The 72,089-nt window shown below is 35.5% G+C and overlaps 5 protein-coding genes and 1 non-coding gene across 6 annotated transcripts; 3 read left to right on the forward strand and 3 right to left on the reverse strand.

The window, feature by feature from the left end:
- Positions 1–1,018: 1,018 nt before the first annotated feature.
- On the forward strand, positions 1,019–2,659 carry LOC113285789 (pirin-like protein). The gene is made up of 5 exons (XM_026534553.1): positions 1,019–1,265; positions 1,377–1,426; positions 1,518–1,585; positions 1,679–1,845; positions 1,976–2,659. Exons 1-5 carry the CDS (start codon positions 1,159–1,161, stop codon positions 2,478–2,480), a joined length of 897 nt encoding a protein of 298 aa, XP_026390338.1. The 5' UTR covers positions 1,019–1,158; the 3' UTR covers positions 2,481–2,659.
- Positions 2,660–8,282: 5,623 nt separating this feature from the next.
- On the reverse strand, positions 8,283–10,535 carry LOC113288094 (exopolygalacturonase-like). The gene is made up of 4 exons (XM_026537037.1): positions 9,830–10,535; positions 9,435–9,740; positions 8,824–9,345; positions 8,283–8,737 (listed from the first exon to the last, which is right to left on the reverse strand). The coding sequence occupies exons 1-4, from the start codon at positions 9,956–9,958 to the stop codon at positions 8,492–8,494; spliced, it is 1,203 nt and encodes a 400-aa protein (XP_026392822.1). The 5' UTR covers positions 9,959–10,535; the 3' UTR covers positions 8,283–8,491.
- A 15,186-nt stretch (positions 10,536–25,721) lies between these two features.
- On the forward strand, positions 25,722–28,388 carry LOC113288096 (tonoplast dicarboxylate transporter-like). Its single transcript, XM_026537040.1, has 6 exons — positions 25,722–26,363; positions 26,516–26,993; positions 27,095–27,138; positions 27,242–27,337; positions 27,468–27,978; positions 28,079–28,388. The coding sequence occupies exons 1-6, from the start codon at positions 25,911–25,913 to the stop codon at positions 28,153–28,155; spliced, it is 1,659 nt and encodes a 552-aa protein (XP_026392825.1). The 5' UTR covers positions 25,722–25,910; the 3' UTR covers positions 28,156–28,388.
- On the reverse strand, positions 28,320–31,695 carry LOC113288095 (threonine--tRNA ligase, chloroplastic/mitochondrial 2-like). The gene is made up of 8 exons (XM_026537039.1): positions 31,300–31,695; positions 31,034–31,180; positions 30,762–30,909; positions 30,200–30,453; positions 29,726–30,103; positions 29,291–29,599; positions 28,947–29,147; positions 28,320–28,772 (listed from the first exon to the last, which is right to left on the reverse strand). The coding sequence occupies exons 1-8, from the start codon at positions 31,627–31,629 to the stop codon at positions 28,515–28,517; spliced, it is 2,025 nt and encodes a 674-aa protein (XP_026392824.1). The 5' UTR covers positions 31,630–31,695; the 3' UTR covers positions 28,320–28,514.
- A 1,706-nt stretch (positions 31,696–33,401) lies between these two features.
- On the reverse strand, positions 33,402–35,003 carry LOC113290968. The gene is made up of 2 exons (XM_026540550.1): positions 34,316–35,003; positions 33,402–33,886 (listed from the first exon to the last, which is right to left on the reverse strand). The coding sequence occupies exons 1-2, from the start codon at positions 35,001–35,003 to the stop codon at positions 33,402–33,404; spliced, it is 1,173 nt and encodes a 390-aa protein (XP_026396335.1).
- Positions 35,004–59,220: 24,217 nt separating this feature from the next.
- LOC113292172 lies at positions 59,221–59,326 on the forward strand. Its single transcript, XR_003331705.1, has one exon. It is a non-coding gene; the product is annotated as a small nucleolar RNA R71 (small nucleolar RNA).
- The last annotated feature ends 12,763 nt before the right edge of the window (positions 59,327–72,089 follow it).

Raw genomic sequence — 72,089 nt, forward strand, 5'->3', positions numbered from 1 at the left:
TTTTTCTTCATGTGTGATGTGACTGAGACACTGGAGTAGTGTTTGTGTGGGTTTTTCTGTCTTTCAGTTAAGCTAAACACTTGAAAATTCCGTTAAATTTCAGATTTTGCTTCTGTCCAACAAAACCGGATATTAACGGATAAAAATACGATATCCGATAGGTTAACCTTAACCTTATCGAATTGGATTTTTGATATCCGTCGGATGTTATCGGATATCGGATATCCGATAACCCTTAACCTTAACCTTATCGATATGGCCAATATCCGGCGGATATTTATCCATTGCCAACCCTACCTAATCATTTTATTTATGCAAAAAAAATAGTCAACACCGCACACCATAAATTTATACTTTAAACCAATTAACTCCATGCAGCTACCAAGCTTAACTACTTAAACAACCTGTCCCTCTTTCCATCTCACCTGTAAAGAAGTTGAGTCTTCCATCTCCCCTTATACGTTATGCTTATGCATTATAAACGTCACTGTTCCTCAAGGAACATGTAACTCCTACATGACATGAAAGTAGCAGTGGAATGCATCCGAAGATTCCCAACTGTGTTGGATGATGAGAGGGCTTTCGTGTTGATTGCCTTTTCAATCCTTTCAAATATTACGTTAATCCAAACAACAATTATAAACAACTAATTACATGGGGTAAATTACTAGCAGATTCAAGATGAACCAGCAAATCCAAATAAAAACATCGCCAAGATGTCATAGTGACCTCATTACAGTCATCATCATCTTGTCATGTCATTCGAAAGGAAAATGGAACCCCCACATATAATTTAGAATCTTCCTAAGAAATCCTAGTGAGGAATTTTGTTCCATGGTCAGCAGAAAATAGAAACATAAAATACTAAGTAATCTAAATTATAATATCGACAAATGATTTGACTTACTATATGTATGAACAGCTCAAAACATTAAAATATTTACCGTTATATCAAGTGAGACATTTCGCGAAAAAGGATTAGATAATGGTCAACTCAAAGATCCCATACCTCAAAAGCTAAAGCCTCCTCCCTTTCGAGTTTGTTTGTCTATAAATATAATGCTTCTCAGACTTTCAATCCTACACCACTGATAACAATAACTTGTATACGATTTTCACATCTCTCCGACTTGATTGAAAAACCAAAACAGAAGAAAAATGTCAAATACCAGTGAAATCAGAGAACCTAGAATGATTGTTAGAAAATTTCTTGCAAAGCCGCAACGGGAAGGTGTTGGCGCTGTCGTTCGAAGAAGCATTGGCAGGTAATTTTGTTTATCTTGTTCTTCTTTTGCCTTCTGAAATGTACGAAACAAACTGAATTTTAGTTTATCTGATTAATATTAATTCGTGTTTTTTCTTTTTAATCTTAACAGGTTCGAATTGAAGTATTTTGACCCGTTTCTTGTTCTGGATGAATTCTCAGGTTGGTATTACTAATCTTTACTTAACTTGATTATTCTAAGTGAAGTAGGAATAACTAATTAAAGTAGTTCATAAATGTTTTGTTTTTGCAGTTTCGGCTCCAGGGGGATTTCCTGATCATCCTCACAGAGGTTTTGAGACTGTTACCTATATGCTGCAGGTAAGACAAATCCTTCAACCATAACTATCAAAATGCAAATCGCTCTGAAATTTCATAATACTAACAAGAATTACCTTTTTGTTTAATATAAAGGGAGAAGTGACGCATGAGGATTTTGAAGGTCACAAAGGTACTATTAGAGCTGGAGATTTACAGTGGATGACTGCTGGTAAAGGAATTGTCCATTCTGAAATGCCTTCTGAACAGGGGACTCAAAAGGGTCTTCAATTGTGGATCAATCTCTCTTCCAAGAACAAAATGTAATAACTTTTCTTTCTTCCTAACTCTCTTTTGTTTGCTGAACTGAATCAACTCCAAAAGCTCTGTAGTTAGTGCAAGATGGTGATGATAAACTAACATTTTATTGTTTCTCTATTTTGGTTCTCTTAGGATTGACCCCCGATATCAAGAACTGCAAAGCAAGGACATAGTAACCGTGGCAAAAGACGGAATCGAGGTTCGAGTTATAGCAGGTGAAGCACTGGGATCCCAATCACCTGTTTACACAAGGACACCAACAATGTACTTAGATTTCACACTAAGACAAGGAGCTCACCTTCAACAACCAATTCCACGGACTTGGAATTCTTTTGTTTACGTCATTGAAGGTGAAGGTGTATTTGGTAACTCGAAAGCGTCACCGGTTTCAGCACACAACCTTCTTCTTTTAGGGTCTGGTGATGGTCTAGAGGTGTGGAACCAATCTGTGAATCCTCTTAGATTCATATTAGTTGGTGGTGAACCTTTAGGCGAACCTGTTGCGCAGTATGGACCGTTTGTGATGAACACTCAAGAGGAGATTGATCAAACCTTTTATGATTACCAGAATAGCGTAAATGGTTTCGAGAAAGCCAAATTCTGGAAGTCACAAAGCCTGTCTGACCTTGAAATGTAGTCCATTTTATCTTTTCTCAAACTGGCAACTTTTTGTACACAAGTGAATGGAATATAAGGAGATCTTTGTTTCTTAATGTCTAGTATCTAATGATTGGTCAGTAGGATATTGTGCTGGCCAGTTTCAAATGTAAATGGTCGACGTTATCAGCCAGCAATAATAAAGAGGCATCTGCAATATCTCATTCTATTGATCTAACATTCGTAGGCCAACAAGCACTTCGCTAATCAGAACTAGGATCCATAAAACATCTAGTAAAACTGCAGCGTGCGTTGAACCTGTGGCTGTAACTTAAATGCATTTGCATATTGCAATATGCCATACAAGAGCCGCCGCCCAAGAGTACTGACAAACAAATCAATTTTATTTACTTTTTTGCTTTTTTTTTTTTTGCCAGTTTTTTTTCTTTATAGAATCCCTCCTATTTGGGTGTTGAGAGAAGTTATCAACACGAAAATTAACAAGCTTAAATAAGCTAAAACTTAATTTTAGGATCTTCACTTTGAATTCTAAAAGTTGTTGCTGTAGCCCTCGTATTTGTTGTTGTTAGGAAATTCAATTCTAAGGAAACCGCGTAAATGTCAGACCTGGTTGCTGTTATTATAAATAGCATTTGTATTTGCATTTCCGTTCTTGTTCCTTTTCTTCACTTGTTTATTAATAAATTCTCACGGTAGGCCGTACAATCTTATTTTGTTGAGATTGTTGATTTGATTCTGGTTTTGAGTAAGAATAAGTAACACACATTACCCAGCTCTTTGAAACAATCTTTTTCTTTCCCTTGGCACAAAAGTTTGCGCAGTTTGGCTCTGAGGCTGATTAGAGACATACTGCTTAAAGGTAAAATCTGTATTTTCTGTTCACTAATACACCGTTTTTGTTTTTCTATTCTGTTTCTATTACGGATCTACATTGGATGATTAGTGTAAGAGAGAAATCCTACATTATCGGAATGCGCTCAAGTATGCACAGATCTTACTTCCAAAACATAATAGAAGAGCTCTATTAAATACTAGTTGAGTTGTTCTTTACTTGTAGATCCTAATGGAGCCAAAATAGTTTAGTGTTACCCAGAGTTTCGTCTGTTCTTCTCATCCTGTAAATTCTTCCAATAGCTGAGGAAGATACCGTCAAAAAAATCATCACTGATTTTTTGTGCTAAACTGAATCAAGTTCAACAACTAAAACTGGTCATACAAAATCGGATTTTATCCTTTTTAGTTTACAGGGCTTTAAGAGATAATAAGCCAGAGGCCAAGTAATTAAACATGACAGATAGTTAAGGTACGCGCTGAAGCATTGGGATTTCCACGATGCCGACAATGTATTTGGAGTAAACCTTGGTTGGACCAGAAGGCAGAAGGTCTGCAACCACAATAACAAATTCCACCATTATGGAGCTGTTAAATTCACGATAAATTCTGCCTTTCTCATTAGATATTCAAGATATTTATACATCAATATGACTTGGTCAGCACGACACAAGACTTGCAGAATACGAGAACTCTTCCTAATATAACTCGTAACAAACTTAAAATAGAGTATGTTTTCTAATACCCTCCCTCAAGATGGAGCATGGAGATCATAAATGTCCATCTTGGACAAAAGAAATTGAAACTGAGTTTTCCCTAATGCCTTTGTGAAGATAACAGCCAATTGCACCGTTGTAGGAGTATAGGAGCATGATATAATCTTGCGTATGATGGCATCTCTGACAAGACGATAGTCCACTTCAATATGTTTTGTTCGCTCATGAAATACTGGATTCTGAGCAATGTATAGTGCCGATTGGCTATCACAAAATAGATTCATCTCATGCATATGGTGAACTCCCAAATTACCAAGTAATTGTTTCAACCACTTCAACTCACATGTTACTGCTGTCATAGATCTATATTCTGCCTCTGCTGAGGAACGAGAGATTGTATGCTGCTTCTTAGTCTTCCAAGACACATGAGAAAAACCAAGAAGAACAAACCAACCAGTTAATGAACGTCTAGTCAATGGACAACTCGCCCAATCTGAATCACACCATCCTTTTAAACTAAGACCACTATCAGAACGCAGCAAAATTCTTTGTCCTGGATTCTTCTTCAAATATCTTACAACACGAAGCGTTGCTTCCCAATGTTCCACTCTTGGTTGTTGCATAAATTGTGATAAAATATGCACTGAGTAAGCAAGATCTGGTTTTGTGACTGACAAATAAATCAAACGACCTACCAGTCTTCTATATTTTTCCACATCATCAAGTACAGCTCCTTTCGCCAATGCTAGTTGATGATTTGTTTCCATTGGAAACTCTGCAGGTTTTGCACCCAATAATCCTGTTTCCATGATAATATCCAATGCATATTTTCTTTGGCATATGTAGAAACCTTGTTTACTACGAGCCACTTCTAAACCTAAGAAATATTTCAACTTTCCCAGATCCTTCATCTTGAAACATTGTCCAAAGTAAGTTTTAAACTTCTGAAGTTCAACTAGATCATCGCCTGCCACAATCATATCATCTACATAAACTAAGACATTCAGCTGCATTTTTCCTTTTGTCATAGTAAAAAGAGAATAATCTGAATATGACTGTTTGAAGCCATAATTCTTCAAAGTTGTTGATAACTTTGCAAACCAACATCTAGGCGCCTGTTTTAGGCCATATAATGATTTCTTCATTCTACAAACCATATTAGAATTTCCTTTGAAAAATCCCGGAGGTATCTTCATATACACTTCTTCCTCCAGATCACCATGAAGAAATGCATTATGGACATCCATTTGATGCACTTCCCAATTCTTAACTGCTGCAACAGCTAGAAAAGTACGAACTGTTGTCATCTTTGCCACCAGTGCAAAGGTCTCATTATAATCCAATCCTTCAACTTGATGATTCCCAAATATGACCAATCTTGCTTTGAGACGCATCAAATTCCCATTTTCATCATGGTTCTCAGTGTAAATCCATTCACTTCCTAATGCCTTCTTACCTGGTGGCAATTCCTCCAATTCCCATGTTCCTTGTTCCTCTAGAGCCTTTATTTCTTCGGCCATGGATTTTTGCCATCCTGGATGCTTCATAGATTCTTTGAAGTTCTTAGGCGCATTTCCAGCTGTTATAGCTGCAAGAAAATTTCTATGTGCCACAGAAAAACGATCACAACTTACATAATATGTCAAAGGATAAGGTGTACCTGAGGAAGATGATTGTGTAGGTTGAGTGGAAGGTGGACTATTTTCTCGTACAGTATGCATCACAAAACCTTTGAATCTGTTAGAAGGAATTTTCTGACGTTTTCCTTTACTCATCTCACTTCTATTATCTTCCACAACTCCAGCTGACGTATCACCAGAGAGAGCATCATGTGTACTCTCCTTAGGATGTTCTTGAACACCTCCTTCTAATTCTTCTGCTTCATATTCAATGTCAAGTTGTGGTTCTTCATTACTTTATTGTTGTTGTAGCTCAAACAGTTTATATCCAATATCTTCACTAGGTAATTGTACTTCTTCTCTATCCTCATCATCACTCCAACATACTTCATTACTGGATGTATCAATATTATTTGACTGCTCAACATTTTACATCATGTATGGAAACTGGTGTTCATAAAATTCCACATCTCTTGACACAAAATATTGTTTTGTGTCTAAGTCATAAACTTGCCATGCTTTCTTACCAAATGGATAACCAAGAAATACACATCTTCTTCCACGACTTGCAAACTTATCTCTTTTACTGTTTTGATTATGTACATAACACAAACCCCCAAAAACTTTCAACTGATCATATGGTGGCTGCTTTCCAAAAAGAATTTCATATGGAGTCTTGTTATCAAGTAAAGGTGTTGGTGTTCGATTTATCAAGTATGCCGCAGTTAATGCACACTGACCCCAGAACTGTATTGGTAAATTAGATTGAAATCTCAAAGCTCTTGCAACATTCATTATATGCTGGTGTTTTCTCTCAACTCTCCCATTTTGTTGGGGCGTACCAACACAAGATGTCTCAAATATTATCCCATTAGTCTTAAAATATCCACGCAAAGTATTAAATTTTGTTCCATTATCACTTCTAACATGTTTGATTTCCTTGCTAAACTGACGTTTAATGAGAGCAATAAAATTAAGAAATACCATTTCAACTTCAGTTTTAGATTTGATCAAATAAATCCACACACCTCTTGAAAAATCATCAACTATTGTTAAAAAATAATGAGCTCCACAAGACGAAGGTGTCTTGTAAGGCCCCCATAAATCCAAATGAACCAACTCAAATATACAGCTAGCTTTATTCTGACTATTAGGAAAACTACTTCTACGATGTTTTGCTCGTGGACAAATATCACAAGCATTATTATTCTTCTTAGATAACGAGCTCACAACAGGTATCTTTTTCAATACTTTTTCTGAAGGATGTCCCAATATTTGATGCCACAGCTCGTACGAATCCCCACTTACTGCAAACACTTTTACTGGAGGTACACCACGAAACAGATATAGTCCACCTTGTCTCTCACCCACTCCAATCACCTTCCTCGTCAACCGGTCCTGTATAAAACATAAACTGTTAGTACATTGCAAAACACAAGCTATCTCATCGATCATCTATGTGACCGAGATTAAGTTGCAAGTTATCCGAGGTACATAAAGCACATTATCAAGTTTTAAACCACCAGGAAGAATCACAGTTCCAATTTTATCAGAGTTCGTCTACTTTCCATCTGGCAAACCTACTGAGCATGCCTTGATATCTTTTACTTCTATCATGTCATCTATATTGCATGTGACATGATTCGTAGCTCCTGTATCTACAATCCAGGAAGCCTGATGTTGTTTACCTTGTAGTTGAATTTTTGGTTTGTTTGAACTCAAAAACTCAAGTACTTGTTGAAGTTGAGCTGCTGTCACACCAGTCAAGCCAGCTCCATATGTAGATGTCGTATTTGACTGTTGAGCTGCTGGTATATTCAAGTTATTTGCATGAGAAGAATAACATCATCATAATCTCCCAGTGTGTCCAGAGAAGAGCAGCATCATCATAATCTCCCAGTGTCGATCGTATGGAAGAATCCAGGGTGTTGTTAATCCAGGAAATAATGGTTGATTGAACCGCAGTCCATTCCTCCAATTGTTCGGGATCTGTAGGTTCTTTTATTGTGCCGTCAACAAAACCAAACTTTCATTTGGCTATTAATGATTTTCTAATGGATCTAGCCCATTCATCATAGTTAGTTCCTCTTAACACAATCGGGATAATAAGGATACCAGGACCATCACTCGATCCTAGACGATACACCGGATTTTTCTTCGATGAATCATGCTCCGGTTGTTTTCCTTTTTCTCCGTCTTTTGATATTTCTTCTACCATTCTGTTTAATGAAAAAAAAAATGATTTTAGGGTTTTTAGGGTTTTAGGGTTTTAACCACGCTCGATGCCATGTTAAATTCACGATAAGTTCTGCCTTTCTCATTAGATATTTAAGATATTTATACATCAATATGACTTGATCAGCACGACATAAGACTTGCAGAATACGAGAACTCTTCCTAATATAACTCGTAACAAACTTAAAATAGAGTATTTTTTCTAATAGGAGCCCTTTTTTAGTAATGAGAGGCGACCACGGTGTGCTTGGTAATCCAAAGTCACACACCACGTTTGTATTACGATAGGCTTTTGATCTCGACGATGCTGGTAAGCCAGTGGAAGATTCTACTAGCTAGGTACAGTAGGGGTGCATGATTGAGCACTCGAGAAAGTGCTGTACTATGGATGCACAGGGAGCTGCCAATTTAAAACAAAACTTGTGAACAGAACAAACTTTATTTTATAGACTGAATGATGCCTTAATGATAACTTGTACAATCAATTTGGATCAGGCTAAACTGAACCTTATTGCTTCCCCCTATCACTCAAGAAACATGAAAACTACCTATTTCTCAAAAACTAGTTGTTAGCATATTAACCTGACTACACCTAGTTTATCAAGACGATAGAAGATCGAGACATGTAGTTAAGATGAATTTGGTGCTGAATTTGTAACTGGTGGGACTTGTGAACCGGAAAGTATAAGATCCGCAAATTCAACAACTGATTTCGCTGGTCCATCTGACCCCGTGTACTTGAGATTAACTTCACCAATTCTTACATCCTCGCATGGAACACCCTTACTGCAAACAATACGTATGGCATTCCTCGTCTGTGATGTTCCTCTAATATTGTTAAACGTCACGTCACTTATCTTTACCTTCGACGGATCCTGTTACCAAGAAGAGAAATCAGTAAGAACCAAATAACAAAAATGTCTACAAGAGTTATCAGTAAGAAAAATCAGTCAGTACTCACCATTTCCTCGCAGCTGCTACCCCCATCCGGGCAGTAAATTTGATCGATATTAATAGGGTTCATAACATTTTCCATGACAATGTCATCAAAAATGAAATCCGAAGCTTCACTAGCTGGTGATTTTGGCCAGGTTTTGATTCTTACTCCATTAGAAGCTCCGGTGATGGTACAATTTCTCACCGTAACACCACGGACATCTTCTTCATTTTTATACTTTCCAAGACTACCAACACTAATACCATGACCTGGTCCACAAGTTACGCCAACAACGTATACATTTTGGCTTCCAGGACCAATCGAAACACAATCGTCTCCAGTTGCTATTACTGAATTTGTAATGTTAACACCATTCGAGGATCCCATATGAATTCCATCTGTGTTTGGACTATCTCCTGGAGCTTTTATGGTAACTGATGAAAACGTAATGTTTTTGCAAGACAATATATTGATGTGGAATTGCTTGCTATTAAGCGACGTTATGTCAGTAATAAGCGCGTCTTCAATGAAGTCGAATCGAGCATTCTGCATGCACAACATTAATTAACAATGACATTCTATCTCAGTTAACATCGTTCAATATAATAAATCGTGCAAAATGATTGATTACTCACTGGAGGTAAGGTATTGCATTTCCCTTCCTGTTTGCACAGATCTTTCTTCCAAGCTACCGAACCTTGACCATCAAATGTTCCGCCACCAGAGAGTTGCATTCCCTTAATTTTTTCGAATACAATCCAGTTCTCATTGAACTTACTTGGATCAGATTCAGCCCTAATATTTCCTTGTATCGCGAAATTCATGAAACCTTTGCATGGACCTTCGAACGTCACTTGACCCACTCGAAATGAACCTTTTGGAACGATATATGATGGCGTTGCCTTTGATGCACAAGCTAATTTCCAAGTATCAATGAAGGCCTTAATCAAAATTTAAGAAAAGATTAATCATAATAATTAGCATAAATATACACAATTTCTTCGCATGTAGGAAGCTCTATTTCTCTTACCTGAGTGCTATCTTTAACGCCATCGCCAACAGCCCCATAGTCAACAACATTAAAATCTGCAGCTTCTGCAGCAAATACTTCTAATAAGAACAATAAACTAAAATATCCAACATACGGATTCAAACCCATTTTTCTTTCTTTTCTTTTCCTTTTTTTCCTAACTAAAGACAAATGTTAAGTTTCTATTTTTTTTTTTTTTTGTTTGCTGATTTCAGACAACTTATTGGGAAGTATATATAGATCCTTAATCTCACCTAATGTGATTTTCAGTTACCACTTCATTTTAGGGTCTTCACTTTGAACTAGTTAAACTCAATCAGCCGGTATTACTCCTCATTTCTCTGCACCTATAAATACGTACTAGGGTTTTGAGTTTTTACCAAGTCCACCATAAACCCTTTGATATTATGTACTATGTAGCATGGCATGGCTGCACGGCACGGTGTACTTTTTAGCTGGATGATTATTGATGGTTTAATTTAACTTGACTTGCGAAAAGAAAAAATGATATTTCTCAAGTGAAATCATCAAAGGTATGTTACTTTTCTTAGAATGTTCACTACTCCAGAGGCAACGCAGAAGTAGAATTGTCATGAAATAGGATACAGCTCAGTTGCTAGAACTATCTAGCTCTAGAATGCTTCAACAAAAAGAAAATCTAGCTCTAGTAAAGTCAGTTCAGGACAAATTGGGACCAAAACTATGTTAGGAGTTTCAGAGTTATAAAGTTGTTTAGTATTTGTAACCACGACCTGGGTTGAAACCTTGTCAACATCTGATAGCATCTATCTTTGGGATCAGAATTCAACTACTCTGTGCAAGAACTTAATGCAGTAGTACTTTTGCACCCCGGATATGTAAAAAATCTCGGTCCTTTTTACTTACATTTCTTCGGCATAAGGAGAAACAATCATTCAGAAATTTGGCAGTGCTAATAAACATTGGCCAAAGATTTGGTTAAAAAGCAAGCAGCATGTACACCGAACTAGTTTGCAATTAGGCGCAAATAATCAGGTTATTAGGCTCTTTACACCTAAACTCCAAATGTTGCAACTGATTTGGAAGTGCTGTTGGTGTTTGGAATTAGCGGAATTCTGGTTTTTTAGGTCGTTCTCAAAACCTACCCCCTGGTAATGTACGTTTATTTTAGTTCCAAATGCCAGGTAGACTCACGTGTAGGTATATCTTTTAAGAAATTTAGAGCTCTATTTTAATTTATTTATTTTTATATAGGAAAGGCTCAGGCCTGGAAAGGCAGTACATATGAGTTGTGTTGCACCAGTTGTGGATGTACCACTCAGTCTGCCAACGTTGTTCTTGTAAAGAAGGGCTAAGTTAAATGCCTCCATGTTTTGACTACGAGTAATAATACTAAGATTTAATAAAACAAAAGATATGGGATTTATGGCCATATTTATACTAGTGTCTTCTTGACTTTGTCCCGCTTCATAGTATTTGAGATGAAATCTTCCTTGAGCAGCTTCATTGTAGAGTAGTTTGAAACGATCTAGAATGTCCATTGATTCAGCAGATATTGCAATGTTTGTGTGTTGCATCTCTTTGGCCCACTGGAAAACTAGGTCAGCGCCTCAGTTCTATTATGGTTGCACAAATGTTGCCTTATTCTAAGGGTGATTACTCCCACATTAGGCTGGATTTGTTTAAATATAAAATCACATCTAGCTTTCCAAATGTACTAACATGTGGTGGCATAGATGCTCTATTTTAAATTGATTCATATCAATTTTGCATGATTACCGAAGGGGTGACCGGAATTAGCAGGGGCTACTGTTTTATATGAGACAAAAGAATTACATCCGATCCTGATCGTCGATCACTCAAACGGCACTCCTGCTAATACAGGTAACCCCTTTGGCAATCATGCAATTTTCTGGCATTCCAAGCAAAATCAAAATTTCCCTCGACAGCATGCATGATAGTCAACCTAATGGTCCTCATTATCCCAAATACATGGAGTATGGTGGATTAGTGGCTCCACTGAATTATGGTCATGTAAAATATGGTATGGTCCATAAATTGTTGTTCAGCGGGGTCTGCCGAAGATGAAGATTACTAGTCTCTAATGATGGCTGTGTGGCAAGAGTGTTTTCTTTCTTGCTTGTTTTGATCCTCTGATCATTTGAGCATATCATGTAACTTTGTATAGCTTCCTCTCTTTTTTCCAATATATCTCCTATTTCAAAGGGGAAAAAAAAGAGATTACTAGTCTATTCGGGAACTAGGAATTTGGGCACTAGGTAAATTCAAGCGCTTCTTCAAATTATAATGGAGCTGTCAGCGAAAAATTGGTAAAATATTATTTTGAGATCGACTAACAAAAAGAAGAAAGATAGCTTTAGGGAATGTCCAATCAGGAAAGCATAAATTTCCCTAAAATCCGACGTGTCAAGAGTTTTCTAATACATGTATGTGGAAAGCGCCATGAGAATTTCAAGTCTTATAGAGAGAATACAAGTCAGTTTGTTGATCGCAAATATGTACGCCCGATCGATATTTCATGTGGTTTAATATGAAAAAAATTCTAAAAGTAGTTAATTAATCAAGAAGTTAACACGTGGCTAAATATTGGTGGAAGAAGTAGTGGCCGCTATATGAAACAATGATTGGTACTTAGTGTGGAGGTAGCAATTCTAACCACCGGAACCTAGTCCAGTTTTAAATACTTTCAAAATTAAGCCGTTATACAAATTGACTACGGCAACTTCATATAGTTGAGACCAAGTAAATGCTCCTTCATTATTCAGTTTCTTCAGAATCCCGACGCCAACAACCAATTTGGTCTGCGCCTGTAAATCCCAAGACATAGTCTATTGTGGCATTATATTGAGTTGCTTCACTTGTTGTGAAGATTTTCATTCTCAAATCCTTTGGATCAAACCCGAATCAGCAAAGGACTAAATCTGTTTCGGTAACTAACTTGGTTATCACTCTCCAAAATCAAGATTTCAATTAGAGATAAAGTAGAGTAAAGGATCTTCTGTTTTTTCAATATAAACTCCTTTGGTCAAAAATCAAAACAAGTAAAGATTATCGAAATAATCAATCTCAGTGAACAAGCTTTATCCAAGCAACTTAATGCAACTAGACAATTTGTTTGACGAAACCATAGACATAAAATTCCATTATAGTTTAAGCATCTCTAACACATAACTCTTTGGTAGATAACTTAAAATTTCATTCATACTTTATCCATGTGCAAGTCTTTTTACACTATACATAGAGTATAGTTTATTGCTAAAAAACCAGTTTGATTACTAAAGGATATCAAACTTTCCTATCCATTAAAGATAATCAGACTAATCAAGAATTTTCGAAGAATATTCCAATGCATCTTCCCCCGCCCACCCCCCACCCACCCACCCACCCACCCCTCACACAGATACACCAGTCGATAATCCCTAACAGACTTGGTTTGCATACTGGTGACTGCATTGCAATTCTCATTACTCATTTCATCAACATGCATAAATAAGATTAGGTAACCGGGGGGGGGGGGGGTATTGTCAAATTTCTATACCAGCTCAAAATAAATGACGGATATAAAGATAAATCTCACAACCCACATTGGGAGAAAAACTGGAAGCTTCATACAAGCCCTTTTATCCACTTATCATCTGGAAATTAATTTTCCCATAAAATCCTTCACACCCATGCCAAAATATTTAGAATCTTTCATTACACTGATCCTTTTGCAACTCCTACAAGTATAGTGAAGATACCCTCTCTCATAACTTCATGTAATGCCCTTTAATTATCTATGTGTGGAAGCTGTTTCGTGGAGACAATTCAAACCATTTGGGGGTTGGAATTAATACAACCGGTTAAATAAGTGGTTTGAAATTAATAATAATGTCTACAACAACTAGGCTCCTGTTTATGTCACCACTTTCTGGTACATTTGGAAGGATAAGTGTGATAACATCTTCAGGAAAATGAGGGAAGAATCAAATAGACCTCACTTTAGACCAATTGTTCTAGTGGGGTGTGTATACAAAATCATCTCCAAAATTCTAAAAAGAAGGCTCCAAATAGTGATGCAAAAACCAATATCAAAACATCAATGAAGTTTTTTGAAATTCAAGATGAAATCTTTATCGCATGGAAGTTGTTGGATGCAAGACTCAAGTCCAAGATTCCATAAGTATTATGTAAGCTTGATATTGAGAAAGCTTTTGATAACATAAATTGTCACTGCTTGGAAAGTTTGTTTGAAAATGAATGATTTAGGTTGAAGTGGCGAAACTAGATTTCTTTGTGCTTGTCATCTGCATAATCATCCATACTTGGCAGTGGTAGTGCAACATTACAAGTTCAAGACCCAAAAAGGATTACGACAGAGAGGTTCAGTATCACCTTTTTATTTTTATCTTTGTACGTGAGTTACTCAGTATTAGAGCACTGCTCGGTCGAACTCGCAAGTGTTGCTATCTTAAGCTTTTTTGTCAAGTTTAGGTGATCAAAACTATAAGTCTTGATTTCTAGTCTACTTATAGGTATGTCTCGGACTAGGATAGAATGTGTAGTTGAGCTTTAGACTTCACGGTGTTCATCGATTGAAGATGAAGATCTACTGAGGAAAGCTTGGAGGAACTTCATCAACAAAAGGTATGTGGAGACTAAAACTTATCTATCACTCAAAAGTCTATTCTATTCTATCTCCTATTGATACTAAGCCGTATAGCTATATATACTTCTACATTATACACATTTGATATTTTGAGATGAGTTTAACTCGCTTATATCTTTCTCGAAATATGTGTTGTAAGATTTTTTCTTTACCTACGTTCATCATTATTCTTGATGAGTTTAGTTATAAACAATTTATTTGTTGGAAACTAAATAATAAGTCAGAAGATGATCATGTGAAAATTGCCTTGAAGCATCTTACATGATTTGTGTGAGACAGTCATTTGATGTCGACTCAGAATGTTTCGCATTGATTATTCGATCACTTGAAAATTACTTATAAGCTAATAGTTTGTGTGAGACAGCTATTTTCGTCTTCTAACTATGTTTCAATGATTGAAATGAGAGTTTAGAACAATTAACTATTGTCTGGATATAGCACAGTATGCATACAAGTATGCAAACTGTTGTGGTATGATTCAGGTATGGAAACTAAGTTTGAATGCCAGTATGCGAACGGTTCTACCTGAGTTAGGTCCGGGATGACAGTATGCATACCGGTATGCGAACTACCGGACAAGACCAAAGCCCGAAACTTAAGTTTGCATAGCCGTTTGCAAACTGAGTTGGTTTAAGTTCTAAAATCGGTTAAGTATGAATTCATACTCATGAACAAATACATTTATAAATTAAGGAATGCAATCTTTGCAAATCTTGGCTTAATGTTCATGAATTGATTCTCTTGAATCAAATCCGATTTTGTTTCAATTGTGTCTTGTATACTTCTATGAGAATATAAACAATTGAACAACTCTATGAGTAACACAATTATATTCATTTGATTATCATTTGATCTAGAAGTGTTAGATGAATGTGGTTAATACAAAAGTGTTAATATGGATAACTTCGGTTAACTATTGTTGAGCCAACCCAATATACACGTTTAGGTATGGTTACCCATATCAAAATGAAGGTATATTTCATTTGTGTGTAACAAGATAAGAGCATCTAACGGTGGAGAGATATTGCTTTGTTTTTAAGAAAACTTAGCTTGAATCTTAAATCAGGATTTCATCTAACGGTGAATATTGACTGCTTTGTTTCTAAGCTATCAAACCTTGATTTTAAGATTATATAAGGGAAAACTCTAGCATCTGGGAAACCTAATCCCCACACCTCATGTGTGATACTAGTTGTGTACCAGAGTCGATTCTCCTTTAACCTAGGTTTTCCTAAAACCATTATAGGTTAACGACTTGAAGACTTCATTGGGATTTTGAAGCCATACCCAACCATTTTCTCTGTAGTTGCATGTTCTGATATTACTTGTTCTATCATATTGAGTATTATCTTCTCTAAGATTGGCTTGAGATTTATCTCCGATAGGTAAGATATAAAAAGTAATCACAAAGCTCTTCGTCTCATTCTTTGTGATTCCACAATAACTTGTTCTACTACCATATAGTTAAGTTATTGTGGGGTGACTGATATTTCTAGGCTTTTCATCGGGAATATAAGATCATATTATCAATTGGTTCCTGTTCACCTTGATTTATCAAAAGACAGAACAAAAACTTCGTAGGTATTTTTGTGGAAGACAGATTTATCTATCAGAATAGACTTTTCTGTGGGAGACAGATTTGGTTATAAAGACTTCGACTTTGGATCGTAGCAACTCTTAGTTGTGGGTGAGACCAGCTAAGGGAATCAAGTGCGTAGAGTCCTGCTGGGATTCAGCGGCGTAAGGAATGCGACTGTACCTTAATCGGTGTGAGACTTGGTTAGGGATCAACTACATTCCAGTCTGAAGTTAACATGTAGTAGGCTAGTGTTTGTAGCAGCTTAATACAGTGTGGCGTTCAAATATGGACTAGGTCCCGGGGGTTTTCTGCATTTACGGTTTCCTCTTTAACAAAACTTCTGGTGTCTGTGTTATTTCTTTTCCGCATTATATTTGTTTATATAATTAAGATATCACAAGGTGTGCGTAGTTCAATCAATTGGTAAATCCAACCTTTGGTTTTTGATTGAAATTGATTGACACTTGAACATTGGTCTTTGGTACCATTCAAGTTATTTCTCATATCAATCAGACCTCTATCTGTTCGATTGCATATTAAGATATAACTCTCTTGGATATATTTCCTTGATTGAGTCTGACTGTCTAGTTGATTCTCTTGGAATTATATTGGAGTTAGTTCATACAGATTGCTGAACGAAATATTGTGTGTGGTTGTTAGACCATCGCTTTTTCACTCACCAACTTCTAAAGAAGGCTGAAGGACTTCTGAGATAAGTGTATCTTACCTGCAATTTATTGATGATACACTAATACTTTTATATGCTAAATAAAAGGTGGTGAAAAATTTAATGCTTGTGGTGTAAGTGCATGAAGCCATAAAATGCTTAAACATTAATCTAGAAAAAAAAGTACAATCACTAGTATATGGGAAGATAACAAAATTCAATACATCGCAAAAATCTTACACTGTAAGGTTGAGAGTTTACCATTTAAATATTCGGATTTCATATTGGAAGTATGATGTGTGTCGTAAGTGCAACAAATTACTCAAGATATTTTCCACTAATTAACTAGTAATATAGCGGTGATACGGTTCCTTCCCACATAGAGTTGTGTAATTGATAGGTTATTTGGATCAACAAAACAAGAATAAATACTAAAGAAGGGGTTGTTTGATTAAAGTAAATAAAAATGATAATAAGAAAGAAAATAGATGATCGAAGAATCCTTCATCATTACCAAGCGTTAACTGAGTTAATATACTTATCTATCTTTCGTTAGAATCGTTCATCACCAACCGTAGAATAACATCTAGATCAGTGTTGTCCTTAAAAATCCGTTTATCATTTGATAAGGAAGTTATCGACTACCAGACTCTATTCTTCTGATCACCAAGTAGTAGATCAATCAAGGTGTAATCCAACTTACCGCTTTAAGCTTTGTGAATTTAGGCTGATCTCAGTAATTAAACTCTTATATCAAGGTCAACTTTCTTATGTTGTATTTACTCGCAATTTCTCCACATAATCCTTCTACAAGGTCTCTCTATTTCTACTTGTGTAGAGAGTTATTCGACTATTACATATCTCATAACCTATACTAGCTTTAGAACAATCAGTAGATCAATCTAGTATGCATCCGAGATCAATCTAAGAATCAATCATAAATATTATATATGGTAACGACATAATGATTGAAATTTCAAACAAACTTTTATAACTAATAAAGCTTCATGCTAGAATATCAATATCATCCTTAATCAACAAAAGGTTTAGATACTCGTATTGTAAAGAAGAACAAGAAGAAGAATAAGAAGTTGAAGATGGAAGAATGGATGGTTTACCCCTTTAGGTTTTGATGTAGAATTGTAGTCTAAGATGTAGTGATAGAGTATAAGATATAAAAGATTGTCTTCTTGGGCCTTTGGATAGCTTCTTTTATAGTCGTGAATGCTTGGCCTCCAACTCTCCTCTCTTATGGGGTTTAGAATCCTTCCCAAGTAACATTTTCTTGTTTTAGAAGTCAAAATACGCCCCTTAGGTTCTCCAATATCGGCATGGTCGACTTTCAATGAATTGTTCCTATTTAGGACCAAAATAGCTCAGAAACTCTATCACAAAACTTACTTGTGCCGGCATGGTCGATCCCCAAGTGAACCGTGACAATTTAGGGACTTAAACATACATAAAATTTGTCCCAAATAGCGTGACTGCCGGCATGTTGGTAACTATACTGGCATGGTTATGTTGTAGATTGTTTTTCTTCGCTTCGGCTGTTTTGCCCATAACTTCTTCATCTAAAATCAGAATGACCTTGTTCTTTTTGCATTCACTTCGTATTCTCGTTCTATTCAAAATGGTATTAAGAAATCTTGGATTTGGATGAGTTGAATTTGGTCCTTGGTCCTTCCTTCATTGATAGACTCCATTTACTTGTCCATTTAAGCAATTTGTAGCTTCTTTTTAGATGATTCACCTAATGTGACACATAAACTAGAAAATAATCATAATAATAAATAATATACAAGAATTGTAGCTTAAAAAAGTATGGATTTGACATTCTAAACATGTAATTAAGCACTTATCAAAGTACTTACAAACAAACATTAATCAGTATGGGACTGTACTGTGCAAATTCAACAAAAAGTTGGCATCATGGAAAAGTCGATTTCACTCTAGAATATGAAGAATTAAGCTCACTAAAATTGCTCTTATCATTTTACCAGTATAGTTCATGTCATTACTTTTGAAGAAAAAACTATATAAAATTCATGCGGTACTTCCTATGGGATAGTACTGCGAAGAAGAAGAGGATTTGGTGGGTGACATGAGAGAACCTATGTAGACTAAAAAAGTTAGGGGAAACGGGCATAAGTAACCCAAGAGACACTAACAAAACAATGCTGACAAAATGGACTTGAAGGTATGCAAATAAAAGATAAGCATCGTGGATAAGAGTCATTCAATCCAAAACTAAAACAGATTATGCTAATAACATCTAGGCTAATTAATACAAACAACCATATGGAAGAGGTTTCTGAAAAAGTATCCAGAATGAAAGAAACTTAATCCATATGGTGACACAACTAAAAATAGCTAGGGGTCAAGATGTGAAGATCTAGAGAGACAAATGTTGAGGGAAAGTTCCCTTTTGTTTGACTACAAAAAATCATTTAAAGTTGCAAAAAACAAAAATGAAAAAGTTGCATATTTTATGTAGCAAGGGAAGTGGAATATACAATTCAGAATGCAGCCTTCTGATGAGGAAATTGGGGAGTTTACAAACCTGCTGGTACTATTAGAAGATGCTCCAACTTTCACTTATGATGATGACTCAATCAATCTAATACAACATACACGGCCAAAGAGGAGTATGCTTGGCTAATGCACTGATGATGATTCAATCACATTATGAAGAATTCATTAATTTCCTATAATGGTACAGTTACTTTTTTTGGTTTGTGGTCCATAATGCAATTCCCTTAGTGGATATATAACTTAAATAAGAGAGGATGTGAAATTGCAGAGATTCGATGTTACTTCTGCAACACTCGTGTGGACAAAGTAGATTATATACAATCGCAGTGTATATAATCGAAAAAAGTATATGATTAATTAATTCTGAGACTGGGGTTGTCATGAACTTATAAACTATCAATTAAGGAGCGATTTTGGTAATGACCTTCATACAATGGGAAGAGTTTGACAAGAAAAATGTGGAAGATGCTACCCGTTTCCATTGTATGGGCTCTGTGGTATGAAAGAAATAAAAAGGTGTTGGGGAAAAAGAGATGAAGACACAACATAAGCGTAGCTAAGAGATTAGTGTATCAATAGAGATCTTTTTTGGTTGGTTCAGGTGCCACGTTTTCAAAAATCTGATTGTAAATAATAAGGAAGATGTTCTAGGTATCACGTGATATTGGGTTGGATTGTTTTTTTGTTTTTGTTTTTGTTTTTTCTTGCTTGAAGCGTGACTTAGGTTGCTTGCTTTTGTTTATTTATTTATTTAATAAAATCTTAACCCTTTTATTTATTTATTTAAAAAAAAAATATTCAAGAAAATTGCTCTTGATACAACATGCATTGTGACAAGAATCAAATAACATTTCTACTCTCTTAATAAAGTTCTACATAACCAGATTCGCATCCTAATTGATTTATACTTTAATAGAAACACCAAACTGGCCAGTGAAAGACTTATTGTTGATCACAAAGAGAGATTTTGCATAAAATTTTCCATCTATATACTTCAGAATGAAGAAAACAATACTAACAGAACTAACATTGGGTGAATTGCTCTGTATTTCTCATGATGCTGCATTGGAACAAGAGGTTGTCCAGCTTACTGAAAATGCAGCGGAAATGGAGAAACAAATGCTGCTGAGCTAGCCCTAAAATGGGCAAAAGAACTCCATGGAGTGAATATACACTTTGTTAGAGCATTGCTCGGTTGAACCCACCAAGCGTTGGTATGTCAAGTTTGGTTGTCATATTTTAGTGAATCAAAACTCATTTAAAGAGTCGCTTGATTATTTACTAGAGTCAACTTCGTATAGGTTAGCTAGAAAGTTACTAGGATATGAGACTTACAAGTATTACGTGAATACTTGAAGAATGTGAAGAAGTAAAGAGCTACATCGACGACATCATCCTTCCTCTTTAGGTTAGTAATATTTGACTTGAACTGTTTCATTCCTAACGTATCTTTGAAGTCGTGCATATTGAAAACATAACTGCGAAGCTGTGAATGATTATACTCTAGTTAGACATAGTATCAAGGAATTACAATACGAAGTATAACGTCTATCTTTTGAACTTCGCATATAAGACGTCGACATAATAATATGAATGCTATTGTGATTATGTATGGGTATGGGTGAATATTTGGTCCTAGGAAACAATGTTTTACATTTGTTTAAAGGAAGTACAATTCATAAACTTGTTTTATGAATCGAAAGGGAAATCGCTAGGCTTATTGGTATTGTTATTTATTACAAATCTTTGGATTACCAATATGTGTGTTTAGTATAACCGCTCATTGCTTGTTTATGTATCTTGGTAAAACTATTCCGAATGCCTGACTTTTGTATTGGTATGACTTTTGTTAGTGAAACCAATCTTAAGTAATCACCTGAGATGGTATGATCGATATCTTATAATTGGTATGACCAACTCTAGACATTGGGGAACCGTTCCTAGTAAGATATGCAACCGATCACAAGTATGTGGAATCGATCCTTGTAAGAGGTACAACAAGTCTTAGTAATTGATAACTGATCCTATGACTTGTGCAACCGATCACAAGTAAATACCATAATAATGTGGTAACAGATCCCAGTACCTACTCAACAAATTTTTGGAAAGCTAGTGTGACCGATCCTAGTACCCACATGGAGGTAGAACCGAAGCTTTGCGTTTTGGTAGAACCGTGAAACCCATTAATGGTAATTTGATAGGATAATCAATCACATAGTTCTTGGAAGTCAGATGAACCAATTCTAAACTCGTTTGGAAGTGTTGCAAATCGGTTCCAAGATTGTAAATATGAAAAAGGATTTACAAAGTAGAGATGTCGACATACTTTGAACATGTGCAGCAATTCTTATCTATTATTGTTCAAAGATATTCCTTAATAACTAAAGGAGAATCCCGGATCGAAATAAATTGAGAATCTTTTAATTAAGGTTTTTAATTTTATATGCTTTTAATTTCTATCAATTAAACGCATATTCTTAGAAAATAAAAATCGGTAATGTGCATTTACTAATTGGACAGAGCATTTCCAGGAATTATGAAAACCGATTTTGGCTTTATTGCATATCTTTGAGAATATTCATTTTTGGAAATTCCTTGGTGTCCAAACTTACTTGGTCTATAAATATTGAAGTTTGAATTTCGAGCAAACTAATCCTCAGAGCCTGCAAAATTACATAGTTGTGTTGTTACTGGTGGAGTCGTCTATTCGGAGAGGAAAGTACCCTAATTAGTAGAAATCTCTTACGACCGCTCGTTTTAAAGATTTCTTTGGGATTGAGAATCTCTACGAGTACCGTTGGTGGGAAACTAGATAATTGCAGTTTATTATTAGTTTTCAATTGATTTGATTGACTAACGGTTGTTGAACTTTGATTCCACCTAGTTTGTTTATGCTTGAGAATCTTCTATTCTGATATAAGATTCACTCAAACTAGATCGAAATATCGACGGGGATCTTTAGAATGTTTGTAGATCTAAAGACGTCTTATGATAATCCATCTTTAACAGACTCCGTTCTGTGTGTGATTGATCACAAGAGATTCAAGTTGTTTGTGTGCAGGTGTTTATTGAAGATCTAAGAAGATTTGAAGACAAATAAGATTTCTTATTTGAGTTCAAATCTTTGTTGTGCACAAAACTTGATCGGTTGGGGATCCAACTCTAATCAGTTTATCTTTGTGATAACCTTGATTGATTAGTTGAGTAGATCAGCATCAATACAATTCTTTGTGATTAAGAGTATTGATTGCATAGTCTAAACAGTTACTTTGGGTATTTGTTGAATAGATTGATCTAAGAACCTGACAATGGAGTTTATTGGGATAAACGGAAGAGCCTTTTGTCAAACTCATATCACTTGTTTGAAAAGAGTTGTTACCGAACAGATTTGTTATTCCTTTACTGTTTGCAATAAGAACCAAAAGAATTGTTCCAAGTGCGTGACTTATTACAAGTTGGAGGCGCAGGGATACTGAGGGAACTAGGTGAACTATAGGTTTAGTTGCTTGGTCTCAATTATACGAAGTTGGTTTAGATTTTGTATAGCGGCTTAATTCTGAGAGTATTCAATTCTGGACAAGGTCCCGGGGTTTTTCTGTATTTGCGGTTTCCTCGTTAACAAAATCTTGTTGTGTCTGATACTTTTCTATTTACGCAATTATAATTGTTTTTATTATAATTATAAGTAAAATACACAAACGTCAATTCCTAATTACTTGAGCAATCCTATAGTGTTTGGTTAAGTCTAAACCTATTATCAAGTAATCATACTTCGTTGTTGTATTTTCTCGATCTCGTATACATAGACGATCACACAAAGTGTGAACCGGTTAGTTGTATTGTCTCGACTCAGTCCATAGACAATCACTTTCGGAGAAAGGACTTATAGGTGGAAAAGTTTTAAATTAAGGTATATTTGGGTACACTCGTCTTTTCACATTTCATAGATGAAGATTCCCAAGATTTGCACCACCTGAGAAAGGGAATATGAAATGGAAGTACAAGGCAGGTTCACTCTGAACTACCATAGATGCATCAGCCAACCGAATTTCAGGGATTCATATGAAGTAACTTCATGATGAGTTCCTTATAGAAAGACAGAAAAATACATCAATAACCCAATTTAGATTTGATTTATAATAGATAGACATCTTAATCAAGGGAGTTAGAGATCATTAAATTGTCAGGTCAAAACTAAAATATTTTATTTAATAAATTAAGATAAAAATACGTTGAAAGCACAAAATATACCAAAAGATCTGATTTTGGGTTCTCAGGTAACAATTCATATAATTTTCCGTAAGTTTATTCTCCTTATTTTTTCCTAAAATTGATGCAAACTTAAAGACCTCTTCCGAACACCACAAAATGATCAACTGATGATCAAACTTTTGGTTCATCTTCAAAGAACCAAATTATAACACAAGATATTCTATGTCTTTTTTTCTTTTCTTTTTATGCATCTTTCATCAAATCCTTCTATCATCCAGATCAATATTGAAATATAACATAAGACATGCATTTACTTTAGTAAGGACATTTCCTATGGTAATGAATAAACCGAAAACTTTGTACAGCCACGTGGAAGAACAAACATTATCAGAACAAAATAAACAAATCTAATCGCTCGGTCCCACCAATGATTTCTTTAACATTATTAAACAAAAAAATATATATTTAATACAATATAAAACTAATACTGGGCGGTCAATGAAGAACCGCCAGCAGATAAAGAGCAACCACCTGCGGCTTTACTTGAGCCGCGCGGACTAAGTTCACCCGTGCAATTTTTAGATAAAACGCACGTTTTTCCTTTGACCGCAGTGAACAAACCAATAAATTTGACCATTTATCCATCTGTGTTTGTGAATTATTCATCACATAATGGGAGCAAAATGAACAAATCCATGATCTGTTCAGTCTGCATGGGCTGCCCTAGTCATGTAAATATTAGGCACTCCGATATTGAAGAAAACATGTTGTTTTTTTTAGTTGCACGGTGGATGAACAAAATATTGAACACCCTTTCGGAAACTTCCAATCATTTTGAAGTGAAAACTAGGGAATTTGATTGAAACCTACTCCTGTGTTGTGTCCATTTATCTATCACCCGCCACTCACTAGATACCGAATGTTCTCTATTTATTCACGACCTAATTTTAAACCAGATATCTGATATGACTGGTGTCCAAATCCAAGATACTTATTTTTAAGCAAAATCCAAGATACTGATACAGCTCCTGCAATGAATCTCTCACTTAATAATTCATCAAATTTATTGGACTAGAAAGAACGAACAGGGAGGAATGGACCCCATTTCTACTGAATTATTAGCTCTATCATGCATCCTATATAACTATATGTCCCTCTCTCATTTGTGAGTTGGGCAATAATATATCGACATAATAACAAGTAGTTAATTCCACACAAAAACTAATAATTGTGAGTAACTTGTTCATCGCTAACATGTCTCGCTATTAGGCTAAGTTTTATGGGTTAGATATCTGACCGCTAGATTGGCCATCCACGTTAGTTAGGGTAATCTTCTAAGTCCTATGGGATGGTTAATTTAGCGGCTAGATTAGAAGACCACGTCAGCGGAACCACCATCTAGCGCTGAACGGTTCAGCTCTGAGTGCTGTTTGGTTCAGTGTTTTAAATCTCAACCGTTAGATCAGAAAATTTTCTCTCAGCGTTTTGGTTACTTTTTGAGCGCTGAACGGTTCAGCTTTTGAAACTTGCTGCTAGTTGAACTAAGAGAAAATGATGGGAAAGAGAAGTAGCGGGTACAGGTTTTAACTTTTTTACCACACTTATTTTATTGATTTGCAACATTTTTTGGCCAATCTAGCAGTTCAATCTAGCTCATAGGACTTAGCCTTATCTCGTATATATAATGGTAAATCACAAAAATAAAAAATCAAATAATGCAAGTTGGCAACTCATAGCCACATATCCAACCATATCACAGTACGTGGACCATACGTTGTGGTCCGGAAATTCACATGTGGCACTGCTCTCGTTTACGATTATGTCAAAAAGGCCAAATAAATAAAAGAAGCCAAAAGAGAGAAAATCAATAATCAACAGCCATGAAAATCAATACATGGTGTTGCCAAATCATTCTTCGGAATTACCAATGGTCAAATGACCTCATACTACATGATGACCCAAGCCAAAACTCAAGATCACTGTAAGATAACCTCAGGAGAACAGTGGGTCCACAATAAACTCTAAAATTAATCCATTAGCAGATTGGCAATACAATCTTATCCGACTCATCATCATTAACCTCTTTATCTTTTCGTCCACTAATTAACGAAATGAGGTTTCAACTTGTTTTCAATGTAGCCACATAGGTTGTTTTTCATACACTTGGCATTTTTGACACTTGTGATGGCTTCCATGAGCCGTTTTTCCTTCGAATTTCGGAAGATAAGAAATTTTACGGCAAACAAAACCCAATTTGGAGGTGAAGAGATAAACAACAAAAACTATATAAAGTGATGTTTTGTTTGTCTTGTTTTTCATCCATAAAAAGAAACCCCATTCCTCTAAACTTAGCATTTCTCTTCATCTTCTAGCAGCTCTTTACTCCAAATTCTAAGAAAGAAAAACACAGACAAACCCAGATTTTACCAACCGAAACTCAGAAATGGAGAATAGTAACAATAATGATCATAATCATTATTCAAATTTGGATAATGATCCTAAAGCTCCACTTCTACCTTTACAAGAACCCATTCAAACATCAGAGAATTCATACAATTCTAACATCAAGATAATTTTCACAGTCAAGAATTTGCTTATTCTTTTAGGACCTTTGCTATGTATGATTGTTTGTTTATGTGTTCAGTTTGAAGGACCTAAAACTAGCAGAGATATGTTGGCTGTTCTTGTTTGGATTTTTTCGTGGTGGTTAACAGAAGCTATACCCATGCCCATAACTTCCATGGCTCCTTTGTTTCTTTTTCCAATATTTGGCATCGCTTCTGCTGACGACGTCGCTAAAACTTACATGAATGATGTCGTTGCACTAGTGCTCGGTAGTTTCATACTTGCCCTTGCTGTCGAACACTATGATATTCATAAGAGACTTGCCCTGAACGTAAGTAGCCTTAAATGATTTGAGCTTTTTCTTTTTTTCTTTTCAATAAATGGCAGTTTGTACAGTTATAACAGTTATATCTGAAGTCATGATTTCAGAATCTTTTTGCCTACAAAATTTTAGTTTTACTTGATGTTTGAATATTTTTACAGATAACCTTGATGTTCTGCGGAGATCCACTGAATCCACCATTGTTGCTCCTCGGGATATGCGGAACCACGGCATTTGTAAGTATGTGGATGCACAACACTGCAGCGGCGGTGATCATGATGCCGGTGGCAACGGGAATCTTACACCGATTTCCAGCCAGTTCAGGCAGATCAGACCCAGTTAGTAATTTCAGCAAGGCAGTAGTACTGGGAGTTGTATACTCAGCTGGAATAGGTGGTATGAGTACACTAACCGGTACCGGCGTCAATCTAATATTGGTCGGAATGTGGAAGAGTTATTTCCCTGACGCTGAACAAATTGGCTTTGCTACTTGGTCGTTCTTTGGGGTGCCTTTAGCACTTTCAATTTTCATTGCTATGTGGGGAATTCTTTGTTTGTTTTACTGCACAAAAGCTTCCGGTAGTGCTCTTTCCGAGTATTTGGACAAAACGCTTTTGAAAAGAGAACTGGAAGCGCTTGGTAAGCAATTTAAAATTTTTACTCATAATCAAGGATTAATCGGAAGTTTTTGTTCATCCACATTTTTTGAGTTCTGATTTTTGATGGGTTTGATTGAATAGGTCCAATGTGCTTTGCGGAAAAGATGGTGTTGTCAGTATTTTCGGTACGTCGTGAATGACATTAATGTAAAAACATTGTCTAATTGACTTTTGATTGTCTAATTGACTTTTGATTGTCTAATTGACTTTTGATTGTGATGAGTGCAGGTACTTATAGCTCTATGGATGACAAGAAGCTTAACAGATGATATTCCTGGCTGGGGTGATTTATTTCAAGGGCGTGTGGGTGATGGAACTGTTAGTGTAAGTGCCAAAACGTTAATTTTGATACGACTGCTGATGCATATGTATTGCACAATTACGTAGTGGCTGCAATTAATATCAGACATATTAATGGAAATGAAACCTAATCAAGTAACATTGTCTAATGTAGGTGATGATGGCAACATTGTTATTCATAATACCTAGCAAGAAAGGGAAAGGGGAGAAATTGATGGATTGGAGCAAATGCAAGAAACTACCATGGAACATTGTTCTATTACTAGGAGCTGGTTTTGCCATTGCTGACGGAGTCCGAAGAAGTGGCCTAGCACAAATCCTATCTTCGTATCTCGATTTCCTGGAGAACATTCCATATCTTGCTGTCGCTCCAGCTGTTTGTCTAATAAGTGGGTTCATTACAGAATTCACGTCGAACAACGCCACTACTACACTAGTTGTTCCGCTTCTTATACAAGTTGCAGAAACAATGCATATGCATCCATTGATACTTATGATTCCTGGTGCCATCGGAGCTCAATTTGCTTTCTTATTGCCTACAAGTACTCCTTCAAATATCGTTGGATTTTCAACTGGACGTATTGACATTAAAGATATGATCAAGGTCGGAATACCTCTCAAAATCATTGGTATTGGGGCTATGACTATCTTGATGCCTACGCTAGGTGAGTTTATGGACATCCCAGAAAAGAAAAAAAGTCTCTTTTTGGAATTTACAATCCTGCTTTCTTATGCAAAGACTAACCTTGCTTTTGTTGCTTGCAGGAGCTCTGGTTTTCCAAACCAATGGACCAATACCGTCCCTTGGAATCCTGGACTCTTCCATACATTCAAGAGCGTAGCCAGAGATGATCAATTCTGCTTCCACTTTTTATTTTTCCTGCAAGTGGAAAAATTCCATTTGCCGCGGCGCATCTTTTCCCTTATTCTTGTTTTACACAAAGTTACAGAATATAAGTCAGTATAGCACCTTGTATATGTTCTTATTTGTATCACTTCTGTCTTATGTAATGAAAAAGGTTTCTAGGAAATTTTATTTGCTCAATAGAAAAATGATCTATTGAATTGGCTTCAATAACCTGTGATTCTATCTATATGCATATATCCAAAATATAAATAACACATGACCAAAGGTCATCTAAGATCTCCAGACTCACCCCTGCCCCCATTTTCCAAACAATCAGTTTCCAACAAATCTCTCCTAGAAATTCTTATCATCAGAGAAAGACATGATTCTGGTCATAAAATCATCGATGGACATGTTTCCTAGTTCCCCAGCAAACCTAGACCTTACAGTAAGGCTTTGAGTTTCAACCTCTTTTGGCCCTACAACTGCCATTAATGGAATCTTTTGCCTTTCGGCATTTCTTATGAGCTTCGGTAAGCGCTCGCCGTGGCAAACTTCAGCTCTGATGTTGCTAGATTTTAGTCTTTTGACCACCTCGTTGCAGTACTCCAGCTGAAAATCATGCCAAGTATGAGTTTTGTCATCCTCATTCGTCAAGGATGAAGATCAAATATGATGGTAGTTATCCATATTTATGTGTTTATGACTTTACGCCGATGTTCATTTTCACTCTTAAGGAAACTACTTTATACCAGTAAAAAAGCAAGGTTAGTTTTAGGTACAGACCTGTGTATCAGTGACTGGTAGAAGACAGGCTTGGATTGGAGAAAGCCACAATGGAAAATCACCTGCATAGTGCTCTATCAGGACCCCGAAAAAACGCTCCAATGATCCAAGCACTGCTCGATGGATCATAATTGGTCTTTGTTTCTCCGAGTTTGAGTCAACATAAGTAATGTCAAACCGCTCAGGCAAATTGAAATCTACCTGCAAACATCACGATATATGAAATTTCAATATATGGCTATCATATAAACACGGTAATAAGTTCACTTGGGCGACAGTAAACATGGCAGAACATTCTTACAAAAATTCTGTATAGTCATAAATACTAGGAGTAAATAACTTACCTGAACAGTTGAACATTGCCACTTTCTTCCTAAAGCATCTTCTATCTTGAGATCAATCTTGGGGCCATAAAAAGCACCACCACCTTCGTCAATTTGGTAATCCCAACCTTTACAATCAAGGGCATCTTTGAGGGCAGCCGTTGCTTTCTCCCATATATCATCACCTCCTACAGATTTTTCTGGTCTCGTTGAAAGGTTTACTTCATACTTGTCAAAACCAAATCTTAGCAGGATCTCTTCTGTTAGATCCAGAACGCCCCTGATTTCGTCTTTAATCTGATCCTCCAAACAGAATATGTGCGCATCATCCTGAAACATGTGGTAGGGCATACATCAGCAAAGGGTTGGTATGTCAAATCAGCAGCAATTATCAGTCAAACTCAATAAGAATATTTGACAATAATCACATTGCAAATCAGAACGATAAGAACTCACCTGGGTGAAACCTCTGACACGGAAAAGACCATGTAAGCTTCCGGATAACTCGTATCTATATACTGTTCCCAACTCTGCGACTCTAATTGGAAACTCTCTGTAAGAGTGGCGCGTCCGCTTATAAACAAGAATATGGTACGGGCAATTCATTGGACGAAGCTGATACTGTTCATCCTCGACTTCCATCTGATCATACATACTCTCTTTGTAGAAATCAAGGTGACCACTGATTTTCCAGAGATCTGCCTTAGCCACATGTGGAGTGTAGAGCAAATCATATCCACGTTGTATATGTAAGCTTTTCCAAAGATCTTCTATGATGTGTCTGACAATCGCACCCTTTGGATGCCAGAATACTAACCCACCACCAGCATCATCCTGCAATACATGAAAGTTCCAACCTATTGTATCTTAGATATGTAAGCAATTTAGAGTACTTAGATAGAAGCAGAGACAATTGGAATGATAAACTACCTGTATAGAAAACAAATCAAGATCCTGGCCAATTCGTCTATGATCTCGGCGTTTTGCTTCCTCTTTAAAGTGAAGGTATGCCTTCAACTGTTCTTCTGTTTCCCAAGCTGTCCCATAAATCCTTTGCAGCATTGCCCTCTTCTCATCCCCTCTCCAATATGCCCCGGCAACCGATTCAAGTTCAATAGCTTTTTTGTTTATCTTTCCAGTGGTATCAACATGGGGTCCAGCGCAGAGGTCCCACCATTCATTGCCTGGATTGAACATGAAAAAGAGTGAGAGAAATTAACTTAGACCTTACCACAAATACTATCCAGGATTCACTCTACGAAACTGATACGCAAATGCTACAGCTAATAAATAATATGTAGAATTATATGCCAAAGAAAAAAGAAATACGGGGATACAACTGAAAATGAATATCTAAGCAAACGCACTAATGAACTACAAAAAGGCACATATCTAGACTCATCTTTAGCAGAAAAACATATTGAAAATTGCTGGCAAAATAAGTTAAACAAATTGAGCAAAACTAAAAGCTGAAATGGTGTAAGGAACTGACCAATATGATAAATGGTAATAGGCTCTTCCTTGATGCCTTCCAAAATCTCCATTTTGTAAGGTTCGTTAATGCTCATTATTCTCTTTTGAGCTTCATCTCTGTCTATTTCTTCTCTTACTAGTGGTAAATTTCGGCTGATAATTCGATCCTACAGATGATTTTTTAAAGATATAAATTTGCATATCCCCTGAAAACATAAACTAATGAATACATTTCATTGACCAATATGTTACTAACACTTTAAAAGACAACATCCAAATTTCAATACTTACCATCTCCTTTTTAATCCTTTTCAAATCTCTGTCAGTTAATGGCTCCATATCGAAATCATAATAAAACCCATTATCTATCCATGGACCAATTGTAACTTTTGCATTTGGGAATAGCTTTTGTACTGCCATTGCCATTACATGTGCACACTGAAATGAAAAACAAAATATAAGATGAATTCTAATCAAACTAAATTCCACTTAATAAACTACGGGAATAGATTCCAAAAGAGCATAAAATAAGAAATTCAGAGAGAAAACAAACTTACAGTATGTCGAATTCGCAATAATTTCTCAGAGGAATCGTTAGTAGGAAGAACGACTTTCTGAACTGGGTTATTTTCAATCTCGACATTTTCTTTTGATTCATTTGATGATGTTTCTGTCAAATCAATAGCAACAGCAGATATTGTACAGAATTTCCTATTATTCTTATAAACCCTAGTTTTGATCACAGAATTTCTTGCTCCAGAGATAAATGTGTTAAGAGGCGAAGAGTGGAGGAATATAAAAGGTTTGGAAAAGAATTTAGGTTTTGATAGTGGAATAGACGAGGCGAATAGAGAGATTGAAGTTGCCATTCTGTGAAGAACAACCATCTCTCTCGATGAAGTCTATCTTTTTCTTCTGAAAGAAAAGTGTGGCTTACAGTTCTTACCGTTTACCAGAACCAAACTTTCTGTTCTGGTTCTGTATTCATGCTTATACTTAAAACCAAAACCGATAATCTACGGTTGTTATCACGAGCAATGTAGTTAATATCGGATATCGGTTCATCTCGGCCGCGACCGATACACTGGTACGATTTTATATCGGGGATATTATCGTTGAAATATCGGTATAATATCGGTTCTAAATTTAGAGACTATACTTTTATATTAAACATTTTCTCCACACATTTACGGATAAAATATAATAGATACCATCAATTTTATCAAAAAAAAACAAAAAAGTAACTTCAATAACTTTAAAGTTCAATACTTAAAAGGATAATTAAACAAGTTTAAAGTTCAAACCGGAAACAAGAGAGTAACTTCACCAACTTTAAAGTTTACAAACTAAAATGGTAACTAAACAGAGATAATACAATTTTATTCTAAATAATAGATATCATCATCTTCAGTAGCTCCATTAGCTCCATCAAGTAGTCCATTATCAGTGTCTAACATCAATTGATCAGTATCATAGCCATCATATTCAGAATCGGTTGGGTAAGTAGACTTGCTTCGAGAGCTACATGCACCTCTACTATCAACTGGACGACTTTCTTCGCCAAGAATATCTTGCAAATCATCCAAAGTTACATTATCACCTTCTACAACCAAGTCATGTAAGTTCTGTGGATCCAACCATTCATCATTTTCATCATGCTCATCAAGAAAAATAGGGTCACGAGCTTTCCCATCATCATTATATTCTGCATTTCTTTATAACGACGCTGCAATTTTTTGTTATATTGGATAAATACACTATCATTCAATTTTTGTTGTTTTATGCGATTCCGCTTCTTGGTGTGCAACTGAAATACAAAAAATAAATAGCTAAACTGATTGTTTCATGCATTCCAGTTTGTTGTGATAAGAACATACATTTTTGTTTCATGCATTGTTGAAATTTATGACTTTGCAAAGAACATAATGCAACTGTAAAGATAGAACAAGTAAGACTCACATTTTTAAATGTGCTCCAGTTTCGCTCACATGGGGAAGCAGAAGAAGTAAGACTCAATACCCTGATTGCAAATTTTTGTAGGTTTGGGACATCGATTCCTCCATATGTAATCCACCAATCATCTGTCATAAACATGAACAAAGTAGCTAATCAATACAAACCTATTTAACACAAACATAACCAAATTTTAAACTTACAGTACAGGAAAACTTACGAGGTTGATCTTTGTCTCTTCTTTTTTTGCAAGTCTGACTTCCTAGGATTCCATAAGCATCGCTGTACATTCTCAATTCAGTTGTTGCCATCTCAAGTTCATCTTCATTGGTTATAAGCTTTTCCATAGCTGTATGAAGTCCCCTTTTGATTTCTATGTACTTTGGACCATTATCCATCAAATGAGCTGGAATCTTATAGCATATGGAAGGATTTAGATAATAAGCCGCACAATGTAGAGGATGATTAAAGTTATTCTTCCATCTCTTATCAAAAACATCCTTAACTATAACCCAAGTATCATTATCTTCACCCAAATTCTTCTCAAGTTGATCCCTTGCTATTCTCATTGCCTCATAAAAAGAAGGCATTGTAGGTTTGCGTTCGATATCCACTAATCTTACTACCTTAACTAAAGGCTTTAGCACCCTACAAGAGTAATCAACATCTTCCCAAAATTTGATACTTGTAACAATTTTAAGTGCATTTACTCCCACATTTCTCTTGCAAACCTAGTTTTTACCCACCTATCATTCACAAACACCATTTGCAGAGGAGTTTTATACTTTTGAAGACTCACTAGTGTGTAATATTGAGTTTCAAATCTAGTTTTTGTAGACCTATGTAAGTCTGCACCAGTCAACTCCCTCATTAAGCTCAATACTTGAAAATGAGCATAAATATATGTAACTAGTCTCTTACCTAGTATGACGGCTGTCTTGATTCTTGGAAGCTTGGAACCAAGTTTTAGCATCAACTGAACACAATGAGCACCACAAGGAGTCCAAAATATATGTGGGTATTCAAGCATTAAGTCCTTCCCTGCCTTTTTGAAGTTAGAACCATTATCAGTAATGAACTGAACCACATTTTCTGCACCAACATCAGCAATTACCTCCTTTACAAGCTTACGAATGAAATCAGCATCATTGGTTCTATCTGAGGCATCCACAGACTTCAAAAATACTGAACCTTTAGGACAATTCACCAAAAAGTTAATAAGATGTCTCTTTTTCCCATCCGTCAACCATCTGACATGATAGAACATCCAAACCTCTTCCAATGTTCCCTAAAGGTATCAACGAACATCCTCATTTCTTCTAATCGGTCCTTGAAAATTGGTACGAATCTGATGGTAAGATGGGGGGGGGGGCATAGCTAACATCAACAAAAAAAAAACATAAAAGTCAGCACATTATGCAATAGTCTGCAATAGTCGGCATATTATGCAATAGTCAACACATTATGAAATTCCAGACAACACAGATGTTATGAGATTTCTAAGAAGCATGTTATATCATTCACACATTTAACAAGCAACTAGTTCTGAATAAGAAAGCATCAATCAAGGAACAAGCAAGAAACTAGTTCATCAAGGAAAACAAGGTTTGAAAAAAATACCTTTCCCGTAATCACCAATTGCAAAGATCATTTCTTTGAAACTTGCGCAACGAACGGTATTAAATGCCACTGAATTCTCAGTCATCCAAGATGATATGCATTTCCATGCAGTCTTTAATAACTTCTCTTTCACTGCACAGTTCCTTTCAGCGGTGACCTTTTGAGTTTTCTTGTGATATGTCCTCATATATAAATCAATAGGACCTCTTGTATTACTTTGGGTTATTCGCTTTCTCTTTGTCTGATTTTGAACATGTAAATCAACACCACTACCACTGCCAACATTGCCATCAATTTCAACTTCTTGTTCCCCAACATCTGTGTCAACATCAGAGCCTTCATCAAAGTTGAATGTACGCTGGTACGCTAAATCAATGTTACCCCTATGAGCATTTTTGGTCTTCTTTACAGCAAACAACTGATTTACTTTGTTGATAACAGAAGTGGTTGCATTCGGACATGGTGAAGTATTCCCTGACTTTCCTACGAGATGCTCCTTAAGCCTTGTGATTCCACCACCACGGATTAATTTGTTACATAACAAACAGGTAATAATATTTGGATTTTCTGGGTCTTTGCGTTCACCCCATTCCCATGTCGGATCCCTAGCTTTCTTAGAAGAAGGCAATGAACCACATATATTGTTTGTGGTGTTTGCATTGGATGCACTAGAAGAATTCATAGCCATAACTTAAAACATAAATAGCTAATAAATCAACCAAAATAAGAATGAACCCTCAAAAAGATGAAATTTGTGGGTACAAGTTATTAATAAGAATGAACCCTCAAAAATAAGTGGGTTTTGAAGATGTTGGCGAATTTAATTAATCAAAGCAAAAAAAAAGACTAATTATCAAAAGGTTCAAAACCCTAACCTTCAATTAATCAATAGTCTCTGAGATTTTTAGATGAAGAACATCAGCTAATCAAAAGTTCCTTCCTTAGATTGGATTCTCAATGATGATATTTGAAGAACACGACTTGCTGAATCAGGTATTTGAAGAACACGATCTGTTTTTCACTTCATCTCCTCTTCTTTTCTCTTCCACAGTTCGACTGAAAACAATCGAATGAAATTTTAGGGATTTAACCTATACCGGAACTGAAAAACCAAGATTACCCTTACACTTTACACAAAATGACCGGTACCGGTTAATTTCGGAAAATCTCGTTTCGTCCGTATAGGCCGATTTTATCGGGTAAATATCGTATCCGCGATATCCTTCATATCGTATCGTGCTAGACCGATATCCGAAATATCGGCGATATATCGGCCGATATGGCCGATATTGACTACACTGATCACGAGGTTGCTGCCCCAAAGAGCTGTTAAAGCAAAAAAAAACAATTGAGGTAGGATCCACCAATAATCTTATCTTATCTTACACCATCTCACACGATTTGCATTAATTTTGTTTAATTTTTTAGAATTCAAATAACGATGAATTTGAAGCTAATATTTTGATGATACGTTCATCTTATTAAATTCAAGATTACTACCAAAAAATGAGCACGATTCGAGATACCAAATTTCTATCGATTTTAATTTTGTCCGTTAATTTTCAATGGTTGATTTTTAAAGGGGTAGATGATGGTGTTATACGTCATGGAATATGGGCTTCAGATTCATTGTCAGCTGGCCTCTACAAAAAATTGGTGCAAATCTTATAAGATAATGTCCATATTATTGGAGTAACAATTATAGAAGGAGAAGAACTTCTTATTGATAAAGAGGCATCATCTTTTACATACATACAATGTTCTTTATATATATGAAGGAGAAAACTTAGTCATCTAATGGACCGCACATCCATGGGCCATAGGCCCTATAACACTCCCCCTTATGCGGTTCAATAACAAAGCTTTATACACATTGCTTCACGTACAGTGCTTTAAATGTAGTTCTTCAAATGTCGTTCTCTCCTTGATGACTTGTGCCGAAATCAATTTCCTAATTAAAACTTTGACAAGGAAAACCCAGTGAGACAAAACTTTGGTACAACTATTCACATATAGTACTTCACATGTTGTCTCGTACTTTACATGTAGTTCATCACATGCAATACGATCAAAGATCGATGAGTCTAAGTTAATTGTCTCATTAAAACTTCGCCAGGCTAACCCAGAGGGACAAAACTTGAACTAAACAAAAAGAGTATCACATTTAAGTAAACCTAAAACATAGTTGCATGCGTATTTGTCGCCTCATTAAATCTTTGACAAGGAAAACCCAGTGGAATAAAACCTTGAGAAAAGGAAAAGAGTACAACATGACAGATGCAAGTAAAGGTGATCCGTTGCAGATGATCACCGTTGAAGTTGACTAGTTGCTTCACAACTACTAAGGATGAAAATCCTCGTGGCAAAGACAATAGCCTTAGCTGGGAAATTACATTTCCGGTGTTTGTTGTCGTCTCATTAAAAACCTTGTCGAGTAACAAAACCCTCGGTGAAGGAAAATAGTTCAACACACCATTAGATGCTCCCCATGATGTCAGACAATTTTCATTAGTCTAATGCAGTCAAAAGGAGTTTATCACACTTTAATTTGGTGACTTGAATGTTTATAAGACCCAGTTGTTGATTCTGGAAGTTACGTTGCTTAACAGACTATCACGTTTCATTTCTTTGATTAAGACATTTTCAGTAATATCAACGCGATCTTTATGTCTTCAACGTTTAACATACTTGATGTATTTAAGTGTTGTCTCTCTAAAAACCTTGTCGAGTAACAAAACCCTTTGGGAAAAACTATTCTCGATCGAAGGGAAAAATAGTACAACACAACTTCAATTTCGAAGTAAATATGTCGACATCATATCCTTGGATCCTCCCCCTGATGTTGGCATCTCCCCATGATTACTTTCAGAGTTGTTTCAGATAGTTCCTTTAGTCATGTATTTTTCGAAACAAAATATCGGTAATGACTTAGAAAATAGTCTACCATATCTCCCCGTGATTACTTTCGTTGGAGAAGAGATTATTGTTCCTTCATAATCAACAACCTTTGGATTGCAGTTCCTTTAGCATTCCTTTTTATGTCTTTGCAGAGATAAAAAAAACTCATGTCAATGGTTACTTTTAAGTACATGATTACATTCACTTTACCATTCCAATGACGTTGCGTTGGCGCTGAGCTATATCTAGCTAAAAAATTCACTAAGGATGAAATTTTGTTGGAGTACATTATGAAAAGTACAACAATGCGTCTTGCACTTAGATAGGGGAATTTCATATCCCAACACATCTTCGTCATCTTTCTTTAGACGAAATGGTCATTTAATTATTTTGTACTTCAACTAATCATGGGAGTGCTATCAGGATGCATGTCTTTATTAGATAGCCTGACAACTTTAGACTTATGCAAACTGGTGGAATAGTATACTACAAGCTCAGTATTCGGTCGAGCTTTCCCCAGATTTTTCATCTCAAATACGGATTTCAAATAGCTTATAAGGTCTCTTATTACATCAAGAGTACCATCATGTCTGTATCATCAACATAGATAGCTACAACTCCAAATCAGGAACTTTCTTGTGAATACGCAATGAAAATAACTTACTTATATATCCCCTCCAAATCAAATAGTCACCACATACGCCTGATTGCTTCAATCTATAAGTGAGTGTTATATATAACTGTAAAAGCACTCTGTGGTTTAGAGTCACTCGATTTGTCCATCTCTTGATTCTTTCATACATACGTAATAACCACATACATATGTTTCATTTCAAGTCCTTTTGAAATCACCAAGCTAATTAAGTAGCGGAACGTTATAACTTTCATTACTAGAGGACAATTCCAGGGCTTTGTGAGAAACCTCGCGCCACAAGGCGAGTCTTGATACTTTGAAACCTCATTCTTCCCACTGAGCTTTATGACAAACAATCATGTATGTCCCATAGGCTTTACACTTGGTTGGTTAGCACTACACACCAAATACCTTTATATTTGTCAAAGAACCAAGTTCTACCTGGATTGTGCAGGCCAAATATGCTCTTTGTTGACATTAAATTTAAAAAATCATGGTTCGATCTCATACTTCTCTATTTTCTTGAGCAACTATATATAAAAATAATCATTAATATGCTCGCACGATCTTTCCATTGACTCGTGTGTGTACTCATAATCCTTTAGGATTTCATTGTTCTCTGGAATCATTAAACTTTGGAGCGTCCTCCAATTTTGATTCATGGACATAGTCATAAGCAGTTAAATGAGATGATTTCATTAATGATACAAATTATAGGTTGTGCCTTACTCATCTACTTCCTTTCTAACTGAGCATTGATCGAACCTGGTGGTCTATCCATCTTCCTTTATGGAGCCACGGCCTCAACCACACACTTCCACTAAGTGCAGTTGCAACACCTTAGTCTATGGTGTATATCCATTATTGAGGATTCGTAACCTTGCAGTTAGGTTTGCAGCTGGTATGTGTGATCTCATCACTTTAGCGACATCAGTGTACATTCTGAAAATCGGTTATTCTTTGTCACTTCAGATTTACATTTGTACTAGAATCAATATGAGACACAGTGGGAACACACCACGATAATTCTTGTCATTAAAGTGATAACCTGCAAATCTAGTGGTAAGAGATCTCCTGCCAAAGGTTTTAAAAATGCGGATAATTGTTGGAAATTCTTGTCCAACATAGTCACTTAATCATTTTGATGACCCGTCATAGTACGATGTGGAGTCGTACGGGAACATATATAGTGCAACCAAAATTGCGTAAGAACAAAAAATGTCAGGCTTATATCCAGTTAGCAACTGGTACGCAAAGAATGGTTGACCAATTGTGGGTCTAAAAGAATAAGTGAAGATGCATATAATATTGCACATTTCCCGAGCAGTTAAAGGTAGGTTTGTACGCATAAGCATGCCTTAGGCATCATCTGTAACCTTTGATGATAGCCTTTGCGAGACCGTGAGGTATAGGATGCCCTACATTGATCCTATTAAACATGCAATAACTATCAAGTCCTTTTGATGTGCACTAGCTAGCATTTGAAGGGTGGTGAGCCCTTATATGTATAATATGTGCTAGTAGTTTTCCAAACGCAAAACTTCTTGGGAACTATAACTAGTTCAAAATGTCAAAACATTCACCAGAGCCATAAGTCACTTTAATGGTGCGCATTCTGCATGAATATTTTTCTAAATTTCACCTTGTTTTCTTTGTAACATGGATTGTTTACCATTTGCATCTTAGGATGGTCTCGATCCTGTTTTACTGAAGACTTTTTGAACTGAGTGATATGCTTTCTTACCTAAAAGCAACGGTGGAGGGGGGGGGGGGGGGTAGTTGTGCATCTAGTACTCTAGAAAATACTTATTGAGAGATATGCCGTCATTTCGCATTTTTTTAATCTTTATCCCGTTTTTGTTCACTCAAATAAATTGATGTTCGTATGAGTCCTTTCAAAACGATCATCATGTCACAACCAAAGTGGCTTTATGGTTATGCCCAAAGCCTGTATGAGTCAATTCCCAACATTTCATCGTCGGAGTCAATATGGATTCAATAATCCAAATACTATAGTGATTTACATTTCACTAGATTGACTCACTAGTTTCTCTAATACATTAGAAACTATAAAAGATGCATTCAATTACGTTCTCATCACTGTGAGTTTCCACATGATATCCACTTGCATGGGTTTCTGCAGAATTAACAAGGTGTGATTATCTATTGGTACATGTAGAGATTTTGTGACGTCTTTGTTCTATATTGAAAACAAACTTTTAGTAGTGCTTCGCTCGAAATTTTGTTGGAGTACATTATGAAAAGTACAACAATGCGTCTTGCACTTAGATAGGGGAATTTCATATCCCAACACATCTTCGTCATCTTTCTTTAGACGAAATGGTCATTTAATTATTTTGTACTTCAACTAATCATGGGAGTGCTATCAGGATGCATGTCTTTATTAGATAGCCTGACAACTTTAGACTTATGCAAACTGGTGGAATAGTATACTACAAGCTCAGTATTCGGTCGAGCTTTCCCCAGATTTTTCATCTCAAATACGGATTTCAAATAGCTTATAAGGTCTCTTATTACATCAAGAGTACCATCATGTCTGTATCATCAACATAGATAGCTACAACTCCAAATCAGGAACTTTCTTGTGAATACGCAATGAAAATAACTTACTTATATATCCCCTCCAAATCAAATAGTCACCACATACGCCTGATTGCTTCAATCTATAAGTGAGTGTTATATATAACTGTAAAAGCACTCTGTGGTTTAGAGTCACTCGATTTGTCCATCTCTTGATTCTTTCATACATACGTAATAACCACATACATATGTTTCATTTCAAGTCCTTTTGAAATCACCAAGCTAATTAAGTAGCGGAACGTTATAACTTTCATTACTAGAGGACAATTCCAGGGCTTTGTGAGAAACCTCGCGCCACAAGGCGAGTCTTGATACTTTGAAACCTCATTCTTCCCACTGAGCTTTATGACAAACAATCATGTATGTCCCATAGGCTTTACACTTGGTTGGTTAGCACTACACACCAAATACCTTTATATTTGTCAAAGAACCAAGTTCTACCTGGATTGTGCAGGCCAAATATGCTCTTTGTTGACATTAAATTTAAAAAATCATGGTTCGATCTCATACTTCTCTATTTTCTTGAGCAACTATATATAAAAATAATCATTAATATGCTCGCACGATCTTTCCATTGACTCGTGTGTGTACTCATAATCCTTTAGGATTTCATTGTTCTCTGGAATCATTAAACTTTGGAGCGTCCTCCAATTTTGATTCATGGACATAGTCATAAGCAGTTAAATGAGATGATTTCATTAATGATACAAATTATAGGTTGTGCCTTACTCATCTACTTCCTTTCTAACTGAGCATTGATCGAACCTGGTGGTCTATCCATCTTCCTTTATGGAGCCACGGCCTCAACCACACTTCCACTAAGTGCAGTTGCAACACCTTAGTCTATGGTGTATATCCATTATTGAGGATTCGTAACCTTGCAGTTAGGTTTGCAGCTGGTATGTGTGATCTCATCACTTTAGCGACATCAGTGTACATTCTGAAAATCGGTTATTCTTTGTCACTTCAGATTTACATTTGTACTAGAATCAATATGAGACACAGTGGGAACACACCACGATAATTCTTGTCATTAAAGTGATAACCTGCAAATCTAGTGGTAAGAGATCTCCTGCCAAAGGTTTTAAAAATGCGGATAATTGTTGGAAATTCTTGTCCAACATAGTCACTTAATCATTTTGATGACCCGTCATAGTACGATGTGGAGTCGTAAGGGAACATATATAGTGCAACCAAAATTGCGTAAGAACAAAAAAATGTCAGGCTTATATCCAGTTAGCAACTGGTACGCAAAGAATGGTTGACCAATTGTGGGTCTAAAAAGAATAAGTGAAGATGCATATAATATTGCACATTTCCCGAGCAGTTAAAGGTAGGTTTGTACGCATAAGCATGCCTTAGGCATCATCTGTAACCTTTGATGATAGCCTTTGCGAGACCGTGAGGTATAGGATGCCCTACATTGATCCTATTAAACATGCAATAACTATCAAGTCCTTTTGATGTGCACTAGCTAGCATTTTGAAGGGGTGGTGAGCCCTTATATGTATAATATGTGCTAGTAGTTTTCCAAACGCAAAACTTCTTGGGAACTATAACTAGTTCAAAATGTCAAAACATTCACCAGAGCCATAAGTCACTTTAATGGTGCGCATTCTGCATGAATATTTTTCTAAATTTCACCTTGTTTTCTTTGTAACATGGATTGTTTACCATTTGCATCTTAGGATGGTCTCGATCCTGTTTTACTGAAGACTTTTTGAACTGAGTGATATGCTTTCTTACCTAAAAGCAACGGTGGAGGGGGGGGGGGGGTAGTTGTGCATCTAGTACTCTAGAAAATACTTATTGAGAGATATGCCGTCATTTCGCATTTTTTTAATCTTTATCCCGTTTTTGTTCACTCAAATAAATTGATGTTCGTATGAGTCCTTTCAAAACGATCATCATGTCACAACCAAAGTGGCTTTATGGTTATGCCCAAAGCCTGTATGAGTCAATTCCCAACATTTCATCGTCGGAGTCAATATGGATTCAATAATCCAAATACTATAGTGATTTACATTTCACTAGATTGACTCACTAGTTTCTCTAATACATTAGAAACTATAAAAGATGCATTCAATTACGTTCTCATCACTGTGAGTTTCCACATGATATCCACTTGCATGGGTTTCTGCAGAATTAACAAGGTGTGATTATCTATTGGTACATGTAGAGATTTTGTGACGTCTTTGTTCTATATTGAAAACAAACTTTTAGTAGTGCTTCGCTCGATGATCCAATCCTCGTAGCCACATTATAAGGAAATAGTTCAACAACTAGTTTAAATTCCTTATGCTAGTGGAAGAAAAACAACTATGAGTTAGACACTTGGGTCTTGAGAGTTTTAATAAGTGGTATGGATTTATTACGTAATAAAAGTGGGATTCAACTCAAGTACTTTAGAGTGAATATATATTACGTGTCAACCAATATATCTCAAGTGCTTTAGAGAATTTATGTCTCGTGTTTGCATTCCATAAGTGCATATATTGGATATAGTTCAACTCAATAAGATAGTCAATTGTCTCGGCAAAGTTCTTGTTTCCATTAAAGTTGATGTGAAAATTGGTTGTGCATCTAGTACTCTAGAAAATACTTATTGAGAGATATGCCATCATTTCGCATTTTTTTAATCTTTATCCCGTTTTTGTTCACTCAAATAAATTGATGTTCGTATGAGTCCTTTCAAAACGATCATCATGTCACAACCAAAGTGGCTTTATGGTTATGCCCAAAGCCTGTATGAGTCAATTCCCAACATTTCATCGTCAGAGTCAATATGGATTCAATAATCCAAATACTATAGTGATTTATATTTCACTATATTGACTCACTAGTTTCTCTAATACATTAGAAACTATAAAAGATGCATTCAATTACGTTCTCATCACTGTGAGTTTCCACATGATATCCACTTGCATGGGTTTCTGCGGAATTTAACAAGGTGTGATTATCTCTTGGTACATGTAGAGATTTTGTGACGTATTTGTTCTATATTGAAAACAAACTTTTAGTAGTGCTTCTCTCGATGATCCAATCCTCGTAGCCACATTACAAGGAAATAGTTCAACAACTAGTTTAAATTCCTTATACTAGTGGAAGAAAAACAACTATGAGTTAGACACTTGGGTCTTGAGAGTTTTAATAAGTGGTGTGGCTTTATTACGTAATAAAAGTGGGATTCAACTCGAGTACTTTAGAGTGAATATATATTACGTGTCACCCAATATATCTCAAGTGCTTTAGAGAATTTATGTCTCGTGTTTTCATTCCATAAGTGCATATATTGGATCTAGTTCAACTCAATAAGATAGTCAATTGGCTCGGCAAAGTTCTTGTTGCCATTAAAGTTGATGTGAAAATTGGTTGCTACTATGATACACACATTATATTGTATATAACAATACCTATGACCAGGTGCATTTCCAACTCTTTCATTTATGATGGGAGCTACAATTATATTTTAGTTGATCTCATATTCGGTTGATACTTGTGTATTGGTGTTATTACTACCAAAGACAAAAGTACATCTTTGTCTCATGATACATATGTTCCTTTTCACATGCTTTATATGAGTCGATATGTCTAACCCTCATTACTTCGAGGTTCTTTCCATTTTCAATTTTGCTACATTTAGCTTAATTTGAGAAATTTCTTTATCTCAACAGGCCAAGAGAATCTTACGACACATGTCAACCACTTACTTTAGGTTGAATGTATTACTAAATATAGTTCTGTTGTTGTCATACTGTAGATAGGGGAAAATGGTTTGCTGGTTTTTTGGGAAAGTGAAGAGTCGAGCGTGTTGTCGAGACTCCTCGACCGAGCAAACTGCTGAACCTCACATAGATGCACTGCAAAGGGACTGCTTAGATTCGAGAGATCAATCTGTAGGACTCCGGCCTAAACCAAGTCAATGGCCGTTCCAGAGTCTATTCGGTCACAAAGAAGGAGATGGGTTGATCTGTAGGAGGGAAACTGAGAATTGTGTGGGATCAATGATGATCAAGGATTGTGGATGTGTTGAAGGTTTCTGCAAATTGATGAACTGCTGAAGTTAAGTTATGTCAATAAGTTTCTAATCGAGTTTGTGTAGACTAATATCGATGATGATAATGATGTCCGTTGTCCTCGATTTTGGACTTATTTACATTGCCAGAATGATGAACACAATGATCCCTGTAAGTATGACGGTTTCTTGAGTGAAAGAGTGGGAAAGTGGAAGATCGTGGTGAAACCAGTTCCAGGTCGTGAGGAGACTTGGTTAGTCTACCCACTACTTTGCTAACTCCTTCAACCATTGCATGACTTACTCACGTTTCTCATAGTGGATGAATCCACGTGTCGTAGACCGCCGGACCAAACCCTAATCGATATCCCCCATGTGATGTGATTGATGTCTCACGAATCGTGGAGTCTGCATGATAGACATGGATTAATTAGTCAGTTGTTGACTGATTAGACAGTGAGTCTAGGTTTTGTTGAATCGAGCACAAGTGATGAGTGCTCCGGGATTCATGGATTGAACATGTCTGTTGAGACTAGTTTGAATGATATTGACATTTCACATACTAGCAATATTGTAAATTCAGTGATGAATTACTGATCAATATTTGAGCGACTGAGCAAGTATTGCTCAATTCGATGAATTACTAAATATTAATAGCTGGATCAATATTCGAGTAATTGAGCAAGTATTGCGAATTACTGAATATTGATAGTTGGGCAATTGAGCAAGTATTTCTCAATTCGACGAATTACTGAATATTGATAGTTGGATCAATATTCGAGCAATTGAGCAAGTATTGCTCAATTCGACGGATTACTAACAAATTACTGAATATTGATAGTTGGGTCAATATTTGAGCGACTGAGCAAGTATTGCTCAATTCGACGAATTATTTATTGGTGCGTGACCCAATAAAATATTAATTAAAATATTGGTAGACTACCGAATATTAATTAATCCATATGTTGATTTATGGATCAACATAAATTTATTAGTGTTTTGAACTTGCTCAGAATGATGATTTGTTGAGCGTTTGTTTGAAACCCTAATTTTTGATCAATTGTTCATTAATTGATGAATTGCTGAAAATATGTCACTGAGTGAGAGGGGACCGACCACATGGAATTATGGACGTCCATGTGATGCCCAATTACTCGAGTGAGCGTGCATCGGGGTCCTGGGTTGACCAGTTGATGAAAGAATGACGATTGAATGTCGGTTTCGTCATTTATTGAAATAGTGATCGATTGAGCATTGGGTGATAAAACCTAATTATGTAAAAGTGAAGGGTCGACCAAGATGACGTGAGACCGGCCCTTGGTATTCGTGGTACAACTGATGGGCGTTTTCACAAACCCCGAGTTGGTCGTGAAGAGTTTGGACCCAATATGAGCGATTGCGCAAATTAGGTCAAAGAGTGTGAAAATGTGTGGGACCGGCTCATTGCAAGCCTTAGATCCGCCCTTGGTCGGTCAAGGGAGCAGGCTCGTGTCACCATAATGCCCGTGTCTCAGTCCTGAGAGTTTCGGCATTTTTTGATGTGCGTTTGAGCAATATCTTGGATTTTCAGAAGAGTTCGATCTTTGACTGAAATTCTCGATTTTGCTCGAATGAGCAAGTATGGCCGTTTGATCAATAATTCGTGAATATTAAAATAATAATATTTCAATATATTTTCGTGAGTAGCCTAGTCGGTCATGTGACCATGTTGACTTTGGGCCTTTTTGTGGTTTGCGCAATATTTGAGAAAATATGGGGAAGCCATGATTTTGCTGAAACAGGGAAGCTTCATGAGATGAGAGAAATAACAATTTATGAAATATTGGGGATTGCAAGGTGTGGGACCGGCCATGGCTAGGGCATGGCCGGCCGGTTAAGTTGCCCGGTCCCGCGACACCTTTTCCTATTTTATATTATTATTTTTATGAAACCACGAAAATATGGAGAAACCATGAGTTTTGCTCAAACAAGGAAAGTTGTTAGAATGAAGGAGTCTTCATGAGTTTATGAAAATAAAAAAATAAGGAAAAATAATGGAGGAAGCATGGGACCGGCCATGGCTAAGGCATGGTCGGCCGCCGGTGGGCCCGGCCCATTGGCGCTTCTCCGTTATTTTAATATTATTATTTTCTCTCTCCTGTTTTGTGCGGGATTCCTCGTTTGTCCATATTTTTGGATGCTCGTTCGCACAATTGGGTGCTCGTTCGTGCATCATTGTTGAGTACACTTGCACCATTAGATGGGACTTGCTCAGTGATAGTCCAGATGCGCGGTTGTTGAGTATTTATTATTAGTTTATGAAATTCATTGGAGAATAATTCATGAAACTGAGTAATAAAGATGAGTGGTTGTTTATTATCAATTCATAGGATCAGCCGTGGATTCGACCATGAGTTCGGAATAATAAAATTATCTATTACCATTCCATGAGATCAGTAGTGGATTCGACCATGAAATCGAAGTAACAAGATAATATAGTTGTTTATTGCCATTCCATGAGATCAAGTCGTGGATTCGATCATGGAATCAGAGCAAAAGATAATTGTTTATTGCCATTCCATGGGATCAGGCCGTGGATTCGACCATGGAATAGGAGCAAAAAATAGATCATTCTGGAAATTCTGCAGTGAATGTCACGGTAGAATTAATCTATTGCAGAAAGGATATTAGCCAGTTAAAGCATCACATCCATCCTGGATGGTGCATAGTCAGGGAGTCACGGGTGTTTCTTACGACTTGAAGGCGTTAATGCTCTTAACCTACGGAGAACCGCCTGAGTCTATACATGGTCTCTCCACATAGTCAGGGAACAGTGAGTGTCACCGACGTCTTGAAGGCGTTAATGCTCTCAATCTACGGAGAAACGCCCAATCGTTCTTCTATGTGGAGGGGGGTCTCTCTCATGTAGTCAGGGAACAGTGACTTTCACCGACGTCCTGAAGGTGTTAAGCTCTCAATCTACGGAGAACCGCTCAATTATGTTATTCTACATAGAGGGCACGATGAAATGTCAGAGATCGAACGCTCAGCTAGTGGAGGCCTTTAGACATACATGTTCATCATGGCTTCATAAAATATGAATCGTTGCATGCCTGAAAGCTGTGTCAAAAACATGCGTCATGATTTTACGGTTTTGACCTTTGTTGAAAATCCACCATCAACACATACCTAAACATATACTGTTTCGTTAGTATAATGGATGAAGTAGAGAAAATAGAAATTTTCTGACTCATACCACCTTTTGTGAGTTCTTCCACAAAAATTGGAATACATGTGATTTTATTTACAATGTATCTTTTGAAACTACCGACTGTTTAATAGTCGAGCAAGTGGATTACATCCCTCGGAATTCAAATTTGGGGAGAAAGTATCAAGTATGCAATAATGGTGTTCAAGTACTTCTAAACCTCAAATGAATACATTGGAATAAAGTTGGTACAACGAATTTAACAAAAGACATCATTCAACTATAGCCAATATCATATTCAATAAAACAAAATAACAGTAAGACCAAATCTGTTAATGATCGAGATAAGCAATCATAATTTAAATTGAACGTCTACATTATACCGAGGCCTTTTCAGCAAAATTGTCTCCAGAGTTGGCAGAAAACTCTACAGTTAAGCGTGCTCGGGTGGGAGCAATCCAGGAATGGGTGACCTCCTGGGAAGTTGCTGCTGTATGACCGCAGCGATGCCCGTTGAAAACCCTACACTGTAGGATAACCGTAGTGGCTAAGTGGGGATAGTATCGGTGGAGGGACGGGTCATTACATATATGCTTCTACCGGTATCTTTGAATCAATTTCAAACTACACCTTCTCCAGTCGTAAATATTTGTCCCATCTTACCACTTCTCATAATACCTTGCGCTTTTCTTCAGCTAGGTAGATAATTTGGCTCCCTAACACGTCCCTGCAAAGTTACGAAGAATTAAACCAATGTCTCCAGTTTTTGTAATATCATGAAAAAGATCCATCAGACTTGATAGTAAAGACACCCATATGGGAGGTGGACAGTGAATATTCTCTCGATCTTGTCTTTTCGTTATTCTTTGAACAGTCACAGTTCTAGATCCCTGCTCTGCAATGAATTTTCTGCGTTTATGAATTATTTTTTTTAGAGAGAAATCATTGTTTGGAACACTTTTTCATATCTTCCTGACCAAGTGCTCTAAGATGCAATTGCTCTCTTGATAAGGTTTTCTTCGTAAATTTGTTTCCCATGTAAACTGTAAACCAGCTACATATCCAGACTGCAAGGTTGAGAGTGTTATTTGCATGTCAGACTAAGGTTGTGATTTGTGAACAGACATCTTTGAATAAGCTGTCGTTCATGATGTTATATGAAATGGTGATTCAGTGCACTTAGCACATAATGGAAAAGCAACATTTATGTTGGGAATAACACTAGCTAGCTTATATTTTATAGGGAGGATATTACTGACACTGGATTCAATATCTTTTATGTTTTTCCACGTACATCTTCCGGTATGCGGACTTAAATGAGAAATTACCAATAGTCTCTAAAGTCCCGATCAACCAGTCTCCATAACTATGATGGACAGAGATATTGAGGGATAAATATGGTTTTAATGGAATCAAAAAAGTGTTTATATTCCATCTAGACCATATGGACGAACTATCAGAACATAACTTTCATGTTGATTTGGCTAAGAAAGCTCTGTTAAAGATATGAAGATCTCTAAAACCCAGTTCTTCTTCTTCCTAGGGCTTGGAAAGATTACCCCATGAGATGTTGTGTCTATCTTTGTTTGACACCTTAGCATTGTTTGTCATTGTTTCTTTTTTTCCACAAACTCACTTTGTTACAAATAGTAACATATTTTTTTCAAAAAAGTGTTGATAAATATTCTCAAAGTGCTTTAATCCGAAGAGGATCGCTCAACAAATGATTTGACAGAATGGTAGAACAACACATTGTGACCTTCCAATTGTATATATCCAATGGTTCTAAACTTTGATGGAGTAGAAACCACTGCTCCATCAATTATTATTTGCTTCTTATCGTTAACATCAAAATTGAAGAACACTGATAATATTTTTCATCCTGAATCGTTTAATCAGTACCATGTTACAAACATGATTATCTTTTATGATTGTTACCAATGTATACCTAGATCATGAATCGGTCTTGAGCTAATATTTTAGAATAAAAACAAGAGATATACATATATATTATTATTCTTTTTATCATGCAAATCTGTAATGTATTCCTCTAAGAAGAAGAAGATAATCCAGAAGAAATCAATAATTTCCGATAAAGAACTAATATGAGAAACTGTAAGCGTACTTAATTTTAATTAATTGATTCTATATTTTAACCTTGTTATTATATTGAAAAGACAAAATTTATCTTGAATATTTGTTTATGTATAGCCATATTCATTTTCAAAGGGAAATATGTCTGATAATAATAATGGTATTGAAAGGTAAAAATTTAAAAAAGAAAATCATAAAAAAATCAATTATTCAGAATAATCATTTAGTTTAAATTTTTGAATGAAACTTTTATTTATTTACTCCTTATAAACTTGAAAGACAATCTAATATATATAGGTCGTCATCTCTAGCTCACCATTTAGAAACACTAAAAGAGATTACATATTGACACGAGTTTGTGCAATTGGGTTTACATATCTAGGAACCGTAACAAATTGAAAAATGCAAATTCCCTGTTATTATCACAAATTGATAGCGCAATACTTATTATGCTCTAAAAAATGTTCTTTCTCTGAATAATAATGACTAATGGAAATGCAAATGCATTTCCTTCCAAAATAATGTTTGAGATTATAAGTCTTTGTGCCAAATGCATACCAAATTTGTAAGCCTTTACCTTCGTTATCAAAGACGAAATGGCTATATAACAGATAGATCCACTTTCAAAATTGTTACCTATTTAATCCATAGTAATAGCACATGTAGCACATCTTTTGCTATCAAATCAAAAGTCGCATCAACATCAGTCTTTATAAAGTTAGTATGTGGTCTGCTCCAAACAGGAACATATTGCTCTTGATTGTCATCGATAATTTCCACATTTTGTCCACCAAAATTATAAGGATTATTGTCATCAAAATATTTGAAGTTTTGAAGGGCCTTGTGTATGCAGGAGTTGGTTGCGAATTGAGCATTATTGAAAATCTTATCATTACTTGCTTCCATTAATTCCACAAAATGCAGGATTCAAAATTAAGATTGACACTATGATCTATAGTATTTATCCAAAACTGAACAACAACACTTGGTTTTTCATATTGATATGGAAATTGATTTTCTGTTAAAGAATCCTGGAAAATTTCTTTTTCATACGAACAATTGAACAAGATATGCTTTATAGTCTCTTCTTTTATTCAACAAAAAGTATAGTGATTCACTACATTGTTTTAAGTTTTGCCAAGTTTTGACAAATTGTTAAACCATTGTGAATTACCTCCTAACAAAAATTTGTATATTTGGTCAATGATTTAGTTTTCTTCGAAAAAAAATCCAAGGGAATTCTTCAAATATAGAACATAGTGGGATTTCATTATGCAGATACATGTAAACATATTTTATTGAAAACTTTCTATATTTTACCTTCTTCCAAGCAAGTTGATATGTAACTTCCTCATCCAAAGGTGGGTAGATATTGCATATAATCTCAACTTCTTCAGGATCGAATAAAACTTCCAGTACATTCCGAGACTTCTCATCCTGAATAATAAGATCAAATACCCATTTGGCCTCAACTACCATATCATTCATCTTTGTTGGTCTAAATCCTAGAATATTAGGTACCCCAAGGATTTTTCTAAATAAATGTAGACTTACTATCTGTAACCATCAAACAAGAATATATTTCTAAAATTTATCTTACTTACAACATGTTTCTTCAAGTTAATGAAACTTCATATTTAACATTCTGATCGCAATAAAAATAATTTTTAAGATATTTATTGTAATTAATTTTACACCGATATAATCTATATTTTTAAGGAATCCATACAATCTTATAGTAAATTTTTATTTCATGATGTCTTTTATTTATAATGAATGAACAAGGCTTGGCTACTTGATATTGAAGCTAAGGGTTTCGTACAATTCAAGCAATCTCATTGTTGCTAAGAATAATTCTTTCTTCGTATACAAAACTAGTTTGTTTACTTTATTAAAATTTAACTTATTACATTGAGAGTCTTTCCTAAATTTATAAGCATGGAAAATTGAGTTATAAGGAATTAGCAAAGTAATTTCCAAATTAATTACATGAAACAATAAACAGAATGCAGAATTAAAAGTAAAGCAGAACACTAGAAATTTATTAACGAAGAAAACTTCAATTACAGAAAAACCCTGGGACCTTGTCTGGTTTGAACATATATCGAATCAAGTCTTTACATGCTAGCCTACTATCAGGCTTCAGAATGGGTGTAACTGAGACATAATACACCCCCAAGTTACGTGTTTCAGTTGTGCTCCTACGCCTCTAACTCGTGTGAGTCTAGGTACTTGATTCTCCTAGTTGATATCCTTTACCGACCTAAGAGTTGCTTTTAAATTTAGAATCAAAGTGACAAAAATTTCCCTGAAACGGTAACTTATAATGCCCTATGTCAAATATGCAGATTAAGGTTTACACTCTCTAAAACTTATAGAGATACCTAATAGAATCTACCTCACTAGATATTAATCTTAGAACTAATTTTAGATGAATTATATGGAAACTTTAAATTTAGATTTCGACTGGAAAAAAATGGTATCCAACCTTACATTGAAGTTTTATAAAAAAAATAATTTGATCAATAATTCCTCAATGACCGTATAGTTAAAGAAAAGAAATTTAGAATAAATAAGAATTTTATAAAAAATCAATTCAATATACATGAAAACTATCAAGATCATAGTTTTGCATGTGCTTCACGATCCTCAAATGAAGTCTTTAAAATCTTACCCTTGTTGTTATCTCAAGAATCTAGGGTTGGAGGATGACCTCTTATGCAACTAATACATAGTTTGTAAGGGATAATTCTTTAATTTATGGGATGTCATGTATTTATGGTTGTTAAAGCATTTCCCGGTTGAACCCACGAGTTTTGCTATCTCAATCTTGTTGTCAATGTTAGGTTATCAAAACTATATCTCGATTTCTGGTCTACTAAGTCAAGTTTCGGATAGGTTTGAATTATAGTTGAGTATCAGAGATCGCATTTGAAGACTGAAGATCGACGAAGACATTTTGGAGAACTTCTGTATCAGGTATGTGAAGAATGAACCATTCTATTTTACTCACTATACCATCATTCTATCTATTCAGACTATGTCGTATGACTTACAATAGATTAACAAAGAAGATGTTTCGAGTCAAGCATGTCTTGTGAAAAATATTGAAACATGATTTAGTGATTGGATGTTCAAATGTCCTTAACAATATTAGTTTTATGAGCTAATTTGTGAATCAATTGAATATTACCCAAGCAAATGATTGTATCACGTTATATCAAAAGAGAGAAATATTAACTTACTGAATTTCTACTTAGGGTAGGTTGGAGAACTCAGTTTGTAAATCATAGATATCCGAGATTCAGAAATAAAGGAAGGTTGGAGAACCGTGGTGAACTGGATTTCATATGTTGGATTAATTGGCTAGCAGTTGGCGAACCTAGTTCACGAATTGTGGTCAACCAAGTTTCGGAGTCTAGTAGGGTTGGCGAACTCGATTCAAGAACAGTAGTACCCTGACTCGTGAACAAGCCTTGCAGTTAGCGAACCGTTGTACCAGCTATCCTGACAATGTTTAGTAGATGCTCAAAGACTTATTATGTGAATATGTTTAGCATTGCTAGAAATCTCTTAAATACTTCTAGGACTTCATTGATTTATTTAAACACTTTTGTGTTTGAATCATGATTAATTTTTTAGGTTTTTAAATGAACATCAAGTAGCTTTTAATTCTTTGGCCAACCTGCCATACCGAACAATCATTATACACGGTTCAATAACATGACCTATGTGTATAGTCTTATACTGTAGTTTGAAGACCTATTTTGTTTGCTTGATTCTCAAGTTATCTTAGCTTGAATTCTAAGCTCACCCTGGTCTTTGAAAACTATAAATAGAGCATCTCTGTCAACTGAGAAAATCAATCCTAACACTTTATTTCCTAGTTGATTCTAGAGTAGCCTCTATTGACCTTTTAGGTCTACGACTAAAAAGACTTCGCTTGGGGATTCGTGCCAAGTCCGACTATCTTTACCTTGATAATTCATGAATCCTGATCTTGCTTACTGTTATCGAGTTTTTCATAATCTCTTTCAGGCAAGATAGATAGTATTCACAAAGTTCTCTTCGTATCAGACTTTGTGATTCCTCAAGATAAATATCTAAAGACGGATCTTAATTGATCTTTCGACGATTGTTCTTGAGAGGTGGTTAAGAATCTAGGTTGCTCTTCGGGAGTGTTACGTTCCGGATTTGTGAGGTTTGCTAGCTTGTTATTGCAAATCTTCGTTAAGACTTGTGAAGATTGTGCTTTCAAATTTAAATTTTAAGACTAAATAAAATAAAGCAAATTAAAGCTGACTATATTAGAGAGACCGGAGTTCAGGATTTCACCATTCACCAAAATTCATGTGATTTAATGTTAATTGTTATCATGCAATTCTAGACAATATAACTCCAATCAACAGAAATTGTGATTCTAATCATTTCCTGAATTAGATTTTCAAAACATCAATTGTTAATCGCAAGCATGAAGTATCAAAATCCCTAAACTAAGCATAATTCATCAAGAGAAAATACAACTAATTGATAAAAATCATTTACTCAATTTTCATTCGGTGCAAATAATCATAAAAGAATTGCATAAATAAATTTAAATAAATTTTACCACATAACTTTTGGAAGAATGGCTTCCTCCATCTCCCCGGAGGATGGGTTTAGCACTTCATCATGGAAACACGCTCAAAAGTTGATTTCATTGCTCAAAAGTGTTTACAAATGATAAAAAGGATAGAAATTGAATAAACCAGGAAACTGCAACACTTCTCCGGTGTTGCAAGCCCACTGTTACAGAGATCGATACAAAGAAAGTGATGTTGTCACTGTAGCAAATAAGACTGTCTTTCCACTATAGCATGAACGACAGTTCTTGTGCGTCTTATGTTCTTCGTGTTCTTCACAGTAGCAACAGGAAGGTATTCTCTGCAACTCGATTTTTATGATTCTGTGATGTTCGAAACTGCTCCCAATCCTCTCTAATCCCTTCTCTGAGACCTCAGATACTCCTTTATACTCCACAGGCTGAGAAAATTACGAGTAATAACTCATGATAATCCTCTTGATGTCAAGACAAAAAACTCGAGATTATTTTGTTCCCTGATTTATCTTCCCATGCGACTGATTGCTTCTAAATCACCCCAAACACGCTGAAACACGACTAATAAGAAGTAGAGGACGTTGAGAACACTCGCAAAACTTTCCGATATAACTCAAAATATCCCATGATATCTCAAGCCTCTGTTTTTCTTCAATCCTGTCAGTCGCGGGAATATCTTCTTCGTACTCTCTGCATGCTTATGTGAGCTGTAATTCCTTCCAAAGATAGATCAGATACCCTATCGTAGAAGATATCTTCCTTCCTTGATCCGTAAACTTTACAATTCTAGCTCACGGTGAACCCGAGATAAAAAAAAACCTTCCCTGTTTTAATGAGATTCCATGAAATCTTCCTATTTGATCGCATTCAATGCCGTTAGCTATCCTGTTGTGATACGGCACAATATATCCAACCAATCCAGGACAAAATCTCCGACCATAACTCTCCAAATACGGTCCATGCAGTTACAAAGAGAAGTGGCACATTCCCGCCAAACAAATTCGTTTGAATGGTGAAAAAGAAGAGGCGCCCCCTAACCAGAGTAGGGGTGCCTTTAGATGCTGACTTAGGGGGTGTCCTTGGGTGCCCCTTAGCAAATGAGTGCTGAGAATGAATATTGGATGTACATAGACATGGGTGCCCCTTATCCAAAGGTGGGAGTCCGAATAACACGTGTCCTCCGGGGTACCAAAATCAACTTTTCGAGCCGAATTTTCCAACAAAGTTTATTTCTCCAAACACACCTACACAAACAAAAAACACCATAATAAGTACGAAATCGAGTACTAACAATACATAAAATTAAGGACAACTTAGACACAAAAATGTGTCTATCAAATACCCCCAAACTTATTATTTGCTAGTCCTCGAGCAAAAATAATCTAGAAAATAAAATGACTACACTTAGCACGTGCAGCAAGCCGTTAAACCGCTAGGTGGCCCTAGCAGCGGAGTGTTGTCTCCGAAGGGTTTACCAGAGGTGTACCCACAAAAACTTTACTCCAGACCCTAGTTATCTACGCAGAACCTTGGAAGGCACTAAAGAATCTCCTTGGTTGGCATACAAACATTGACTATAGGAGGAAGTAACCTGATGCGAAATTCCAATTGATGTACACGAGTTTGCACTCAGCATACTATAATTCATATATAAGTGACAGATCTCTACTCAGATAGTTTCTAGACATCATAACCGAAGTCAACCAATCACATGGAAATATTAAGAAGATGGATAAAGAGAAAAATAGATGGTTTAAAGTGAACGGTGTTTCCCATATCTGTCTGAAGGCCTCTGCCAAGATGAACCTATCCTAATGGACTGAGATACCGGTCTGACTAATATCAACAGAACTGGCAAATACAAGGGAACCAGTGGTCGATAAACCTAACTCTAGGTCAACACAACTGGCATATACAAGGGGACCAGTGGTCGACTTTATTGAATTTATTCCGGTTGGTCTGATGGTCTGGTTAATTTTTTTTTCATGGTATCTCAATCACTCTATTTCACCCTAGCAATGGTAACAACTTGAATCGTGTGCCCCACCAAATCACTTAAAAAAATAAAAACAGAAGGATTAGGATTCAACAAGATATGGCGAAACTACCATGTTTGTTTTTTAATTCTAACACTTGAGCTCTGTGCTTTTATGAATAGACTCTTTAGATGTTTCCATCTAGTCAGATTGGTTCCTCAACTCCTATAACCAAGATGTTCCCATCCACTTAGATTGGTTAGTGCCAACCTTAATAAGCATAAATTTTTAGGCTCTGGAGTTTATTTATTGTAGCTAAGAGCTAACAAAAAGTTTCTTCCCCCCAAACTTAAATCTAACATTGTCCTCAATGTTCTAAAGATGAAATTAAAAGCATGAACAAGAATAAACTGTTACCACTTGATGGATGGAAAAATAAATAAGGAAGGATACTACCGTAAGCATGAGCGTGGGTACCTCCCAGGAAATGCTAAATTTAAAGTCTTTAGCTAGATATCAAATACCTCAAAAAGGATTGTCACCTTCCAAAGTCATATATCAATAGTCGAAACAATTGTGGGTCCATATGACCAAATAGAGCTGACACTAGTATGAGACAACTGCACTGGTTCAGAAAAATGAAAAGAAGGAGCACGTCCTCATCTAAGGTTTCTGTCAAGACATCTGGGTTTATCTGCGGCGCGTAATTGAACTTCATATGTGTGTCTCGATAAACAGATTCATCCGAAAAACAGGTCTCTAATACCTGGGTTACCTCCTGGACAGTATCAGGAGGATCGGGTTGTGGAGTCTGAAAAGGCTCAAGTAATATCTCAGATGCACAAGGCTCGAGTCCCAAGTTAGGGACTTTAATTAGGGATACGAGACAATCACAAGAACCATCACTAACCCCAAACTTAGGGTTTACAGACAAACCTCTAACTATTGCTTGAATTTTCGGATCTTCAGAGTCCTTAAAATACTCAAGAGATTCTTCTAGTTCTCTACCCCCAGACCTAGGGTCATCATTATTCTCCGAAAAACCTGAAACTATTGCCTGAATTTCTGGGTCCGTGGAATCTTTAAAATACTCAAGAGCTTCTTCTAAAGATTGATCACATATCTGATCTAAGAGAATGGTTTCCTCAAAATCATCTAAAGAATCTACCAATAAAGTGTCAAGCCAATTATCCTGAACCAAATCCGAAACTAAAGTGTTAATCATATTCACTTCTTCTAAATCATCATTCTCAGAAGGTTGTCTAGTAACATTAAAGACATTTAGTTCAGTGGTCATATTACCAAAGCATATGTTCATAAGCCCAGTCCTACAGTTGATGACAACGTTAGCTGTGGATAAAAATGGGGGACCTAAAATCACTGGGATTTGACGACTTGGGTCCTGAACAGGCTGGGTGTCTAGAACAACAAAATCCACTAGATAAATAAACTTATCAACCTCAATTAGAACATCCTCTATTACACCACGAGGGACTTTGACAGACCTATCAGCTAATTGTAGTGTCATTTTAGTCGGTTTCAACTTACCAAGACCTAGCTGGGTGTATACATGATACGGGAGTAAGTTAACACTAGCTCCTAAGTCAAGTAAAGATTTATCGACCATGTGATTACCAATTGCACAAGATATGGTGGGGCATCCATGGTCCTTATACTTAGGGGGTGTTTGGTTCAGAAGAATGGAACTTACTTGACCAGCTAAAAAGGCTTTCTTATGGACATTAATCTTACACTTTCGTGTACAAAGATCTTTAAGGAACTTGGCATAAACAGGCATCTTCCTAATTGCTTCTAATAACGGAATGTTGATGTTCACCTGCTTAAATGTTTCCATTATATCGTTGAAAGTCGACTCCTTCTTTGTTGGGGCTAACAAATGTGGATATGGGGCTCTAGGCACAACGGTATTCCTATCAGGAATTTCTTGGGAATCCTTAGAGGATGTTTCAGTTTCCTCGTCTACGGGCTCCTCTTGGGAAGTAGAAGTTGGAACTACAGTATGTCCACTAGGCATGGCTACCTTATTGTCTACCGTTTTACCACTCCTAAGGGTTGTTATCGAGTTCACATGGTTTGATGATTTCTCACCAGCTAAAGATATTTGATGGACTCCCATAGGGTTGGGTTGTGGTTGACTAGGAAACTTTCCTTTTTCTCTCAATGTCTCATTTATTTGACTAACCTGGTTTTTCAACTCAGAAATAGCCTGAGAGTTAGCCTGACCTATTCTCTTATTTTCTTCTAAACCTTGAGCAACAGATTGCTGAAACTGCACAGTGTTACGAGTTAACAAAGAAAGAGACTCTTCTAAACTCATAATCTTCTTATCTGAAGGGTTCTGAAACTGTGCCGGAGCTGAAGGATTCTTAGTATAGCCAAAACCTGGGGGAACCTGAGAGTTACTAGACTGACTTTGATTTTGGCCCTTAGACCAAGAAAGGTTGGGATGGTTTCTCCAGCCAGGGTTATAGGTTTCTTAATATGGGTCAAACTTATGAAGGTTATCGAATCTAGTGTTGTTATAAAGAGCATTGGCTTGCTCCTCAACAGTATGACCTTCCCAAAAAGGCTCTATTATACCACTATTACCACAAGAATGACCTAATTCTAAGGCTTCTAACCTTTTGGCTATGGCAGCTATTTTAGCATCTGACTCATAAGATCCTTCTACCTTATTGACATTTCCTCTACTTAGAAGAATTGTTTTATGGGGTTCCCTACTATTTTCCCATTGTTGGATCTTGTCGGCGATTTCATTCAAAAATGTCATCGCCTCATCAACAGTTTTATTCTCAAACCCACCTGTGCATAAGGACTCAACCATGGTTGTTGTTGAATAATATAAACCCTCGTAGAGGATCTGAACTAACCTAACCATCTCTAAACCATGATGAGGACATTGAGATATTAAGTCATTGAACCTTTCTAAATACCTATATAAAGATTCTCCCTCTTGTTGAGAAAAAGTACAGATTTGTATCCTAATATACGATATTTTGTGCCTTGGGAAAAACTTCTGTATAAAGGCAGATGTAAGTTGGTCATAGGTTTCAACTGACTCGGAAGCCAAACTATACAGCCAAGATTTGGCTTTATCTTTTAAGGAAAAAAATAATAACCTAAGTTTCAACGCATCATCACTAAGGTTTTTAATCTTCAGAGTACTACAAACTTTCTCAAATTCCCTAACATGAAAATAGGGGTTCTCATTCTCTTTTCCTAAAAATATTGGGAGCATCTGTAAAGTCCCAGGTTTGAGTTCATAATTTGCCTCGGTTTCAGCTAACTTGATACAAGACGGACGAGAGGTCCTAGTTGGGTTTAATAAAGCTTTCAAAGTTTCCATTTCTGGCACTACCAAAGCACCAGGAGTACTTTCTTCACTGATTGTCAAGTTTTGAAATCTGAAATTTCCAAAGACAGGGCTCTCAAAAGAAGAGTCTTCGAGCTCCCCGCCTTCACAAGAAGAACTACTAGGTTTGTCACTAATCAAACGATCTAGAGTGTTTCTTTTCCAAGCCCGCTCTCTAATAACTTCGGGTATACACTAGAAAAACAAAAGAAAAAGAAAGAAACCCTAAAAGGAAGGGAAGTTATATGCAAACACAAACAAGGATGACTCCACCACAACAAACCTACTGATTTCTAGCAAACAAAAAGCATGATGGCTCCACTTAGATTGTTTCTAGACCAGCTTCTAATCCTTCGAAAGGTAATTCGTTACAATTTAAGCAAACCCCTCTGGAATCAATCCGAGTTAAAGTAAGTTGAATCGAGACGAGGGAAGCTCAGTGGAGCTTTGATACCCAAGGCCTCACCGGCGTTACAAGGCGGCGTATTCAAATCACAGAAACCATCATGAACTTTGAAGCATGCTTAAAAGAGTAACCAATATTTTTCGAATGACTTTCCTATTAATCTCAATACCCTATAGGTCTCGTTCTAGTCAAATTTTAGGCTTAGGTTCGCGTTTGGTTTCGTTTTCCTAAGGCGGGCAAGATGGGAACGGTGATGAAATCCGAAGCCCCTTATCTTGTATGGCTAGTCCTTGCCCTTTACTAGGAAATTAAAGCAGTCGTTTTCAAATCCTCGGCATATATGCAAACAAAGGAATACAGTAACTCGCTGACAAGGGATTCGCGAGTGTTTCGACAAACTTACCTCTCGTACCAGACGGGGGATGAACCGTTGAAGTCGACTCGGGCCACGACTCCTATGTCATGTACGAACCCGAGGGGCTGAGGCGATATCGTAATCGCCGTCCTTCTCTGCAAACAATTGATATTTAAACTACCCTTCCGTAGGGTTTAAAAAAACTAAAATAATAAATAAAGTCCCAAAGTCCATAGTCCACAGTCCAAAAATATAGTGCAAAAGAAAAGGAAAGTCAAAAAAAATAAAAAAATAAAAACTCTAAAGAATAAAAACAAAATAAAATGTCTCTTTCTTTTTTTTTTATTAATTTTTCTTCTTCTTTTCTTTCGCTCCTTTCGCTTTTCTTTTACTCCAAATCTTTAAGTATTCACCAAAAGCTTTGGCAAATTTTTCCTTCACTCCAAATTCCAAAATCTGTAAAGAAAAAACAAAAAATCCAAAAACGCAAAGAAGAACAAATAAAAACCTAAAAAAAAATCTAAAAACTCTAGCCTAAAGAAAGTCCGCTTCGCCAAAAATTGATAAGATTTTTACAGTGGTTGTAGTAGTAGAGTTCGTTAAGACTTGTGAAGATTGTGCTTTCAAATTTAAATTTTAAGACTAAATAAAATAAAGCAAATTAAAGCTGACTATATTAGAGAGACCGGGGTTCAGGATTTCACCATTCGCCAAAATTCATGTGATTTAATGTTAATTTTTATCATGCAATTCTAGACAATATAACTCCAATCAACAGAAATTGTGATTCTAATCATTGCCCGAATTAGATTTTCAAAACATCAATTGTTAATCGCAAGCATGAAGTATCAAAAGCCCTAAACTAAGCATACTTCATCAAGAGAAAACACAACTAATTAATAAAAATCATTTACTCAATTTTCATTCGGTGCAAATAATCATAAAATAATTGCATAAATAAATTTAAATAAATTTTACCACATAACATTTGGAAGAATGGCTTCCTCCATCGCCCCGGAGGATGGGTTTAGCTCTTCATCATGGAAACACGCTCAAAAGTTGATTTCATTGCTGAAAAGTGTTTACAAATGATAAAAATGATAGAAATTGAATAAACCAGGAAACTGCAACACTTCTCCGGTGTTGCAAGCCCACTGTTACAGAGATCGATACAAAAAAAAGTGTCGATGCCACTGTAGCAAATAAGACTGTCTTTCCACTGTAGCATGAACGACAGTTCTTGTGCGTCTTATGTTCTTCGTGTTCTTCACAGCAGCAACAGGAAGGTATTCTCTGCAACTCTATTTTTATGATTCTGTGATGTTCGAAACTGCTCCCAATCCTCTCTAATCCCTTCTCTGAGACCTCAGATACTCCTTTATACTCCACAGGCTGAGAAAATTACGAGTAATAACTCATGATAATACTCTTGCTATCAAGCCAAAAAACTCGGGAATATTTTCTTCCCTGATTTATCTTCCCATGCGACTGATTACTTCTAAATCACCCCAAACACGCTGAAACACGTATAATAAGAAGTAGAGGACGTTGAGAACACTCGAAAACCTTCCCGATATAACTCAAAACATCCCATGATATCTCAAGCCTCTGTTTTTCTTCAATCCTGTCAGTCGCGGAATATCTTCTTTGTACTCTCTGGATGCTTATCTAAGATGTAGTTCCTTCCAAAGATAGATCAAATACCCTATCGTGGAAGATATCTTCCCTCCTTGATCCGTAAACTTTACAATTCTAGCGCACAATGAACCCGAGATAAAAAAAAAACTTCCATGTTTTAATGAGATTCCGTGAAATCTTCCTATTTGATCGCATTCAATGTCGTTAGATATCCTGTTGTGATACGACACAATATATCCAACCAATCCAACACAAAATTTGCGACCATAACTCTCCAAATCCGGTCCATGCACTTATAAAGAGAAGTGGCACATTCCCGGCAAACAAATTTGTTTGAATGGTGAAAAAGAAGAGGCGCCCCTATCCAGAGTAGGGGTGCCTTTAGCTGCTGACTTAGGGGGTGTCCTTGGGTGCCCCTTAGCAAATGAGTGCGAGAATGAATATGGGTTGTACATAGCCATGGGTTCCCCTTATCCAAAGGTGGGAGTCTGAATAACACGTGTCCTCCGGGTACCGAAATCAAATTTTCGAGCCGAATTTTCCAACAAAGTTTATTTCTCCAAACACACCTACACAAACACAAAACACCATAATAAGTACGAAATCGAGTACTAACAATACAGAAAATTGAGGACAACTTAGACACAAAAATGTGTCTATCAGTGGTCCACTTGCAATTGCGCTAAGTTTTGTCTATACATGTTTCCGAACGGAAAAGTTGGGTATATTTTGTATCCCCTGCATTTTCAATAGTGAATGAACAAGACTTGGTTGATTGGATTGAAGCTAAGAGTTTCTGATGATGCAAGCAGTCATAGTGTTGTTAAGGTAAGTTATTTCCTCGTATAAAAAACTAGTTTTTTTTCTTAGTTAAAACTTAACTTGCATTGAGAGTCTTTCCTAGTTTGGAATCATGAAGAATTAAGTTTCAAGTAATTACCAAAGTAACTACTTCCATAAATAACTTATAACCTGTTATAGTTAGATTTATGCAACTAGTTGCAACTAACTAAGTAAAGATAAAAACTTCTCTTTCAAGTTTAATTTAGTGTTAGTAGGAAATATTATACCTGCCACCTGGAATTACACCACAATTGTCAACCGAAAAATCTATCTTTGAAACAAGGAAGGAAAGTGCAAAAATTACAAAAAATAAATTTTGGTCGATTTGCCCTTTAGGTTCACAAACTCAAATGTTAGGTTCGCGAACTCAAGTGAGAAAAATATCTCAGGAGATCTCATATTAACTTAGGTTCGTGAACTCAAGTTACAAAAAGTTCAAAGTAGAGTTTTCATTAGCTTAGGTTTTCGAATTAAATATGTTCGGTTAGCGGATTCGTTATAGAAAAAGTCTCAAATGAAACATGTAGGCTTTATATTGGAAAACTCAACAGACTAAGTTCGCGAAGCTGGTGAGCGACAATAATATCCGTATAAAACTGTATGACTTAGGTTTGCGAACCCAATATACAATGAGTTTGCAAATTCAAACTTTTATATACACTAGATTTTTCTATCTTGATTCCTTAATTTAGAATCTTAACAAGGGATATCTTGAAATAAAAAGTATCGATAGACTTATCTAAATGCTAGTCCATGATAAGAACCTTCATTGGATATTATTGTGTACTAAAATCTTCGACTTTGCCACAATAGATGGATACATAGATAGAATGGAAAAGAGTCTAGAAGAAAAATCAATTTTCTTTACTAACCTTTAGTGAAGTTCTACAATGATGTCTTCGGGCATTCTTCAATTTTAAGACTTTGAGGGTAAGTTAAGTAAATCCTAAAACTCTACTACCTAATCTAATCTAGTCTGAAGCTGACTTTAGTAGAATATAAAACAAGAAATAGTTTTGGCATCTAAAATATGATAACACACTTGACATACCAACGCTTGTGGGTCCAACCGAGCATTTGCTCTAACAATTTTCCTCTTGATCAATTTCAGTAATAAATATCTAAAATGCAAAAGGGATTATATAAATTAAAACTTTCAGCACAAACGCCATGGTACTTGTGATTTCTTGAATCCTCAATACTTTTGTTCTTCGATTATGCACTCGTTGTTCAAGATTTGTCGATCATAGACAATTTTAATATTTACTTCCACTTAGAGTTTACATGGATGATTTTGATTCCACTCATAGTTGTTGAGTGGTATCTTTTATCATTTTTAAATGCAATGTACCTTTTAAACACTAAGCGGTACTATTTATTATTGATATGTTTTCCCCCTTAGTCTTTACATGTTTTAATTCACCCCCGTAAGACAATTTCCAGAATGTTTCACATGTATTTAGAAAGAAAAAACTCAACTTGTCTCATATAGATGTGAACTATTATAAAGTGAATATCTTCTTTGTCATCTAAAAGTAATTTTAAATAAACACAATCATTGTATTAGGAATATGTGTTTGTTTTTCACTAGCTCATCTGCTTGTCCAGATCTCAATATAACTCAATAAAATGTTGACCAATGGGCAAAGTTCACCAAGGGAAACTTTAGGCATCATTCCCAAGGGGTGTGGCAAAGTGTATTTTTTGTGTTGTGGAAATTAACATTAACTTTGTTATAATATTAGATTAACTTTGTTATATGCATAACACAACGCCATTTTATCTTCTTAAACTATTATTTTTCCCCAAAATTAATGATTGGAAACTAAAGAAAATAAAATAGAATAGCTACTGCTCTTGAGAAAAATATAACGTTAATGGTTTAATGGTAAAATATATATACAGTTTTTTTTAATTACAGTGTACATATGGCATCATTTTGAAATTTCCCTGTGGGGCATCAATATCCAAGGCCAACCTTGACTTGATACTGGCTATTGTTGTCATCATATACCTCGAAATCAGATATGTTGATTATCCTAACAAAAAATTCAAGGCAAAATATCCAGATAATTTCTTGCTTGTGATTCTTTGTTAAGCTTTTACATAACGTTGCCTTTACTTGGTAAGGATGAGAAAGGATTTGAATTAAAAATTAATAAATATTATTCCCTCATTTCAATACAAAAATGATTTAGTTTTCAAAGAATCGGTTCCTACTATCAATTATGTTTTATGATTAAATCATTCTAAAGAACCTGTAAGATAAATTCGAGTTGAATCCACACAAAAAATTGTGAGGTTTGAAAATTTAGATTCGAGCGTAACTTGTTGGTTTCCAAAATATTAAGATGTGGGTGTGATATACAATTGTCAATCCTTTTCATAAATATGTAACATTTTAATCCTTCATCGTTGATATTTCTTTATTGAAAATATATTCAATTTAGGCCAATTTCCTTCAATGTTCATTTTTAGAAACTTGTAGAATATATTAAACTTGAATATAAAGTAAAACCAATTAAAAATCCATTCACCATTAAAAGTATATTTATCAAATCCCACCAATTGCGTTTAACGACTTTATGCTTTTGATTCTTTGTTATGTTTAATGAATTTTCGTGTCATAGTTATGTTTACCTTAAACTTTATAAAGATTTTTTAATTAATATTATTTACCAATTTGAATGTATATATGTTGAAAAACGTATACTATCCCAAAAAGAATCTCTTAGAGTGGCCGAAAGTTTCTAAATGTCATTATTTAATTTCTTCAAAATGTTATAGAATTGAAATCATCACTGATCTTTGAACTATGGTTAGGAAATAGACTTTAGTTATGTAACTTGTTATAGCTGATTTCTCGTTTAACTTCTAAAATTGGAATAAGAAACCAAAAAATATTATATTTATTCGTATCATGTTACAAGGAACAATTGATATCTCTATGTAGGTCAAGACTTTTCGAAGAGCGTGCCAAGCCTGCAAGGATCATATGCTATAGAATTGGTGTGGGTGAAATCCAATTTATTCAAGTAACAAAAAAAAAGTTATAGACAGCCTTGTGATTCATTTGAAAAAAAATATCGACCAAATATCGCCTTTGTTGTAGTGCAGAAGAGACCCCACCATCCATTTATTCTTTGCTGATTACAAAAATAATAACAATAGTTTACCTGATATATTAGTTTTTATAATTGGTGTTCCTCTTTTCATGTTTTTTTTCCTCTTTTTATTTCCACTTCAATTTATAACAGTAATAATTCCAATATATATTTTGACATACATTACTTTTATTTTAGTCCGACATTGTCGTTGACTCTGTTATATGTCATCGAAAAAAATGTTATCTCTGCAGCCTTGTTATGAACGTGGTAGTTAGCACCTGGACTTTGTACAAGATTTGATATTGTGCATACCGATAACTATGAACACACTTATCTGTAGGTAGTTTTTTTTTCTTGTTTTTCTTTCGTTATGTAGGGCACTGTCATACCCATCCATTATCATATACTATTACATAAAAATAATTCCGACCACGATCAGTTATAATGATTGACCAATGACCTTTGTTGCGTGCGAGTATACTTTTTTGTGTTGCTTTGGGTTTTTGATCAATAAGATGTACTTACCTTTGTTTTTATCTTGTGTTTCAGATATGAGAAGTCCTTTAAATCTAAAGTTTTATAGGTTTATATTTATCTTATTTGTTTTTTTGGTCCCGTCAAGTCTCTATTGTTTTTCTCTTTTTTGTATATCCCAAAAGTTTTACAATTATAAATATTGGTACCATAAAAAAATATAGTTCCACTAGTTTGCTTTGCTCATTTGGGTACATTTCGAGCAATACTTCACCTCGAGGAAAGTAGTGATAATCAATTACCAAAGATGCATGATTGTGTTAAATATTTTCAATTCGGCTAGGTGGCCAGTGGTTTAACATATGAATACCAACCGATGTGACGTGGTCAGGGATGTGGAAGAATAAAAAACGGTTTCTCTTCACTGCGTCATTTATCTTCACAAGGTGGGTTAATTTTTACCTTTTTACTGGATTAGCTATATACTCCTAAATTCTATGTCTAGTTTATTGTCATTTTTTTTTCTTCCAATGATCAATTATAAATTCTCTTTATAAGAATAACTTTCTCATTTCTTAAATCAATAAACCAACGAACTCTTCTCGGACCATTCCACGTACAATAAAAAAACTAAATTATGTCACAAGTTCTCAATTTTATAATAGATTTCGTTTAGATCGAGTGTAATAAAGTCTAAGTTCACTAAATTAAGGGTTTCGAAAGTTTCCTTATATTTTTAATATGAATTTTGATATATACATATATATATATATATACTTTTTAGTTAGGAGAAAAAATCATCACCATAGAAGAATGCACATGTTAGTTTGATTCATTGGTTTCTAATGATCATGAGTTTTTTATTGGTGTAGTGGAAATTAAATGTGAAGTAGTAGAGGGATTATATGAGGATATAACTTGTACTCATGATGTTAATAATTTATTACTGATAATAACACTCATTGATGATATCATGGTTATTAACTTAATATGGATTATTAATAACACTCGTGATGTTAATAAGTTATTATGGATTTTGGTGTTGAAGAAGGTTAGTGTTGGAAAGAAAATAATGAACAGAGAGGTGTAAAGATGGAAGTAGGTTAGTGTTTCTTAAAAACTCTTTTTTTTTTCTTTAGTGAATATGGAAGTTTTAGTGTTTCAGACGTGGAAAAAAGAAATAAATCAATTTTTTAAGCCACATCAGATGCCACTCAGTTATGTTGGAATTCAGCTATCATATCATTTATTCATATAGCATTTTAAAAATATTTTTATGTATTTTATTTAAGCGCATGAGTCTTGCATAGGATTTGTTAAACATACATTGTTTATTTTTTCTTTCCGTCCTTGCCATTTAATTGTCGTTGGAACCGGCCCTTGCAACCAAATGCTGATTCGCGCCTCCGGGTGGAACAACATGACATAACTTTTTAACTTAATTTTTCGGAGGATTTTGATCTATTTGTTTTTCTTTTTCTTATTGACAATTACACTAATTCATGGAGATCTAGATTCATGAAAACCTTACGCCAACATTTTTTTGGTATTTTGTAATTTCATCTTAATTCTCCTAATTTCAAAATTGCACCAAATTAATGGAAGAATATCCAACAATTATTTGATGTGAAAAAGGATACATGATTTCCAAAAAACCGTTAATAGGTACAAAATTAGGAACCATATCCGAACGACTTCGATCTTGTTCGTTTTTGTGTAGTCATGTACCTATTGACAATCCCAAATGAAAATATCGAGTTTAGACTCCAAATAGCTCTCCACCATCCTTTTACTCTCGTATAATTATTTGGAAGCTAAAATTAAGCAATTGCGGATTCAAATCCCAGTTCTTTTTTATCAGGGCATGCACAATCCCTACCTAAAGTTATTATTTTGTTGAATTGACCTTCAATGGAAAACTTAACAAGGATGTCATTGCTTTGTTTCAAGACGACTGCTACATTACCTAAGAGGAAATTTGTTTCAGAGATATTGCATTAATGTTATCATAGTGAATGAATATATAAGGCATTTTAGTAACCCTCAAAGATGAACGAAAAATACTTCATTCGTTAATTTTATAAAGATATGTATAGTTTCTGAAATTGGATGTTTCAAATTATATATAGGCACATTACAATTTTCAAGGTAGAATAAAGGATAGCTTAATTTACAACAAACATCATTTTCAATAAATGCAAAGGATCCATTAGTAATGAGATTCTTCCGCAAAAAAACTCCACTTCAATTAGTGGTTGCTATGATGCGAATTGGTCAGGCAATTCAGATGATAGTCTTCTACCATTTAGAATTAGAGTTAGGTAGTAGAGGTATATGACAAACCATATCGACTTCCAATTACCCCTGACGATTGGAGACGTAGAGACTAAAGATCACACGAAGACATCTATCAGGAGTTTCATCGTGATTGAGTTTAGTAACTTGAATACAGATTATCCTACTTATGGTTACTTTCTCTTTTTATATATCTATCTATTTTTCAAAAAAATACTCACTATTTAGGTTAATACATATAACGACAAATATATGTTCTAGCACATACATCCGGGGAAAATGAAAATGATCTTAGCGAAATTGACCTTGATTATTGACTTGGTTAAAGTGCCGAAACAATGAATATACAGTTTGAGTTTTGCAAATTTTGTGTTGATTCCTAAACCAACCCCAAGGTTTCAAAACCTCTATAGTTGAGTATTTCGCAATGAATTATGCAACAATTGCTTTCAAACTTCCGAAACCTAGCCAGAAAACGTGACTACATGTTATTTTTTTCATGTTTCGATTACTTCCATTGACTCTCAAGGCTCAGCTTTTCTCGTGTTTTTCACGTACTAAAGTTGGTAATTTTTAAAACCTTAATCAAGGTTATTATTTTTACTTAAGGTATGTTTGATCTTTTAGGTAAGTTAGTTCCAAGTAATGCTAGTTATTATGCTTAATTATATACTAAGCTAAAATACTCAACAAACAAACTTGGAAAAGTAAATATTTAAGCAGCAAGTGCTGGTAATCATATATGGAAAAAAAAACATTAATTGTCCATAGCTATTTATTAAGAATATCTAGTTGAGATTTTGAATTCAATTATGCTTAGATTTTAGGACTAACATTTGAGGTAATTGAAAAGAAGGTGGTACCAAGTAAATCACCAACTTTTTCTTTTGGCAACTTTTATAGGAAATACCCGATACAATCACAGGTAGGTCAATAGTAAAGACTCTTGTATAAGATTTATAGAGTTTTTCTCTCTCTCTTCCACAATCAATATGTATAGACCAAAGGTCCGCGTACCTGATTGTGTAGAATTTTTTTAGATGATCTTAAAAATCAATATCCAATATCAATATGTATGTACATGAATTGTATGAGCTCTTAATCTAAACAAGCACGAGACTTGTAATATGTATTTCAAGATAAGAATTCAACAAGAACGAGTCTTGTAGGATCTCAATCAGCAAGGGCTCAAAGACTATCTAGATTGATTATGTACTACTTGTGATATTCTTATATAAAGATAAATGATATAATGCGGAAAACAAAATAAGACAAGGCAACATAATTTTTTTAACAAGGAGAACTGCACTTGCTAAAAAACTTCGGGATCTAGAACAGTTTGAACACCGCATTGTATTAAACACTAGCCTACTATCAGATTTCAGTCTTGAATATAGTTGAGACCGAATTAACCCTCTAAATAATTCAACTTCATTCGTGCTTATATATGTCTCTTGAATCTCGCAAGACTCTATGCAATTGATTTCCTTAGATAACGTCATTTACATCTTAAGAGTTGCTTCAGCCTCCAGAATTTCTAATACTTATATGCCTCTAACAGAAAGTATATTGATCTCCGTTCAATATATTTTCATCAAGGGTAGGAAATCTATTCGCAATAGACAAGTTTATCAAACCTCATGGATTTGGAATATTGACACTCTTATCAAAGAAAAGCCTATGTCACTACCACCTCACAAAAAAAAATACAAAATAATCAACCAAGAGTTTAGATATCCATCTAATGGAATCACAAAGTCTGAGACGAAAAAACTTTGTGATTTATATTTGTCTTATTCTTGATCTAAAGTTTATGAACTTCAATAACCAGTAGAACAAGATCCGGATACAAGAACTATCAGGTAAAAGATAGTGTGATCGGGATTCACGAATCCCTAAGTGAAATCTTCAAAATCGTAACCTAATACAGTTTCCAAAAATGTCTAGGTTATAGAGGACGACAATATATTTGCAACTATGACAAAATATTGTCAGGGATTGAGAAATCCAGCTACAAGTTTTAGAGCATAGCTCGGTTGAACCCACCAAGCGTTAGTATCTCAATTTTGGTTGTCATATTTTAGTATCAAAACTCATATAGAGTCAACTTCGTTTAGGTTAGACTAGAAAGTCAATGAATGTTGAGACTTACAAGTATTACTCTGAAGACTTGAAGAATGTTAAGAAGTAACGTCTGCAACGAAGACATCATCCCTCCTCTTGAGGTTAGTAATATTGACTTAATCTTGTTTCCATTCCTAATGTATCTTTCTAGTTGCTTTATATTGAAAACATAACATGTGAAGCTATATTTATGATACTCTAGTGATTAGACTTGGTTATAGCATTATGATCAAAGTATCAAGGAATTATATTGCATTACAAAGTATAACGCTTATCTTTTGGACTTCGTAAATAAGACATCAACATAATCTATTTATTTATTTACTTGATTATGTGTGGGATATAAATGTGATTTCATCCTACTAAACTACGTATTATTACATTGGTTTAAGGAAGTAGATGTATGAATTTGTTTCATAATCGAAAGGAAAATCATGAGTGTGTTGGTCCGGTTCTTCATTGAATAATATTTGGATGACCAATGCAAGATGACAAGGTAGAACCAATCTTGACTCTGTTGAGTATCAAGGTATAATCGGTCATAGCCTATATTGTATGACAAGATGTAACTGATCCTAACTAGCTTTGGGAAGCAAGGTGTTAGAGCATTGCTAGGTCGAACTCGCATGCGTTGCTATCTCAAGCATGTTTGTCAATGTTAGTGATCAAAACTATAAGTCTTGATTTCTAGTCTATTATAGCTAAGTCTCAGACTAGGATAGAAAGTGTAGTTGATCTCAAGGACTTCATGTCGATTCATCATACAAGTAGAAGAACTACTCAAGGAACCTGTGGAACTTCTCGAAAAAAAAGGTATGTGAAGACTTGAACTTATCTATCACTCAAAAACTATATACTCTATCTCCTACTCTTTGAGACAAGAAGTCGTATGCTATATATGTAGAATTTGATTATACACATTTGGTATTTCGACCCGAGTATACCTCGCCTATCTATATCTCGAAATATGAGTTGGTAAGCGTTTCGCTTTAACCAAGTTTATCTTTACCATGTGACGAAAGTCATGATATGTTTCAATCATCTTGAAAATTGTTTTGACGAGAATGGTGTAACAACTATATAACGTCCTCTAAGAATGTTTCAATGATTGAAATGAGAGTTTAAATTATATAACCAATGGTAGACATAAGCATTGT

Source organism: Papaver somniferum, chromosome 6 (genome assembly GCF_003573695.1).
Source record: "Papaver somniferum cultivar HN1 chromosome 6, ASM357369v1, whole genome shotgun sequence".
Classification (NCBI taxonomy): domain Eukaryota; kingdom Viridiplantae; phylum Streptophyta; class Magnoliopsida; order Ranunculales; family Papaveraceae; genus Papaver; species Papaver somniferum.

Excerpts from the sequence above, each read along its gene's own strand:
- LOC113285789 (XM_026534553.1), top strand. The coding sequence starts at position 1,159 with ATGTCAAATACCAGTGAAATCAGAGAACCTAGAATGATTGTTAGAAAA. Across the intron at positions 1,427-1,517 it reads TGTTCTGGATGAATTCTCAG|TTTCGGCTCCAGGGGGATTT; the intron begins GTTGGTATTACT and ends TTGTTTTTGCAG. Across the intron at positions 1,586-1,678 it reads CTGTTACCTATATGCTGCAG|GGAGAAGTGACGCATGAGGA; the intron begins GTAAGACAAATC and ends TTTAATATAAAG.
- LOC113288094 (XM_026537037.1), bottom strand. The coding sequence starts at position 9,958 with ATGGGTTTGAATCCGTATGTTGGATATTTTAGTTTATTGTTCTTATTA. Across the intron at positions 9,741-9,829 it reads GCGTTAAAGATAGCACTCAG|GCCTTCATTGATACTTGGAA; the intron begins GTAAGAGAAATA and ends ATTTTGATTAAG. Across the intron at positions 9,346-9,434 it reads AATGCAATACCTTACCTCCA|AATGCTCGATTCGACTTCAT; the intron begins GTGAGTAATCAA and ends TTGTGCATGCAG.
- LOC113288096 (XM_026537040.1), top strand. The coding sequence starts at position 25,911 with ATGGAGAATAGTAACAATAATGATCATAATCATTATTCAAATTTGGAT. Across the intron at positions 27,139-27,241 it reads TGGTGTTGTCAGTATTTTCG|GTACTTATAGCTCTATGGAT; the intron begins GTACGTCGTGAA and ends TGATGAGTGCAG. Across the intron at positions 27,338-27,467 it reads TGGGTGATGGAACTGTTAGT|GTGATGATGGCAACATTGTT; the intron begins GTAAGTGCCAAA and ends TGTCTAATGTAG.
- LOC113288095 (XM_026537039.1), bottom strand. The coding sequence starts at position 31,629 with ATGGTTGTTCTTCACAGAATGGCAACTTCAATCTCTCTATTCGCCTCG. Across the intron at positions 30,454-30,761 it reads TATTACCATTTATCATATTG|GCAATGAATGGTGGGACCTC; the intron begins GTCAGTTCCTTA and ends TGTTCAATCCAG. Across the intron at positions 28,773-28,946 it reads TACCAGTCACTGATACACAG|CTGGAGTACTGCAACGAGGT; the intron begins GTCTGTACCTAA and ends CATGATTTTCAG.
- LOC113290968 (XM_026540550.1), bottom strand. The coding sequence starts at position 35,003 with ATGGCTATGAATTCTTCTAGTGCATCCAATGCAAACACCACAAACAAT. Across the intron at positions 33,887-34,315 it reads AATTGGTGATTACGGGAAAG|GTTCAGTATTTTTGAAGTCT; the intron begins GTATTTTTTTCA and ends ATTGTCCTAAAG.